At 44.9% G+C, this 72,089-nt stretch overlaps 2 protein-coding genes across 3 annotated transcripts; both read left to right on the forward strand.

Moving 5' to 3' along the window:
- Nucleotides 1-36,239: 36,239 nt before the first annotated feature.
- LOC123046385 (putative glucuronosyltransferase PGSIP8) lies at nucleotides 36,240-41,142 on the forward strand. The gene is made up of 5 exons (XM_044469743.1): nucleotides 36,240-36,812; nucleotides 38,717-38,972; nucleotides 39,519-39,720; nucleotides 39,796-39,943; nucleotides 40,368-41,142. The coding sequence occupies exons 1-5, from the start codon at nucleotides 36,544-36,546 to the stop codon at nucleotides 40,903-40,905; spliced, it is 1,413 nt and encodes a 470-aa protein (XP_044325678.1). The 5' UTR covers nucleotides 36,240-36,543; the 3' UTR covers nucleotides 40,906-41,142.
- A 983-nt stretch (nucleotides 41,143-42,125) lies between these two features.
- On the forward strand, nucleotides 42,126-45,088 carry LOC123046384 (serine carboxypeptidase-like 7). 2 transcript variants are annotated; one of them, XM_044469741.1, is made up of 13 exons: nucleotides 42,126-42,436; nucleotides 42,530-42,675; nucleotides 42,767-42,843; nucleotides 42,921-43,043; nucleotides 43,147-43,249; nucleotides 43,353-43,390; nucleotides 43,504-43,605; nucleotides 43,715-43,798; nucleotides 43,891-44,073; nucleotides 44,181-44,374; nucleotides 44,508-44,621; nucleotides 44,719-44,764; nucleotides 44,856-45,088. In XM_044469741.1, the coding sequence occupies exons 1-13, from the start codon at nucleotides 42,147-42,149 to the stop codon at nucleotides 44,937-44,939; spliced, it is 1,584 nt and encodes a 527-aa protein (XP_044325676.1). In that variant the 5' UTR covers nucleotides 42,126-42,146; the 3' UTR covers nucleotides 44,940-45,088. The 2 variants fall into 2 exon arrangements, 1 of the variants encoding a protein (XP_044325676.1); XR_006422273.1 differs by lacking the exon at nucleotides 44,856-45,088 and having other exon boundaries at nucleotides 44,181-44,404.
- The last annotated feature ends 27,001 nt before the right edge of the window (nucleotides 45,089-72,089 follow it).

Genomic DNA, 72,089 nt, shown 5'->3' on the forward strand with positions numbered 1-72,089 from the left:
GCCAAGGAGCACTACAATGCATATTCCTTGTAGATGGTTTTTTTAATCAAAATGAATACTTCAAGGAAGGATATGAGAACAAGAGAGTTGATAAAACAATAGTTTGTTTGCAACAAGTTTCGAAAGCCTGATGTCGATGACGGAGGGGCGGAAAAGATTCCTGTGCAAAATGACATTGTTGAGCAATCAAAAGATGATGATGAAGATGAGGTTATTGTCTTTCTTGATGATGATAGTAAAGCCAAAAACAGGAGCAAGAAACAAAAAAGAGATAAAATTGTGCATAGTGGTTGCAAAGCTAAGATGGTTGTGAAGCTAATAGATGGCGGATGGGAGGTGATTTACTTTGTTGGCGAGCACAACCATCTGTTTGTTGACAAGCCATGTTTGACTAAGTATTTGCGATCACACCAAGGGATCCCACCAAAAGAAAGGGCCTTCCTTACTCATCTTCATAACTGTAATTTGACTACAGGTTTTAAACCACACCCCTCCCCCCTACCTGCTAACTTTAAGAACCTGAACATGCCTATTGATTGTGTGTTTCTTGCCCCGTCAGTAACTACTTGATTTGCTTGAAACATGTGAATGATTTGCTTCAAACATATGCCTTAATTGCTTGATAATGCCATTAAATTTCCTACTTGCCTAGTACAACAGAGATAATGCCTGATTTGTTTCTGGATGCTGGATTTGCCTAATGTTTACATGTTTATTTCTCAATGTAAAGTTCCTACTTGCCTATTTTTTTATCTGTAAAACAAATTTGGTGTTGACTGTAAACTTGCCTATGATTAGTCTCTTTATAGGTAAAATGTACGATAGTACTTGTTTCTGGATGAGCTCAACTTGCTTATGATTGAAATTTTTGTTGCTCACTAATGCATAGGAAAAAAGTAGATTACCCCCTGGTTTGTTTTGTGTATTTTGCTCATGTGTTGCCTGACGCGTATTATCGTAGTTGCTTGTATAGCTTCATGAATTGCCTGACCTTTGCATTTGAGTTGCCTTGCCAAAAAAAAGAAAGTATTTTTGATACTGTTCTTGTGTGAAAAGGGGATTGACCAGCATTATGACTTCATGTCAACAGGTCCTATGATGCACATCATGTCAGATTTCTATGGGTCAGAGCTCATTGTACCTTATACCACTAAGCACATTACAAACCTCAAGACGGTCTTGAACAAGGATGATACAAAAGAAGGGGATATGATAGAGACAGTTGCTTACTTTAAAGATCAGTAGAGAGAAGATCCAGATTTTTTTATAAGATAAAATATGATGAGGAGGACAGGGTTGAGAATATTTTCGGGGTCGATGGTGCAGCAAGGAAGGCCTATGTGGAATCTTATCATGATTGTGTCTCCTTTGACACAACGTATATGATTAACATGTACAACATGCCCTTTGCACCATTCATTGGGATTAACAGGCATGGGAAGTCATTCATGTTGGGCTGTGGTTTTACTGGGCAAGAGTTGGCGTCAAGCTTTGATTGGCTATTCCAGACCTTCCTTGAGGCAATGCATAATGTAGCACCCACCAACATCATAACCGACCAAGACATCGCAATGGTACAGTCAATTAAAAAGATCTTCCCTACAAGTGCGCACCGCTGTTATCGCTGGCATATTATGAAAAAAGCACAAGAGAAGCTTGGAGCACTATTGGGGCGAAACCCTGGCTTGTCAAAAGATTTCAACAACTGTGTTGATTTTAGCTTGACGCTACAGGAATTTGAGGCAGGGTGGTGTGAGATGATGATGAAGTATGAGGCTATGACTGACTCCCACTTCGAGAATCTATACAAATACAGAGAAACGTGGGTACCCTGTTACTTCAAGCACCAATTCTTCCCTTTCTCGCAGTCAACTCAATGCAGCGAGGGGTACAACGCTGTCCTTAAGCGATATGTGAACCCACACAAGTCCATTTTGAACTTTGTGAAACAATATCAGAAAATACAAACACACATACTAGTCCGAGAGGGTTCAAAGGATTACAGGACATGACATTTGCAGACTGAAATGTGGTCATCTTACCCAATAGAGAAACATGCGTATGCATCGTATACTAGGGACTTGTACAAGAAGTTTCATGATGAGTTTCAGTTGACTACGAGATACAACGTGCGATCGCATGGTGAAAACTTGTATGAGGTTTACCCAAATCAAGAGTGGGTTGCCAAATATGGTTCTAGGGGCTATTTTGTCACGGTGGAAGCTAGTGCTGGAGACTATAGATGTGACTGCTGCAAGATTGAGAGGGACGGCATGCTTTGCTGCCATATCTTGAAAATTTTCAACCAACTTGGTGTTGATGAAATCCCGGTGCAGTATATACTTAGAAGATGGACACCTTTGGAAATTTCCAATGCACCCCCTGCTGTCGAAGAGCAACCCGATGAGATGCCACCACAGTCGAAGAAGGAACTCAGGCATGCAAATTTGATGATGGATTTTGGTAGTCTTGCTCGGGTTGCTAGTGCGTCAGATCCTGCGACGGATATTGTAAAGAAAAATATGTGTGGTGCGCGTTATGAAATCAAAAATCTCAACATGTCAAGGAAGAAGAACACGACAGCACCGACGAGTGGGCCCTCTGGTGGTCCTCCACCATCAGCTGGTCGTTCTGCACCACCATCGAGTAACACTCAAGCAACTAGTGGCCCTGTGTTGCGTCCTGAAGTACCTACACAAGCCCCTTCTGGACCTAGGCAACAACCACCTACTTCAGCACCACCACCGAGTAATGCTCGGGCAACTAGTGGGCCTGCGATACGTCCTGAAGGACCTGAACAAGCCCCTTCTGGACCTAGGCAGCAGCCACCTACTTCTGCACCACGGAGAAAAAATGCTGCAATGCTAGCTCGTAACTATATCAGTGAAGGTGGACATCAACAAACAATGTTGAGTGCTGCAGCGATGCCCAGGGGGGTTGTACCACTGCCCAGGGGCCCTCCAGTACAAAACTAGTGGCCTATACACTACTACAAAAACGGCTATAGATAATATGGACATTAATGGCGCACCATGTATGTGGTGCGCCACTACTATATAGCAGTGGCGCACCTGATATGGGTGCGCCATTAGTGGCCATATTACTAATGGCGCACCTGATGTGTGGTGCGCCATTACTAGTTTTGTCCTGGTCCCACACCCCTCCTCAGATTTAGCAGTGGCGCACCAGGGGAAAGTGCGCCATTACTAGTTTTAACTAGTAATGGCGCACCAGTAAGATATGCGCCATTGCTATCTATACGTATGGCGCACCCTACCAGTGCGCCATTGCTATCACCGCTTATCCCCTCCCTCTAGTCACGTTCTCTCCCCTCCCCTTCCTCCTGACACACCCACCCACCTCCCTCGACTTCGATCTAGATCGGGAAGCTCCGGCCGCCCGCCTCTTCCTCTCCCTCCCAACCACGGCGAGCCCCCTTCCCCCTCCCTCACACTAGATCCAGGGCATGGAGCCGTGGTGAGCTCCTTCCCCAACCCTCCTCACCGGATCCAGAGGAGAGCTGGTGACCACGTCCTCCGGTGAGGGCGTTTCTCTGGGGTGTGGAGACCGCCGAGCTGCAGGAAAAGGAGGCCCCCTCGCCGCCTCGCCGCCTCGCGCCGGACCACAGCGCAGCGCAGCGCGACCGTACCATCAATCCCACCATCCACCGTCCTCGCCGTCCTCTCGCGATTTTCTGTTCCTCTGTCGCACGAGGCAAATCTCCCCCAGGCGTTCCCGGAGCCAGCGCCGCGGCGAGAAGCGCACGTCCCCAGGCTCTCGCTCTCCACGCCGGCGAGACCAAGAGAGAGCAGAGGCGAAGGGGCCGGACTCGGCGGGAGCCTCATCTCCCGACGATCGGCGCGGCCAGCCTCCATGATGGATTCGGCTCGCCCCCGGAGGGTTCCCAACAAATCCCGCCGCCCAGACTGGAGAGAGGAGGTTCGTTGACTTTCTTCCATTCCCAGTCCATCTCGCCGGTGGCGCGACTAGTTCTATGTTGCCATGCCACGCGCAGCAGGCCGGAGTCTGAAGCGTGATGCTACTGTTGGATTGCTGGACAACTGGTGCTACCGCCATGCATGCAAGGTGTTCGGTTGATTGCCTAGAACTGCCAATAGGGTGTCAGCTGTGTCGTGAAGTCAAGCATTTTTCTGCTATTTTTTTAGGAACCATGAATCTTTAGAGTAGGTTTTGGACTGAACTGCCTCTAGGGTGCCATCTCGCATTGCCTGTCAGTGTTGCATGCAATCTTATAACTTTTATGTGCCTTCATCTCGTATTACTCATAATTTCTCCTTATCCCCTATTGTCTTGATCCACAACTTAGGGAAAATTGCATGACAAGAGTTTAAAATGAGAGAGTTCACTTGCTCTGGAAGATGAGGAACCAAGGGCAGCCGCCTGCTAATGACATGGTATCTAAATATGGTGCATTTTCCTTCATAACATCTTGTGCAGATCCATGCAGCTTATGTTCTTCTTATAAATAAATGCTATGAACTAGGCTCTTTTACATGTCATCTACTCCATCAGTCCCATATTATAAGAGCATTTTCAAGCTATGTTAGTTTGGAAAATGCTCTTATATTGTGGGACGGAGGGAGTAGTTGCCACTTACCAGCACAAGATATTGGTATAAGCTACTGTTTTGAAAAGGAATGACGAACTCAAGGTTGATTAGTGTCCAGTATGATACCATTTCCAAACACTTGCAGTGTGTTTCAACCGGCACCCTGCAGTTTAACCATAGATTTTGATAGTTGGTGATATTAAACTTTCTGAAGTTATTCTGTTGTTAGAAATTTTCATAGCTCTTGTTTTTTCCCAGTCTTGTTCATATGATTTGCTCTCTATCTCTACTTCTTCTAAGTCATCTCGCTTATTAGACGCTGAATAATTACTATCCCAAATATATATCTCATCATTAGATATGGAATCTATATTACGCACATCGTAAGCGAGCTTTTTATTCCACCTCTCCCTCCTCTCCAATCCTCGATCAAACTAGCCTTCCTGAATGGAGAAAAGCATATTCTAGTATTTTCCCATAAGCTTATTCAAAATAGGATTTGCAATACTGAACTGTTGTAGTTGAAATATGATGCAGTAACTTCACTGTAAGGGCATAGAATAAATGTAAAGTACTCCAGGATCATGCTGTTAAGTATTGTTCCTGATTGCCCACCACATCTCTAATTATTGATAACCTATTCCAGTTCCATTCGTTATCATTATTTCCACAGTTTTTTGTTCAAACATATACACATAGTGAAAGTTGGCCACCGTAATAAAACTGAGTACACCATGACTACCCCAATTGATTAATATTTCTTGATTTTCCTTCTTTTATGTGCATGTCTAATCTCTGATTTATCCATATATATGTTGGCCGATAGAAAATGGTCGAATCTTAGTGCTGCTGCCCCATGAACACATTTTTTTTAATTTGATTGTACATTCAAATGAAGCCTTTGTTAAGTATACACTCCAAAATTCAGTTAACAGTAGCCTAACTGAATTTTCTGTTTCTGAATTTATAAACTCACTTTATATTCAGTTTATAAATTAACGGTAGCTTCAAAATTAAGTATCATTCACATGGATCAACTGTTATTTTATTTTGTGGAGGATAAAGTTCAGATCATGAATAATGGCATTACAAGTGAACTTGGCACAATTACACATGTCCTGAACCTCATAGAATCTGACACTAGCAAGTCTTCATTGGCATGCAAGTACTACCTTTACATTGTCATGACAGGAACAATTAATTTGACATGTATCATTGGTACTGCTAAAACATTTCGTTCATGTTTCAACAAATTTGGTGGAACACTTCATATGTATTTTACATATATGAATTATCTCCTATTGCTTTCTAAGATGTTAGTTCTTTCAGTTCTAGCCCTCCTATCTTTAATTCCTGGCTGCTGGACTACCTGCAGGACAGCAAGTTCATCTGCGGCAGCTATCACTGTGAGCAGTCCGTCCGCGACGCGCTCCGCAGCGTCTTCGCCGGGCACAACGAGATCCTCAACGTCTGGAAGTAAGTCGCCGACCATTTATTTCCTGATGAATTTTCTTTCTATCTCAATGTGATCGGATCTGACTCGTACGTTCAGATTTGCTCTTGTTTTCTTTTCAAATAGTACTAGTAGTCTATATTCCAACTGTGCAACTACCTGTAGCCACTTGAACCGATGAGAATTCTTCAAACCTACCTATAGCCACTTGAACAGATGTCTATCTCAGATCTGCTCATCTAAAAAATCCAAGTGGAGTAGTATACTGGTAGTATAGTATAATAATATTATCAAAAGGTAAATGCCCTGATTATTTAGTTCTGTTAGATAAATACTCGTTGAAAGTGGGCTCCTATCAAAATTCATTTCCATTATAATCTTACTCATACAATATTCACACCATGTAATTCTGGAAATATATGCTCATATCTAGTTCTGCATAAAAAATGACAGTATTGACATGTTATAAATAGTTTGTTTGTCTTTCTGTTTATTTTGTTACATTTTGCAGGGATAAAGTGAAGAAAAAGAAGAAAAGATTACTAGAAGATTAGTTTTAGGATTTTCTTTTATTTCCTTGCAATTTTCCTTTTATTGGATACTTGTAAAGACATTCTAATATTCTTACTATAATAAAAATTATGATTCTGTTTCATTTTTTGTTTTTAAATTATTTTTCCTTATAGGTTGTTTTCTGCAAATTTGTTTTTTTTGTTTTTCAAATACATTACTAGTGGCGCATTTAAGCCCTTATTAGTGGCGCACCTTCCTTTATTACTAGTGGCGCACCTATAAGGCTATTAGTGGCGCACCTGGAGGGAATACTAGTGGAGCACCTAAGGGTTAGTAGTGGCGCACCATGTGGTGCGCCATTGGTATTTGGATTACCAATGGCGCATCAAAGGTGCGCCATTACTAACAATTACTAATGGTGTATTAATAGTGGCGCACGTATAGTGCGCCATTAATGGCAAAAATAGGTGTGCCACTAATAGGCCTTTTTCTAGTAGTGATACAACAACTGTCAGGATATGTGCCACTGAATAGTGGAGCTGCACCGCACCTTTTTAGGGGCTCAATAATGGCAAGGCCTGAGCAAACAGTAAGAGGAGCTGTGCCACCTCCTATGGGACCTAGACCAGCAACCTGGCCTGCACCACAACCTATGGGGCCTATAAAACCATCACAGGGGGCTAACGCAGCAAACACAATGTATGTGACTAGTCCTAGCCTTACACCATCGCCTGGATCATCAGCAATAGTTGATGGCGGGTATGGACAGCGTCCCAGTTCTTCAACTACACAAGAAGAAGGTGGAAATGTACTTTCATCTCCTATTGTGCAAGCTCCTGGTGGACATGCACACCAGCCATTCAGTATTGCATCACTACATGCAGCTATTGCAGCCGCGCAGGGTACTACGATGGTTGAACCACAGTTTGGAAGACCTACTACCACGCCTGGCCCTGCAATTCCTAGAGACCCTCATAAATCAACTACAAAAGGTAGGGCAAAATCAAAAAGAATTCAATCAGCACTAGAGCTGCATCTGACGAGAAAGAACAAGTGCAGCTATTGTGGGTCTGTTAACCACAATTGCCAATTGCACGAGCAGATTGGTGTGATGGTCACACAATGACTAGATGGCTAAAAAGATATGTTGAATGGCATTAACAACTTGAACTATTGTGGGTCTGTATGTTTGAACATCCTAAACTATTATTTCTGGTTTATGGTCTCTTGTGGGTAACTTTGTTGGGGAACGTAGTAATTTCAAAAAAAATTCCTATGCACACGCAAGATCATGGTGATGCATAGCAACGAGAGGGGACAGTGTGTCCACGTACCCTCGTAGACCGAAAGCGGAAGCGTTAGCACAACGCGGTTGATGTAGTCGTACGTCTTTACGGCCCGACCGATCAAGCACCGAAAGCACGACACCTCCGAGTTCTTGCACACGTTCAGCTCGATGACGTCCCTCGAACTCCGATCCAACCGAGTGTCGTGGGAGAGTTCCGTCAGCACGACGGCATGGTGACGACGATGATGTTCTACCGACGCAGAGCTTCGCCTAAGCACTGCTACAATATTATCGAGGTGGACTATGGTGGAGGGGGGCACCGCACACGGCTAAGAGATCCAAGGGATCAATTGTTGTGTCTATGGGGTGCCCTCCTCCTCCATATATAAAGGAGAGGAGGGGTAGGGCCGGCCCTCAACTATGGCGCGCCCTGGGGAGTCCTACTCCCACCGGGAGTAGGATTCCCCCCCTTCCATGTAGTAGGAGTAGGAGTCAAGGAAAGGGAAGAAAGAAGGGAAGGAAGGAGGGGGCACAACCTAGTACAATTCGGACTAGGCCTTGGGGGGTGCGCGGCCTACCCTAGGCAGCCCCTCTCTCTTTCTCGTATGGCCCAATAAGGCCCAATACTTCTCCCCGGTGAATTCCCGTAACTCTCCTGTACTCCATATATATCCGATAACCCACGGAACTATTCCGGTGTCCGAATATAGTCGTCCAATATATCAATCTTCATGTCTCCACCATTTCGAGACTCCTCGTCATGTCCGTGATCACATCCGGGACTCCGAACTATCTTCGGTACATCAAAACATATAAACTCATAATATAACTATCATCTAACTTTAAGCGTGCGGACCCTACGGGTTCGAGAATAATGTAGACATGACCGAAACACGTTTCCGGTCAATAACCAATAGCGGAACCTGGATGCTCATATTGGCTCTCACATATTCTACGAAGATCTTTATCGGTCAAACCGCATAACAACGTACGTTGTTCCCTTTGTCATCGGTATGTTACTTGCCCGAGATTCGATCGTCGGTATCTCAATACCTAGTTCAATCTCGTTACCGGCAAGTCTCTTTACTCGTTATGCAATGCATCATCTCGTAACTAACTCATTAGTCACATTGCTTGCAAGGCTTATAGTGATGTGCATTACCGAGAGGGCCCAGAGATACCTCTCCGACAATCAGAGTGAAAAATCCTAATCTCAAAATACGCCAACCCAGCAAGTACCTTCGGAGACACCTGTAGAGCACCTTTATAATCACCCAGTTACATTGTGACGTTTGGTAGCACACAAAGTGTTCCTCCGGTAAACGGAAGTTGCATAATCTCATAGTCACAGCAACATGTATAAGTCATGAAGAAAGCAGTAGCAACATACTAAACGATAAAGTGCTAAGCTAGCGGAATGGGTCATGTCAATCACATCATTCTCTCAATGATGTTGATCTCATTAATCAAATGACAACTCTTTTGTCCATGGCTAGGAAACATAACCATCTTTGATAAACGAGCTAGTTAAGTAGAGGCATACTAGTGACACTCAGTTTGTCTATGTATTCACACATGTATCATGTTTCCGGTTAATACAATTCTAGCATGAATAATAAACATTTATCATGATATAAGGAAATAAATAATAACTTTATTATTGCCTCTAGGGCATATTTCCTTCAAACTTACCTCACACCAGAATTTGAATTGCATGGTTATGAGATTTGAGTTGCTTGTTGTCTGCTTTGTATTCCCTGGCAAAAAATGTATACATGCAATTCCCCCTCCCCCCTAGTGGTCAAAAACTTACATGCATAAGATTCTATAATGCTGAAGATGCAATAATCTCCTGGTTGTTTGATGATCATAATATTAATCTTTTATGGGTTATTCTGATTAACTTGCCTCACATTAAAGCTTAAATTGCCTTTTTACGCTATTTGAGTTTCCTGGTCCAAGTTCTTATACATGCAACTCCATCGGTGATCCAAAATTCACAATGCAAGAGAATTCACATGCATTTCCATGATTTGCAGTACACGTTAGGAGAGAAAAAAAATCTGACCTATGCTAACTAGAGTATGGCTTTCCATGGAGCCTTGTTGTGACCGTTGTCAACCCACGTGTTGGTCAGTTGTCTCCTGATGTTTGGAACATCCTCAGATGTGAACTTTGGAACAGCCCTTGCCTCCCAACCGTTTGCTAGCGTAAGAGCAAAAACACCACAGTCTTACCTAAACAAGTGTTCAAAAAAACTTTTCTAGTCAGCTAGTTTGCTCTATGTGGTACTGTGTCACTTGTAAAAAATCTGATCAAAAGCAGATTTTTTTGTGGAAAATGGATGCTTACTCAATTTTTTGTTTTGGAACGTCGATGTTGCTAAGCCCAAAGTCATCCAACAAAACGTGTGAGGTGGCGTAGTGATCTTCCCATAGAGCCCGAAAACTTGCAACCATTTTCCCTGCGCAAACATCTAGAGCCTTGTTCTCGAGCATCCTCCAAGAATCAAGAACCTCAAAACGTGGGTCCCTTATGTTCACATTAAAAATCCAATAATGATTGCCTGTAACTGGCTTTGTCTTATCAATGTTCTCTAAAACTGGGAACATAATCTGTTAGAAAAAACAACTGGGTTAGTAAAAAAAGGCAACTTCAAAAATCTTATACACAGGCAGAGGTAGTATCGCAGAAAAACTTATAGCATGCTAGAGGCTGGATGTAAGCAACTTTTTTTGTGTGCTCTCGCAAATTTACATGGACTGAAGAAGCAAAGATGCACATGCAAATTATGCACTTATGTAAGCAACTAGCCAAAAAAAGATGCATAGGCAAGTTATGCACTTATGTAAGCAACCTGCCAAGAGATGCACATGCAAGTTATGCAAAAAAAGGTAAGCAACTTGCAATAGAAAGCATTTCATGAGTGTAGCCAACTTGGCACCCTAAAAATATTTACATTTGTGTGAGCAGGATTTGACCAGAAAAGGTGATATATAAAAAATGTAGTGGTAAAAAAATCAAGAAACCATTAACTTACCATGTCTTTACGGTCCAAGCAATTCGATTTCTTGAACCGGGAAATGAGCTCCTTGCTGTTCAATTCCATGTTTTGCATATGAACCTGGTGATAAAAATAATACAGACATGACAATGACCTCTTATGAAAAAAAGAAAAAGAAAGAATCGCAAAACTACAATATTAACTGCTTCGTGTTTTCTTACCGAGAACTTGAGGGGCATCACAAGCTTCTTAGTCTGGTGGTAAGTTCATCATTATAGATTCTATATCAACTTCCATTACATGGCTCAAGACAAAACCTTCCTTCTTCATTGAGTTTGCAAGCTCCCTAACTGTGACAAAGTATTTTCCATATTCAATTACCCTTGGGCTGCAGGAAAGAAAGAGACATTCAGCTCACAAAAATCCTTCCCTAATTTGCCTACCACCATGCAAGTCAGGAAACACATTGGGGGTATGGTGAGATGAAGGAGAAAACTATTTCAATAAGCATTTTACGCGTTTTGTTGTCACACTAAGCCAATTTGCCTGATTCTATAAATGGATTGCTTGTAAAAATAGTTTGAATTGCCTGGATAACATGATAGACCTTGCCTGGAAAAAAATGCATTGTACAAAGGCTGACAAAAAATACAATGATATATTTTCATACCTGCTATCTAGATCTGGTGATGCTTCTTCATTAAGTCTCCCATGCAAGATAACCGATCATACAATCTATTTGCTTCAGGTTTGGACATGTAGACTTTCTTCTCATTATAGTCAATGAAAGGGGACCTCTTACAATGAGGTGGCTTGATAATCCTTCTCTCGAATTGATGTGGAGGAATCACTCCTGAGCTACTACTGCTGTAAATCTTGCTGCCTGATCCCACTTCTCCTTGGTTGGAACTTTTTTCAGGTGTTTGGTACGCATTTGGTGAGGAAATCCCAACTGAACAGCTTGCGTTAAACTTACTTGCCTTTCCTTCTGCTTCTGCACACGGTTCATCTATGCCTCCAAGGTCTAACACATAAACATCATTGATTATTTTGATGATTGGTTGGGTATGTACTAGAAGTTCCTTGAACTCATGCTCAGCAAATGTGCTTGACCCAACATGTTGATGTGCTATGTTGTCTAGAGAAGATGTGGGAAAATCATCTGTGCATAGATCGAAACTTGGTGCTGGGCAGTACTCTCTGTAAAAAGCATTTTATCTTTCGATGTTCCTTTGCTGAAAATGTTGTTGATCTGTATTTGTTGAAGTGTGATTTGTGGAGTTGATATGGGGATTCTTGTTGTTTGGATCAACACACCTTGCAAGCAGCTCACTCACATCTATAACATTGATTTCCAGTGCATTGGTTGTCTTCCCACTAGCACGCACGAACTCATGGTACCGCTCCTCCACATCAAATAAACGGGAAGTGTTCCTCTGGCCAGTTGCTTCTATTACTTCTGCGACACTTGGGGCCTCAGGTTGGGCAACCGTAGTTGAACGGTCAGGCAATTTTCCTAGGGCTTCTAGCAACCTTTGTTCTGAACCTTTTCCCATGGTTACAATGATGTCATCTTGTATCCTTTTGATTTCCATACATGACACTGGAGGGGTGTTCTCTTTCTCCTTTTGCTATACTGCATAATTTAATGTTGCAGCCTCAGATGATGCCTTGAAGTCTTGCACCTTGGTCCTATGGATAACATTCGCTGACTGCACCACATTCCCTCGAGACGAAAAAGGCAGTTGGCCATTTAAGTCACCTAGTGGTTGTGTTCCAATATATTTTGTCGTGCTAACTGCCAGCGTAGGTCCCTTTTTTAGTTGAACTGGTCTTACTTTTGTGGGGTCAAGTTTTCCCTCTGCAAGACTTGCCTGAAAAATAGCTGGTCTTGCTTCCTGCTTGGACTGAGTTGCCATAATATGTGATCCACTTTCTTGACATTGGAAATAAAATTTAGCAGACTGCTTTGGAGCTGCCCCTGGATACTCCCTCATCTCCATCTTTGCCACACGGCAGTACTGCTGAGCTTGATGTCGTATTATTTACCACCTGTGTTTTGTCATTCCCATGAGTTGCCTCATTTGTTTCAGAATTTGCCTGCTGTGGCTGCTGAGAAGGCCCAGATTTTTTTCATGGCTGACTGCCTTGCCTTTCCCCCTTGGCCATATCCGGAATTTTCAGCACGATATGCTTGCGGAAGCATTGCTGTTTCATTCATCACAGATGGCTCTAATATGAAATTGACAGTTTTCTTCATCTTCTTTGATGGCAGGAGTGGTGGTAGTTGGTTATGACGAACTTTCTTTGGTTCTGTAACTTCAATTGGTTCAACAATTTCTCTCATTATTTTCTGGCAAAACGGCTTTGGGCATATTTCCTTAGGGTCGAATGTGAAGACCATATCCAAATCTTCTCCCCTCAAAAGCTCTTCGAACATCCTACTTGCTTTGGTTGCCATGGATATGTCATAAAAAACATCCATTTCTTTCACTTCAAAAACAGGGAAGCGTGATTTGGGGGAAACAAAAGTTTTGATGTCTGACATCACAAGGTCTCTCACAGAGATGCTAACTGCCTCATCCAACCCTTTTGGCTTTCTATCTCTCTTCTTTTCAATTAGAAATTGTAGCATGCATTGTTCATCATCATCTCTATCTAGTTCTTCACCTCCAGCATCTTCATTCCCACCAGAGCCACCGTTTCCACCTTGCTACCTCTTGAGCACTGCGTTGGATTTCCCCGAAGAGGAGAGGATGATGCAGTAAAGTAGCGTAAGTATTTCCCTCGGTTTTTGAGAACCAAGGTATCAATCCAGTAGGAGATTACGCACGAGTACCTCGTACCTACACAAAACGATAGCTACTCGCAACCAACGCGATTAGGGGTTGTCAATCCCTTCACGGTCACTTACGAGGGTGAGATCTGATAGAGATGATAAATAATATTTTTGGTATTTTTGATATAGAGATGCAAAGTGAAAACTAAAAGGTAAAGTAAAAACAAAGCAAGTAATAAAGTAAATGAGATTGATATGATGAGAATAGACCCGGGGGTTTCACTAGTGGCTTCTCTCAAGAGCATAAGTATTCTACATTGGGTGAACAAATTACTGTTGAGCAATTGACAGAATTGAGCATAATTATGAGTATATATAGGTATGATCATGTGTATATGCATCACGTCCGAGACAAGTAGATCGAAACAATTCTGCATCTACTACTATTACTCCACTCATTGACCGCTATCCAGCATGCATCTAGAGTATTAAGTTAAAAACAGAGTAACGCCTTAAGCAAGATGACATGATGTATAGGGATAAATTCATGCAATATGATAAAAACCCCATCTTGTTATCCTCGATGGCAACAATACAATACGTGCCTTGCAACCCTTTCTGTTACTGGGTAAGGACACCGCAAGATTGAACCCAAAGCTAAACACTTCTCCCATTGCAAGAACTACCAATCTAGTTGGCCAAACCAAACGGATAATTCGAAGAGACTTGCAAAGATAACTCAATCATACATAAAAGAATTCAGAGAAGATTCAAATATTATTCATAGATAAGCTGGATCATAAACCCATAATTCATCAGTCTCAACAAACACACCGCAAAAAAAAGATTACATCGAATAGATCTCCACAAGAGAGGGGGAGAACATTGTATTGAGATCCAAAAAGAGAGAAGAAGCCATCTAGCTACTAGCTATGGACCAAAGGGTCTGAAGTAAACTACTCACACTTCATCGGAGAGGCTGTGGCGTTGATGTAGAAGCCCTCCGTGGTAGATGCCCCCTTCGGCGGAGCTCCGGAACAAGCCCCAAGTTGGGATCTCGCGGATACAGAAAGTTGCAGCGGTGGAATTAGGTTTTTGGCTCCGTATTTGATCTGTCGGGGGTACGTAGGTATATATAGGAGGAAGGAGTACATCGGTGGAGCAACAGGGGGCCCACAAGGCAGAGGGGCATGCCCTAGGGGGGGCGCCCCCCACCCTCGTGACTGCCTCTTTTGTTCCTTGGAGCAGGGTCCAAGTCTCCTAGATCACGTTCGGTGAGAAAATCACGTTCCCGAAGGTTTCATTCCATTTGGACTCTGTTTGATATTCTGTTTCTTCGAAATACTGAAATAGGCAAAAAAATAGCAATTCTGGGTTGGGCCTTCGGTTAATAGGTTAGTCCCAAAAATAATATAGAAGTGGAAAATAAAGCCCAATATAGTCCAAAACAATAGATAAAGTAGCATGGAGCAATCAAAAATTGTAGATAGTTGGAGACGTATCAAGCATCCCCAAGCTTAATTCCTGCTCGTCCTCGAGTAGGTAAATGATAAAAAAGAATTTTTGATGCGGAGTGATACTTTGGCATAATTTCAATGTAAATCTTCTTAATTGTGGCATGAATATTCAAATCCGGAAGATTCAAGACAAAAGTTCATATGGACATAAAAGTAATAATACTTCAAGCATACAAATCAAAGCAATCATGTCTTCTCAAAATAGCTCGGTCAAAAGAAAGTTATCCCTACAAAATCATATAGTCTGGCTAAGCTCTATCTTCATCACACAAAGTATTTAATCATGCACAACCCTAATGACGAGCCAAGCAATTGTTTCATGCTTTAGTAATCTCAAACTTTTTTCAACTTTCACGCAATACATGAGCGTGAGCCATGGACATAGCACTATAGGTGGAATAGAATGGTGGTTGTGGAGAAAAAAAAATGAGAAGTTAGTCTCACATCAACTAGGCGTATCAACGGGCTATGGAGATGCCCATTAATAGATATCAATGTGAGTGAGTAGGGATTGCCATGCAACGGATGCACTAGAGCTATAAGTATATGAAAGCTCAACAAAAGAAACTAAGTGGGTGTGCATCCAACTTGCTTGCTCACGAAGACCTAGGGCACTTTTGAGGAAGCCCATCATTGGAATATACAAGCCAAGTTCTATAATGAAAAATTCCCACTAGTATATGAAAGTGACAACATATGAGACTCTCTATCATGAAGATCATGGTGCTACTTTGAAGCACAAGTGTGGTAAAAGTATAGTAGCATTGTCCCTTCTCTCTTTTTCTCTCATATATTTATTTATTTATTTTATTTTATTTTATATTTAGTCTGGAGTCTCATCCCGACTTATGGGGGAATCATAGTCTCCATCATCCTTTCCTCACTGGGACAATGCTCTAATAATGATGATCATCACAGTTTTATGTTTCTTACAACTCAACAATTAAAACTCGATACTTAGAACAAAATATGACTCTATATGAATGCCTCCGGCGGTGTACCGGGATATGCAATGAATCATGAGTGACATGTATGAAAATTATGAAGGTGGCCTTGCCACAAATACAATGTCAACTACATGTTCATGCAAAAAGCAATATGACAAAAGTAATGTGTGTCATATGAACGGAACGATGGAAAGTTGCATGGCAATATATCTTGGAATGGCTATGGAAATGCCATGATAGGTAGGTATGGTGGCTGTTTTGAGGAAGGTATATGGTGGGTGTATGATACCGGCGTAAAGTGCGCAGTATTAAAGAGGCTAGCAATGGTGGAAGGGTGAGAGTGCGTATAATCCATGGACTCAACATTAATCAAAAGAACTCATGCACTTATTGCAAAAATTTAGAAGTCATCAAAAACCAAAGCACTACACGCATACTCCTAGGGGGATAGATTGGTAGGAAAAGACCATCGCTCGTCCCCGACTGCCACTCATAAGGAAGACAATCAATAAATAAAATTGTGCTCCGACTTCATCACAAAGCGGTTCACCATACGTGCATGCTACGGGAATCACAAACTTCAACACAAGCATTCTTTAAATTCATAATCACCCCAATTAGCATTGCTTTGATATTATCACCTCCATATCTCAAAACAATTATCAAGCATCATACTTATCTTAGTATTCAATGCACTCAAAAGAAAGTTTCACATATCTTGAATACCAAGTATATTATCTTTAAGCAAATTACCATGCTATTAACAACTCTCAAAATAATCTAAGTGAAGCGTGAGAGATCAATAGTTTCTTTAAAACAAAACCACCACAGTGCTCTAAAAGATCTAAGTGAAGCACTAGAGCAAAAATTATCTAGCTCAAAAGATATAAGTAAAGCACTATAGCAAAAATTATCATGCTTAAAAGATATAAGTGAAGCACTATAAGCAAAACTGTCAAGCTCAAAAGATATAAGTGAAGCACATAGAGTATTCTAGCAAATTCCAAATCTTGTATGGCTCTCTCAAAAGGTGTGTACAGCAAGGATGATTGTGGTAAACTAACAAGCAAAGACACAAGTAATACAAGACGCTCCAAGCAAAACACATAACATGTGGTGAATAAAAATATAGCTCCAAGTAAATTACCGATGGAAGTAGACGAAAGAGGGGATGCCTTCCGGGGCATCCACAAGCTTTGACTTTTTGGTGTCCTTGGATTATCTTGGGGGTGCCATGGGCATACCCAAGCTTAGGCTCTTTCCACTCTTTGTTCCATAATCCATCAAAAGAATTCACCCAAAACTTGAAAACTTCACAACACAAAACTCAATAGAAATCTCGTGAGCTCCGTTAGTGAAAGAAAACAAAAGACTACTTTAAGGTATTGTAATGAATTCATTCTTTATTTATATTGGTGTTAAACCTACTGTATTCCAACTTCCTTGTGGTTTATAAACTAATTTATTAGCCATAGATGCATTGAAATAAGCAAACAACACACAAAAAACAGAATCTGTCAAAAACAGAACAGTCTGTAGCAATCTATAACTAATGCAAACTTATGGAACTCTAAAAATTCTACAAAAATAGGAGTACTGGAAAATGTATTTATTGATCAGAAGAACAAAGAGTCAATGCAAAATAACGTTTCTGTGATTTATTGAAAAAAAATTCGTGAGTGCAAAGTTTCTGTTTTTCAGCAGAATCAAATCAACTATCATCATAGCTTATCCTATAGGTTATACTTGGCACAAACACTAATTAAAACATAAAACCACATCTAAACAGAGGCTAGATGGATTATTTATTCCTAAACAGAAGCAAAAACAAAAAACAAATAAAATAAAATTGGGTTGCCTCCCAACAAGTGCTATCGTTTAACGCCCCTAGCTAGGCATAAAGGCAAGGATAGATCTAGGTTTTGCCATCTTTGGTAGGCAATTCTTCAATGAGGCATCTATATTTCTTAGAAATTTCTTTCTTTCTAGTAATTATCAAGTTCTTAGGCACAAGATCGAAAAATTCATTCATAGCAAAAGGTTCCTTAATGATGACAAAAATATTGGGATGAACACTTATAGATTTAAGATCCACAGTTTCCTTACTAGATGATTCACCCTTACTCTTAGGAACATAAGTAAGCTTGGGTTTTTTAGTAGACGAACTTGGAGTGTTCTGCACGGAAGAAAAAGCGGTCACCAAGTTGGTAATGATACCCTCGAGTTTATCGATTCTTGTGGAATCTAGATTTATTTTCTCGTTAACTATGGGTTCTTTTTCTTTAATATTTTTCAAAGTCGTTCCTACCTTAGATCCATATTGAGTAATTTGATTGTGGATCTTCTTATCAAGATTTTAAATTGATTGAATGGTAGCAACTTTATTCTCAATAATATCAAGTCTTTGGATAACATGCTCCAAAGTTAACATAGTTCCTAATCAAAGGAGGTGGTGAGCAAAATAAATCTATTAAAGCATTGTAAGAGTCAAAAGTATGGCTACCCAAGAAATTCCCTCCAGTAATGGTATCAAGGATATAGCTAAACCAAGGATTAGCACCTACACAAAAATTACGAAGAAGAACTGAGGTAGATTGCTTCCTGGTAGATCTATTTGAGCATTGCAAATTCTATACCAAGCGTCTTTTAGATTTTCTCCCTCCCTTTGCTTAAAATTTAAAACTTCATTCTCGGGAGATAACGGAGAAGGTAAGAGACTAGTCATAGCGACAAGGTGAACGAACTAACACACGAGCAAACAAAAAAGGCAAACGAGAAAAAGGTGAAAGGGAAGGAGAGGAGGAGATTGGGAAAGAGTGTTGGGGAACGTTGCAGAAAAATTAAAATTTTTCATATGGTTTCACCAAGATCCATCTATGAGTTCATCTAAGCAACGAGTCATGGGAGAGAGATTGCATCTACATACCACTTGTAGATCGCGTGCGGAAGCGTTCGAGAGAACGGTGATGATGGAGTCGTACTCGCCGTGATTCAAATCACCGATGACCAAGTGCCGAACGGACATCACCTCTGTGTTCAACACACGTACGGAGCGGATGACGTCTCCTCCTTCTTGATCCAGCAAGGGGGAAGGAGAGGTTGATGATGATCCAGCAGCACAACGGCGTGGTGGTGGATGCAGCAGAACTCTGGCAGGGCTTCGCCAAGCTGCTGCGGGAGGAGGACGAGGTGTAGCAGGGGGAGGGAGGCGCCAAGACACAGGGTGCGGCTTCCCTCCCCCCTGCCCTCCTTTATATAGGCCCCTAGGGGGGCGGCGGCCAGGGGGGTGGAGTGCCCCCCAAGGCAAGTGGTGCGCCCCCCCCCCCACCTAGGGTTTCCAACCCTAGGCGCAGGGGGGGGGCCAAGGGGGGAGCACCAGCCCACTAGGGGCTGGTTCCCCTCCCACTTCAGCCCACGGGGCCCTCCGGGATAGGTGGCCCCACCCGGTGGACCCCCGGGACCCTTTCGGTGGTCCCGGTACAATACCGGTGACCCCGAAACTTTCCCGATGGCCGAAACAGCACTTCCTATATATAATTATTTACCTCCGGACCATTCCGGAACTCCTCGTGACATCCGGGATCTCATCCGGGACTCTGAATAACATTCGGTTTGCTGCATACTCATATTCATACAACCCTAGCGTCACCGAACCTTAAGTGTGTAGAACCTACGGGTTCGGGAGACATGCAGACATGACCGAGACGACTCTCCGGTCAATAACCAATAGCGGGATCTGGATACCCATGTTGGCTCCCACATACTCCTCGATGATCTCATCGGATGAACCACGATGTCGAGGATTCAAGCAACCCGTATACTATTCCCTTTGTTAGACGGTATGTTACTTGCCCGAGATTCGATCGTCGGTATCCCAATACCTCGTTCAATCTCGTTACCGGCAAGTCACTTTACTTGTACCGTAATGCATGATCCCGTGACCAAACACTTGGTCACTTTGAGCTCATTATGATGATGCATTACCGAGTGGGCCCAGAGATACCTCTTCGTAATACGGAGTGACAAATCCCAGTCTCGATCCGTGTCAACCCAACAGACACTTTCGGAGATACCTGTAGTGCACCTTTATAGTCACCCAGTTACGTTGTGACGTTTGGTACACCCAAAGCACTCCTACGGTATCCGGGAGTTACACGATCTCATGGTCTAAGGAAGAGATACTTTGACATTGGAAAAGCTCTAGCAAAACGAACTACACGATCTTGTGCTATGCTTAGGATTGGGTCTTGTCCATCACATAATTCTCCCAATGATGTGATCCCGTTATCAACGACATCCAATGTCCATAGTCAGGAAACCATGACTATCTGTTGATCAACGAGCTAGTCAACTAGAGGCTCACTAGGGACATATTGTGGTCTATGTATTCACACGTGTATTACGATTTCCGGATAATACAATTATAGCATGAATAAAAGACAATTATCATGAACAAGGAAATATAATAATAATCCTTTTATTATTGCCTCTAGGGCATATTTCCAACAGTCTCCCACTTGCACTAGAGTCAATAATCTAGTTACATTGTGATGAATCGAACACCCATAGAGTTCTGGTGTTGATCATGTTTTGCTTGCGGAAGAGGTTTAGTCAACGGATCTGCGACATTCAGATCCGTATGTACTTTGCAAATATCTATGTCTCCATCTTGAACATTTTCATGGATGGAGTTGAAACGATGCTTGATGTGCCTGGTCTTCTTGTGAAACCTGGGCTCCTTGGCAAGGGCAATAGCTCCAGTGTTGTCACAGAAGAGTTTGATCGGCCCCGACGCATTGGGTATGACTCCTAGGTCGGTGATGAACTCCTTCACCCAAATCGCTTCATGCGCTGCCTCCGAGGCTGCCACGTACTCCGCTTCACATGTAGATCCCGCCACGACGCTCTGCTTGCAGCTGCACCAGCTTACTGCCCCACCATTCAACATATACACGTATCCGGTTTGTGATTTAGAGTCATCCAGATATGTGTCGAAGCTAGCGTCGACGTAACCCTTTACGACGAGCTCTTCGTCACCTCCATAAACGAGAAACATGTCCTTTGTCCTTTTTAGGTACTTCAGGATATTCTTGACCGTTGTCTAGTGTTCCTTGCCGGGATTACTTTGGTACCTTCCTACCAAACTTACAGCAAGGTTTATATCAGGTCTGGTACACAGCATGGCATACATAATAGATCCTATGGCTGAGGCATAGGGGATGACGCTCATCTCTTCCTTATCTTTGCCGTGCTCGGGCATTGAGCCGAGCTCAATCTCACACCTTGCAATACAGGCAAGAACCCTTTCTTGGACTGATCCATTTTGAACTTCTTCAAAATCTTATCAAGGTATGTGCTTTGTGAAAGACCTATGAGGCGTCTCGATCTATCCCTATAGATTTTGATGCCTAATATGTAAGCAGCTTCTCCAAGGTCCTTCATTGAAAAACACTTATTCAAGTAGGCCTTAATGCTGTCCAAGAATTCTATATCATTTCCCATCAAAAGTATGTCATCTACATATAATATGAGAAATGCTACAGACCTCCCACTCACTTTCTTGTAAACGCAGGCTTCTCCATAAGTCTGCATAAACCCAAACGCTTTGATCATCTCATCAAAGTGAATGTTCCAACTCCAAGATGCTTGCACCAGCCCATAAATGGATCGCTGGAGCTTGCATACTTTGTTAGCATTCTTAGGATCGACAAAACCTTCCGGCTGCATCATATACAGCTCTTCCTTAAGATAACCGTTAAGGAATGCCGTTTTGACGTCCATCTGCCATATCTCATAATCATAGTATGCGGCAATTGCTAACATGATTCGGGCGGACTTAAGCTTCGCTACGGGAGAGAAAGTCTCATCGTAGTCAATCCCTTGAACTTGCCGATAACCCTTAGCGACAAGTCGAGCTTTATAGATGGTGACATTACCATCCGCGTCCGTCTTCTTCTTAAAGATCCATTTGTTTTCTATCGCTCGCCGATCATCGGGCAAGTCAGTCAAAGTCCATACTTTGTTTTCATACATGGATTCTATATCGGATTGCATGGCTTCTAGCCATTTTTTGGAATCTGGGCCCGCCATCGCTTCTTCATAGTTCGAAGGTTCATCGTTGTCTAACAACATGATTTCCAGGACAGGGTTGCCATACCACTTTGGTGTGGAACGTGTCCTTGTGGACCTACGAAGTTCAGTAGCAACTTGATCCGAAGTACCTTGATCATCATCATTAATTTCCTCTCCAGTCGGTGTAGGCACCACAGGAACATTTTCCTGAGCTGCACTACTTTCCGGTTCAAGAGGTAGTACTTCATCGAGTTCTACTTTCCTCCCACTTACTCCTCTCGAGAGAAACTCCTTTTCCAGAAAGGATCCGTTCTTGGCAACAAAGATCTTGCCTTCGGATCTAAGGTAGAAGGTATACCCAATGGTTTCCTTGGGGTATCCTATGAAGACGCATTTTTCCGACTTGGGTTCGAGCTTTTCAGGTTAAAGTTTCTTGACATAAGCATCGCATCCCCAAACTTTTAGAAACGACATCTTAGGTTTCTTCCCAAACCATAATTCATACGGTGTCGTCTCAACAGATTTAGACGGTGCCCTATTTAAAGTGAATGTAGCTGTCTCTAGAGCGTATCCCCAAAATGATAGCGGTAAATCGGTAAGAGACATCATAGATCGCACCATATCCAATAGAGTGCGATTACGATGTTCGGACACACCGTTACGCTGAGGTGTTCCAGGCGGCGTGAGTTGTGAAACGATTCCACATTTTTTAAGTGTGTACCAAATTTGTGACTTAAATATTCTCCTCCACAATCCGATCGTAAGAATTTTATCTTTCGGTCACATTGATTCTCTACTTCATTCTGAAATTCCTTGAACTTTTCAAAGGTCTCAGACTTGTGTTTCATCAAGTAGACATACCCATATCTACTCAAGTCATCAGTGAGAGTGAGAACATAACGATATCCTCCGCGAGCCTCAACGCTCATTGGACCACACACATCAGTATGTATGATTTCCAATAAGTTGGTAGCTCGCTCCATTGTTTCGGAGAATGGAGTCTTGGTCATTTTGCCCATGAGGCATGGTTCGCATGTGTCAAATGATTCATAATCGAGAGACTCTAAAAGTCCATCAGCATGGAGCTTCTTCATGCGCTTGACACCAATGTGACCAAGGCGGCAGTGCCACAAGTATGTGGGACTATCGTTATCAACTTTACATCTTTTGGTATTCACACTATGAATATGTGTAACATTACGTTCGAGATTCATTAAGAATAAACCATTGACCATCGGGGCATGACCATAAAACACATCTCTCATATAAATAGAACAACCATTATTCTCGGATTTAAATGAGTAGCCATCTCGCATCAAACGAGATCCAGATACAATGTTCATGCTCAAACTTGGCACTAAATAACAATTATTGAGGTTTAAAACTAATCCCGTAGGTAAATGTAGAGGTAGCGTGCCGACGGCGATCACATCGACCTTGGAACCATTCCCGACGCGCATCATCACCTCGTCCTTCGCCAGTCTCCGCTTATTCCGCAGCTCCTGCTGTGAGTTACAAATATGAGCAACGGCACCGGTATCAAATACCAGGAGTTACTACGAGTACTGGTAAGGTACACATCAATTACATGTATATCACATATACCTTTAGTGTTGCCGACCTTCTTGTCCGCTAAGTATTTGGGGGCAGTTCCGCTTCCAGTGACCCTTCCCTTTGCAATAAAAGCACTCAGTCTCAGGCTTGGGTCCATTCTTTGACTTCTTCCCAGTAACTGGCTTACCGGGCGCGGCAACATATTTGCCGTCCTTCTTGAAGTTCTTCTTACCCTTGCCCTTCTTGAACTTAGTGGTCTTATTGACCATCAACACTTGATGTTCTTTCTTGATTTCAACCTCTGCTGGCTTCAGCATTGAAAATACTTCAGGAATGGTCTTCACCATCCCCTGCATATTGTAGTTCAACACAAAGCTCTTGTAGCTCGGTGGGAGCGACTGAAGGATTCTGTCAATGACCGCCTCGTCCGGGAGGTTGATCTCCAGCTGGGACAGGCGGTTGTGCAACCCAGACATTTTGAGTATGTGCTCACTGACAGAACTGTTTTCCTCCATCTTACAACTATAGAACTTGTCGGAGACTTCATATCTCTCGACCCGGGCATGAGCTTGAAAAACCATTTTCAGCTCCTCGAACATCTCATATGCTCCGTGTCGCTCAAAACGCTTTTGGAGCCCCGGTTCTAAGCTGTAAAGCATGCCGCACTGAACGAGGGAGTAATCATCAGCACGTGATTGCCAAGTGTTCATAACGTCTTGGTTCTCTGGGATGGGTGCTTCACCTAGCGGTGCTTCTAGGACATAATCTTTCTTGGCTGCTATGAGGATGATACTCAGGTTTCGGACCCAGTCCGAATAGTTGATGCCATCATCTTTCAGCTTGGTTTTCTCTAGGAACGCGTTGAAGTTCATGTTGACATGAGTGTTGGCCATTTGATCTACAAGACATATTTTGCAAATGTTTTAGACTAAGTTCATGATAATTAAGTTCATCTAATCAAATTATTTAATGAACTCCCACTTAGATTGACATCCCTCTAGTCATCTAAGTGTTACACGATCCGAGTCGACTAGGCCGTGTCCGATCATCACGTGAGACGGACTAGTCATCATCGGGGAACATCTCCATGTTGATCGTATCTTCCATACGACTCATGTTCGACCTTTCGGTCTCTTGTGTTCCGAGGCCATGTCTGTACATGCTAGGCTCGTCAAGTTAACCCTAAGTGTTTCTGCATGTGTAAAACTGTCTTACACCCGTTGTATGTGAACGTAAGGATCTATCACACCCGATCATCACGTGGTGCTTCGAAATGACGAACTTTAGCAACGGCGCATAGTTAGGGAGAACACTTTCTTGAAATTATTATAAGGGATCATCTTATTTACTACCGTCGTTCTAAGTAAACAAGATGTATAAACATAATAAACATCACATGCAATTACATAATAGTGACATGATATGGCCAATATCATATAGCTCCTTTGATCTCCATCTTCGGGGCTCCATGATCATCTTCGTCACCAGCATGACACCATGATCTCCATCATCATGATCTCCATCATCGTGTCTTCATGAAGTTGTCACGCCAACGACTACTTCTACTTCTATGGCTAACGCGTTTAGCAATAAAGTAAAGTAATTTACATGGCGTTCTTCAATGACACGCAGGTCATACAAAAAAAAATAAAGACAACTCCTATGGCTCCTGCCAGTTGTCATACTCATCGACATGCAAGTCGTGATTGCTATTACATGAACATGATCTCATACATCACAATATCATTCATCATTCATCACAACTTCTGGCCATATCACATCACATGACAATTGCTGCAAAAACAAGTTAGACGTCCTCTAGTTGTTGTTGCATCTTTTACGTGGCTGCAATTGGGTTCTAGCAAGAACGTTTTCTTACCTACAAATAACCACAACGTGATTTTGTCAACTTCTATTTACCCTTCATAAGGACCCTTTTCATCTAATCCGCTCCAACTAAAGTAGGAGAGACAGACACCCGCTAGCCACCTTATGCAACTAGTGCATGTCAGTCGGTGGAACCTGTCTCACGTAAGCGTACGTGTAAGGTCGGTCTGGGCCGCTTCATCCCACAATACCGCTAAAGCAAGAAAAGACTAGTAGCGGCAAGCAAGTTGACAAGATCTACGCCCGCAACAAAATTGTGTTCTACTCGTGCAATAGAGAACTACGCATAGACCTAGCTCATGATGCCACTGTTGGGGAACGTTGCAGAAAATTAAAATTTTTTCCTACGGTTTCACCAAGATCCATCTATGAGTTCATCTAAGCAACGAGTCATGGGAGAGAGATTGCATCTACATACCACTTGTAGATCGCGTGTGGAAGCATTCGAGAGAACGGTGATGATGGAGTCGTACTCGCCGTGATTCAAATCACCGATGACCAAGTGCCGAACGGATAGCACCTTCGCGTTCAACACACGTACAGAGCGGATGAAGTCTCCTCCTTCTTGATCCAACAAGGGGGAAGGAGAGGTTGATCATGATCCAACAGCACAACGGCGTGGTGGTGGATACAGCAGAACTCCGGCAGGGCTTCGCCAAGCTGCTGCGGGAGGAGGACGAGGTGTAGCAGGGGGAGGGAGGCGCCAAGACACAGGGTGCGGCTGCCCTCCCCCTGCCCTCCTTTATATAGGCCCCCAGGGGGGCGCCGGCCCTGGGAGATGCAATCTCCCAAGGGGGGCGGCGGCCAGGGGGGTGGAGTGCCCCCCAAGGCAAGTAGTGCGCCCCCCACCTAGGGTTTCCAACCCTAGGCGCAGGGGGGGCCCAAGGGGGGCGCACCAGCCCACTAGGGGATGGTTCCCCTCCCACTTCAGCCCATGGGGCCCTCCGGGATAGGTGGCCCCACCCGGTGGACCCCCGGGACCCTTCCGGTGGTCCTGGTACGATACCGGGTGACCCCGAAACTTTCCCGATGGCCGAAACAACACTTCCTATATATAATTCTTTACCTCCGGACCATTCCAGAACTCCTCATGACGTCCGGGATCTCATCCGGGGCTCCGAATAACATTCGATTTGCTGCATACTCATATTCATACAACCCTAGCGTCACCGAACATTAAGTGTGTAGACCCTACAGGTTCGAGAGACATGCAGACATGACCGAGACGGCTCTCCGGTCAATAACCAACAGTGGGATCTGGATACCCATGTTGGCTCCCACATACTCCTTGATGATCTCATCGGATGAACCACGACGTCGAGGATTCAAGCAACCCCGTATACTATTCCCTTTGTCAGATGGTATGTTACTTGCCCGAGATTCGATCGTCGGTATCCCAATACCTCGTTCAATCTCGTTACCGGCAAGTCACTTTACTCGTACCGTAATGCATGATCCCGTGACCAAACACTTGGTCACTTGGAGCTCATTATGATGATGCATTACCGAGTGGGCCCAGAGATACCTCTTCGTAATACGGAGTGACAAATCCCAGTCTCGATCCGTGTCAACCCAACAGACACTTTCGGAGATACCTGTAGTGCACCTTTATAGTCACCCAGTTATGTTGTGACGTTTGGTACACCCAAAGCACTCCTACGGTATCCGGGAGTTACACGATCTCATGGTCTAAGGAAGAGATACTTTGACATTGGAAAAGCTCTAGCAAAACGAACTACACGATCTTGTGCTATGCTTAGGATTGGGTCTTGTCCATCACATAATTCTCCCAATGATGTGATCCCGTTATCAACGACATCCAATGTCCATAGTCAGGAAACCATGACTATCTGTTGATCAACGAGCTAGTCAACTAGAGGCTCACTAGGGACGTATTGTGGTCTATGTATTCACACGTGTATTACGATTTCCGGATAATACAATTATAGCATGAATAAAAGACAATTATCATGAACAAGGAAATATAATAATAATCCTTTTATTATTGCCTCTAGGGAATATTTCCAACAAAGAGAGGGCAAATAAAATGGCAAGGGTGAAGTGGGGGAGAGGAAAACGAGAGGCAAATAATGTAATGCGAGAGATAGGGATTGTGATGGGTACTTGGTATGGTCGACTTTTGCGCAAACTCCCCGACAACGGCGCCAAAAATTCTTCTTGCTACCTCTTGAGCACTGCGTTAGATTTCCCCGAAGTGGAGAGGATGATGCAGTAAAGTAGTGTAAGTATTTTCCTCAGTTTTTGAGAACCAAGGTATCAATCTAGTAGGAGATTACGCATGAGTCCCTCGTACCTACACAAAATGATAGCTACTCGCAACCAATGCGATTAGGGGTTGTCAATCCCTTCACGGTCACTTACGAGGGTGAGATCTGATAGAGATGATAAATAATATTTTTGGTATTTTTGATATAGAGATGCAAAGTGAAAACTAAAAGGTAAAGTAAAAACAAAGCAAGTAATAAATTAAATGAGATTGATATGTTGAGAATAGACCCGGGGGCCATAGGTTTCGCTAGTGGCTTCTCTCAAGAACATAAGTATTCTACGGTGGGTGAACAAATTACTGTTGAGCAATTGACAGAATTGAGCATAATTATGAGTATATCTAGGTATGATCATGTGTATACGCATCACGTCCGAGACAAGTAGATCGAAACGATTCTGCATCTACTACTATTACTCCACTCATTGACCGCTATCCAGCATGCATCTAGAGTATTAAGTTAAAAACAGAGTAACGCCTTAAGCAAGATGACATGATATAGAGGGATAAATTCATGCAATATGATAAAAAACCCATCTTGTTATCCTTGATGGCAACAATACAATACGTGCCTTGCAACCCTTTCTGTCACTGGGTAAGGACACCGCAAGATTGAACCCAAAGCTAAGCACTTCTCCCATTGCAAGAACTACCAATCTAGTTGGCCAAACCAAATGGATAATTCGAAGAGACTTGCAAAGATAACTCAATCATACATAAAAGAATTCAGAGAAGATTCAAATATTATTCATAGATAAGCTGGATCATAAACCCACAATTCATCGATCTCAACAAACACACCGCAAAAAAGAAGATTACATCGAATAGATCTCCACAAGAGAGGGGGAGAACATTGTATTGAGATCCAAAAAGAGAGAAGAAGCCATCTAGCTACTAGCTATGCACCCGAAGGTCTGAAGTAAACTACTCACACTTCATCGGAGAGGCTGTGGTGTTGATGTAGAAGCCCTCCATGGTAGATGCCCCGTCCGGCGGAGCTCCGAAACAGGCCCCAAGATGGGATCTCGTGGATACAGAAAGTTGCGGCGGTGGAATTAGGTTTTTGGCTCCGTATTTGATCTGTCGGGGGTACGTAGGTATATATAGGAGGAAGGAGTACGTCAGTGGAGCAACAGGGGGCCCACGAGGCAGGGGGCGCGCCCTAGGAGGGGGCGCGCCCCCACCCTCGCGACCGCCTCTTTTGTTCCTTGGAGCAGGGTCCAAGTCTCCTGGATCACGTTCGGTGAGAAAATCACGTTCCCGAAGGTTTCATTCCGTTTGGACTCCGTTTAATATTCTATTTCTTCGAAATACTGAAATAGGCAAAAAACAGCAATTCTGGGCTGGGCCTCCGGTTAATAGGTTAGTCCCAAAAATAATATAAAAGTGGAAAATAAAGCCCAATATAGTCCAAAACAGTAGATAAAGTAGCATGGAGCAATCAAAAATTATAGATACATTGGAGACGTATCACACCTCCACTGTCATCATCATCCTCACCCTCCTTCCCCTGCCCATCATCTTCCTTGTCTTTATTGTTCCCATCACCTTCTTTGTCATCATCGTCTTCCTCACCCTCCTTCTCCTGCCCATCATCTTCCTTGTCTTTATCGTTCCCATCACCTTCTTCGTCATCATCGTCTTCCTTTCCTTCACCCTCTCCTTTTTCATCATCCTCTTCCTCTTCATCATCTTCATTATCCTTGTTTCCATTAGTCTCGTCTTCCCTCCCCATGTCAACACTTGCCTCCTCATGGTGATACACTGCATGTCGTACTCCCTGGCTACTTGGTTTCCCCTGAACGCCACTTTGTTCCTCCCCGTTTACAAAATCATCACCATCATTGCTGTCCGAACTGCCATCGCTATCGCTTTCATCATTACCTTTATCCCTGTCATCTCCCTCACTTTCGCTATCAACTCCCTCAATGTCATCGATGCCGGAATTAAACGACTCCTCCTCACTTGGTAAGCTATCTCTGTTGGCTGGTACTCAATCACACCTTCTCTTAGACTATTGTCTGCTTGTCTCTGCAGCAATAGGATCTGACTCCCTTGCCCCCCATTCATCACCATCTATCCTCCCAATCCCAGTCACAAGCTTCCCCACTGCATGTGAAATTACGGAACACATTTCGTGCACCAACCCCGTGAGCTTCTTTTGCTTCTACAAAACATAAAAGTGGATGGTATAGAACATGATAAGTACAAATGGGAATGAAAAAGGAAACAACAACAAGAGGGAAAAGTGAAAGTGCAACTATCTCTGGGTGGTTTTGGTAATGATTTACAACATATAGCTCATTGAACTAATGCCTTTACAAGATAAATATTTCAGGAAAGTTCAATGATTGGCATGGCATGGATAAGGAATGTGGACCCCTCAAAATGCTAAGGACAAAAGATTAGCTCAAGCTTCAAAGTCCAAGACTCTACATTTTCCATTTTAGTGATCCAAGATCACATTGAGTCTATAGGAAAGCCAATACTATTAAAAGGGGATGAGGTGTTGCTTAATGGCTTGCTTGCTCAAAATGCTTAGTGATATGCTCCAAAGCCCTCAACCACTTTCTCATATCCATATATGTCCCAAACCTAAAGTCAAACTCGGCCCCACCGAGTTCATTTGACATAGCCACTGCCAGAAACCCTAGTCTTTTCAGTCTCACCAATAGGGATCTTGGTCTCACCGAGATGGGATTGCAAACTCTTTGTTTCCCTTCATAACATTTCGGACCAACCGAAATGAGAGATCGGTCCCACCGAGTCTGCAATGCAAACTCTCTGTTTCCTTTCCGTAACGCTTCGGTCCCACCGAGACGAGCGAATCGGTCCCACCGAGTTTGTCTGACCAACTCTCTGGTTTGCTTATTACAAAAGTTGGTCCAACTGAGTTTGAGTAATCGGTCCAACCGAGATTATGTTATGCCCTAACCCTTTGATATCGGTCCTACCGAGATGCATGTCGGTCCCACCGAAATTGTCTAGCAGTCACATATGAACTGAATCGGTCCGACCGAGATTTTTGATCTGGTCCAACCAAGTTTGGTGTAATGTGTGTAACGGTTAGATTTTGTGTGGAGGCTATATATACCCCTCCACCCTCTCCTCATTCATGAGGGAAGCTGTCAGATTATGCCTACATTTCCATTATCCATTTTTTGAGAGAGAGCCACCTACTCATGTGTTGAGACCAAGATATTCCATTCCTACCATATGAATCTTGATCTCTAGCCTTCCCCAAGTTGCACCAAATCCAATCCTATGAGAGTGAGTTGAGTGTTGGGGAGACTATCATTTGAAGCAAGCAAGGAGTTCATCAACAACACACCATCTATTATCTTTTGGAGAGTGGTGTCTCCTAGATTGGTTAGGTGTCACTTGGGAGCCTCCGACAAGATTGTGGAGTTGAACCAAGGAGTTTGTAGGGGCAAGGAGATCACCTACTTCGTGAAGATCTACCCTAGTGAGGCAAGTCCTTCGTGGGCGATGGCCATGGTGGGATAGACAAGTTGCTTCTTTGTGGACCCTTCGTGGGTGGAGCCCTCCGTGGACTCGTGCAGCCGTTACCCTTCGTGGGTTGAAGTCTCCATCAACGTGGATGTACGATAGCACCACCTATCGGAACCACGACAAAAACATCCATGTCTCCTATTGCGTTTGCACTCTCCAAACCTTTCCCTTTACATTCTTGCAAGTTGCATGCTTTACTTTGCGCTGCTTATATACTCATTGCATGCTTGCTTGAATTGTGTTAAGATTGCTTGACTTGTGCTAAGTTGTTAAAATCTGCCTAGAACTAAAATTGGGAAAAGGCTAAGTTTTTATTTGGTCAAGTAGTCTAATCACCCCCCTCTAGACATACTTTCGATCCTACAAAAAGCAGCTCTTGGATAACTTACTGTTTTGTCATACGACTCGGGCAATCTTGTGGCAACACATTTGGTGATGTGGTCCATACTGCCAAACAAGCTATCATCCGCACACCGGGAAAACTCCGTCTTGAGGTGGTGGTTTATAGTCAAAGAAGATAAAAAAATGAGTGACAATAATTGTGGCACTTGCATACGAAAAGAAGTGGGGAAATGAAGAAAAATGGTACTACCAATTGTCTGAAATTGCCTGCATTCACTATCCCACTTTCCTGTTGCCTACTGTTAGTGGATACTTAAGATTTATTATGCACCAAAAATGTAGGAGTGGTATGCAACTTGCTAGTTTTCAATACATAAGTTGCTTGCGTTATTGCAGAAACTTGCTAGTGTTCAATATGTACATTGCGCACACAAAGAAAAAAGAGCTAACAATGTTCAACAATGTTTGCCTACTATTCATTTAAAAATGTACTACAACAACTACCATTAGTACCAACAAAATCCTTCCTGTAACATTATCCAAGGCTTATCCAACTGTGTGCATGACAACAAAAAAGTTCAAATAAGACTAGAAACTACTTGAAATATATGTAAAGCAGTTGCCCATAAAACTATACTCCCTCCGTTCCATAATGTAGTGCCTATAGATTTTTACAGAAGTCAAACATTACAAACTTTGACCATGTATATAGAGAAAAGTAGGTACATCTAGAATACCAAATGCACCTCATTGGATACATCACGAGTTATATTTTCAGAATATACATATTTGATATTGTGGATGTAGACAATTTTCTCAATACACTTGGTCAAAGTTGGCAAAGTTTGACTTTTACAAAAATCTATAGGCACTACATTATGGAATGGAGGGAGTATTAGCTTGCTTGGTCTTTCAAAATGAATTGCCTACTCTGTCATGGTACTATTGCCTAAAAAAACATGTCTCCTAGGATGGAAAAATGAAATTACCCGCAAATTGTCGTACTCTTTTGGAGCCTTCCTGTCCTTCTTGATAATTTTAGAAATTAAATCTGAATTCCAAACTGAAACCCTTGGTACCAAGTTCAGGATTGGCTCATCAACATCCAAAGAGTCTAGATACAACAACTGCATCATGACAAAAAGAAAAAGAACACAAAGTTTAAGTTAGCTAATGATTTGTAAAAATAGGGAAAAAAGGAAAACAAATGGATGCTTAAAAAAGCAAAACATCTTGAAGCACTTACAACAAGGTGGAAAACACAGCAACAAACAGCCTTATTGTTGCCACGCCCTGAAGTGAATGCAAGCTTTAGTTGATCAACAACAAACTGGCATATATTGGTTTCCGTTATTCCCTTGACATCCATGACTGCAGGGAAGCTTTTTGGGGAAATACTTAAACTAGTTGAAGGGTCAAGGAAGCACGAAAAAACAAGAGCTAGCCAAGCGTGGACAAAGTCATCATCAGAAGATCGTCCCATATCTACGATCATCTTGCACCACGCTGTGAGAGATGGGGAGTTCTTGGAGGTGATATTGTAAATATTGTACATTGCCTTTGTGATTTCAGGCCGATTCTCAAAACACACCTTCCTGCCCCTATTTAGCAAACCCCATATCCTACGGACACTTGTGGCATCTACAGGAATCTTTCCCCTTTCTGGAATGACTACATGCAAAATCTCAGGGTCATAATGCTTCATTATCCATTGGCTAAGATCTCCGGGCATGCTACTCGCTGCAAGGTCCAGAATGCCACCAAATTCTTTTCCAATGATGACGCCCTTTTGAACAGGAACCAAATCCTTGTTCAACTTGAAGAGCCTTGCAGGGGATGCCCTGTTCCTACGACCCTATTGCACTAAAAAACAAAAAAAGGAATTAGCAAATAATGTTCCTCACAGGATAGGCAACTTAGGCAGCATTGATGGACAAAAAAAAGTAAACTGAGGCAACTATGCAGATACCTCAGTTCCTCCCGTCTTCTGGCATTTTTGTTTTGGAGGTTGGTCGACGTCTGCACCTTCAACATTTGCATTCCCAGCATCTGCAGCTTGGCTCTCATTACTATTCTCGTTACTAATAATGTCATCAGGATGCTTCCCCCGTACAACAACTGCTTTAGTTCTCTGACGCTTGTACCCAATTATTGGTGCACGGCTCTGTGGCTGGAACATGGAAAACACAAAAATCAGTAAAAAAATAAAATAAAAATAAAAATCTGTTATGTACAAAGAGAACATAAAACTCCTGACGATGTGCACACCTGTGTTTGCTGCTCTTCATTGCCATAAGATGCAAGGTCAACATGACTTGATCCAGTAGGCCCATCCTGTTTTGACTTATAACTTGTCCCAACCATCTATTTTTTGTTGCGTATATAAAGGACAAACAATAAGCATCAAGATAAAAAATGGTTCTGCAAAAGCTGTATATCATCCAATAAAGTTCATTTGACTAAATTCCTACTAAACTAAGCAAAAAGCAATTTACAAAAAAGTGGACAATGAAAAATGTTGTAAACTATCTGATTTTCACTATTTTTACAACATTAATACAAACTTAAGTAAAACATGACTACAAGGAGCAACACAAATCTGTTACACATCATGCACCTGAAAAAAAACACATATCATGACTCAAAGGCAACAGGTGATGGCATGTCAGGCAACTGACTCACGAAGCTTGAGCAAGCTTGACATTGCACAAACGCACTAGGCAAAAAAAAATAGATGAGGCATGTGTTCACGCAATTGACTCACAATAAACTTGAGCAGGCCAGACATTGCACAAATGCACTAGGCAACAGATGATGGCATGTTAGGCAACTGACTCGGAAAAAAAATTGAGCAAGCCTGACATTGCACAAATGCATTGGGCAACATATGATGGCATGTCAGGCAACTGACTCACAAAACTTGAGCAAAACCAGTCATTGCACAAATTAACTAGGCAACAAATGATAGCATGTCAGGAAATTAACTCACAAAACTTGAGCAAGCCACTCATTGCACAAATTAACTAGGCAACATATGAGGACATCTAAAGCAAGTGACTCACAAAACTTGAGCAAGCCTAACAACTGAATCACAAAACTTAAAGCAGAAAATACATATGGACATATCTGTAAACAAAACGTGAGCACCGTAAGCCCAACACACAACCTCATACACACACATTTCAACAAAAAGGAGCCTAGAACATCAAACATTGCCTTGTTCAAACACAAAATAGGTACATCTGTTGCATGTAAACAAAAGGGACTAGGCAACTATGTGAGCAGTTGTTGGGCAAGTTAGCAGACCTACAACCAAATGCACGAGAACATCTCCCTCCTTCTCACTCTAGACACTGCGACACCTATTGAAGGATCACCAAAACCTATCTCACCAGTACCCAATCCCCAAAACTAATCTAAACAAGTGCTTAATCCGTTCCTAATCAGTTAACCTATGCATCAAAGCACCAAATACTCATCGATTTCGCCCAAAACTCGGCGGATCTGACAAGCCTACAGAATTGGATCGGTGGACTGACCTGGAGGTTTGCTCACGGCGATTCTACCCTCCGCGCCAACAACACGGTGATTCTGCTCCTCCACGCGAACAACACGGCGAAGGCGTGCGCGTCGTTCCTCCTCGGCCGCGTCTCCAGTACTGCAGTGCCTTCCGCCCCCGATTGCTGTGAGATGCGGTTGTGATGGTATGGCCTCGGTCGCCGCACCGACGCGCACCCGGCCGCTTAACCCCCCCTCCACGCCGCGCACTCTATTCCTTCCACACAGGCCGGCGGAAGACGGCCGCCGAATCACCGCGCCGCCACTAGCTGTTGTGTGCCGCAGTTGTAGTGGTGTGGCCCCGGTCGCCGCACCGACGCGCACCTGGCCACTTAACTCCTCCCTCCACGCCGCGTACGGCGTCCCTTCCTCACTACGGCGGAAGACGGTCGCCGAATCGCCGCGCCGCCACCGGCTGCTTCGAATTTGGTGGATTTGGAAGGAAATGGGTGGCGCTCCGTGCGCTCGGGAGCGGTTTTGAAATGGGACAGGGAGGAGATGGGAGTGGGAATGGGGGAAGAACTGGAGGGACCCACGACCGCTTGGACGCCCAACGGGTCTCGTCCCGACGCCACGACCAGGTGCCACCTGGCGCACGCGTCGATGGAACGAGCGGTCGGAGCGATCGATGCGCGCGTCTGCAAGATGACGATCGGACGACGCGCGATAGCGTGTGCTGTGTAAGACTAGTTAGCACAGTTGCACTTTTTAGGTTTTAGGCTTAATGAATACATGGGTTCTGTCATTTTGAAAAAAGAAAAACAGATGCTGGTCAACTTCACCTCTGGTTTAAACCGGCGGACCCTGCTTTGACTAACGAGACCGACCTGACCAGGGTTAACCCACCCTGAAGCAACCGGCCAGTAGTACCATGATTAGTCTTCCACGTGACCGCGTGTACTGTGCTAGTCTACGGGGCACGGAGTTGTACTCCTACTTGAGCAGCTCCATTCTCGCCGTCTCCTCTGCTACTCCCAGCAGCTGACCAGCTCCACCTTTCCCACTCCCGTTCAAGGCAAGCCGACCTGCCTGCAATCACGGAGGAGAGGAGAAAAACACAAAGAAACAACAGCGCGCCGCTCCAGCTCCAGCTCCCGAGGCAGCTCACCGGCGGCCACCGTTCGACCCCTCCCCCGCCCATTCCCGCGGCGCTCCCCTCCGCCCGCTCGCCGCCGCCTGGTGATGCTACGGGCCCCCGGCCCCGCCGCGGCGACACCGGCTCGCAGCTAGATCTGGCCCGCAGGAGGTTCCCGGGCGGCATGGGGCGGTTCGCAGGGCTGCGGTGGCTCCTCCTGCTGTGGGTGGCGGCGGGGGCGCTGGCCGCGGAGGAGGATAGCAAGGCGGCCGTCGGGGCGCCCGGGCCGCGCCGGCACGCGTACGCGGCGATGATGTACATGGGCACGCCTCGCGACTACGAGTTCTACGTGGCCACGCGCGTCATGATGCGCTCGCTGCGCGGCTTCGGCGCCGACGCCGACCGCGTCGTGATCGCCTCGCTTGACGTCCCGCCGCGTTGGGTCCAGGCGCTGTAAGCCCTCCCCCCACTCCCCCCTTGTCGTATTTCTGCCTTGGATCGTTTGGTGGTGCCAAAAATTTCACCCCCTGTTGACTATTGAGTAGATATTCGATGCCCAGCTCGGTTGCTTGAGTGTTTCTCTTTCTTGAAAACCCCCTATTGCTTCACTTGTTGACTTCGTGCTTGGCTCGTTGCTTGCGCCATATTTATAGCTACATCTATGTTCTGTTAGTAGCAACTTGGGTAGTTCCATGCCATATTTGATTTGAACCCTTACGTCTGATGTTTGGTCTGAACTTTGGTTAGTCAGTGGAACGCCTTCGTTTCTACCCAACGCCGATTAATGAATTCGATTATTTCGCAAAAAAAGTCAGTGATTGTTTGATTGATTTGATGTTACAGTGTATGGATATTCATCTTTCTTCTTCTTCTTTGGTTCAAATTTGATTTTCTTTCAGTACAACTCTCTGAACATATCGGGTATCCGGTCTTAAAGGTGGCGCTACTCTGTTTCCGAAATATGTAAAGTTCTTACAGTTTCATCTTGCATTTCTGTGAACAGTTTTGGCGCGCGGATCATTTAGTGCACTTTTCGCATTGTCCTGTTGGTTACTGTTTCTTCCAGTACTTCCGGATGCATAGACGATATATATGTTACATGCTTGCTTCTTGGAAATGGTCGTCTCTAATGGCACTACGTCATTGGAGTTTGTTAAGAATACTACCTCATCTTCGTTTTGAAATATTTGTTGATAAATCGCAAGACCTGAGCTGCGAATTTCCACCACCAATTTACACACATTCTACCTTCCTTATTGTTAACCATTATTTCTTCACTGTAGAACAGTTCGTGTTAGACCATCGACTTGGTGTTTCTGTTAGATATTTGCTGAAAGTCGCAAGATTTGACCAGTCAACGTTCTACAAGTTCTACTTGTTAGTAGTTGATTAACTGACTGTGACTGCATATAGTTGTTAAAAAGTATTTTCAATTGGGGGCATATATGTCGTGCTGTTTAAGTGACCACATCTGGTTGTCCGACTAAGTTGATTAATCTCTGTTATGGCTTGTTAGTCCTTGCCTACAAGATTGCGTTTCAGGAAATCCTAGATTTGTTTTGTGGTTTTGCAAGTTTTCTCTATATCTTGGTGGCCAAAACTTTCTCCCCTGTTCCAGAGAATATCAGCCTGTGAATCATCGTCGACTTTGGGCATTTTCTTAAGTGGGCTTTAATATATGAACTAATGCATTCAAAACTTCAAACTGTATTATGAGAAGTTGAGAGTTTTTTCAGGTTTAGAAGCTTACTACATCTGATCCAAAATGTAGGTCCTTATAGCATTTTACCAGTCAAACATTTAAGAATTAGTGCATTCAAGACATCAAACTGTACTAGATTTATCATGAAATATACTTTTATAATATATAGTTTTCATGATGTGAGACAACATATTCGCATGGAAATCTACGGTTGAAGTACCTACCACCTTGAAGACTCTGTCAATGTCCTAAAGACTTACATTTTTTATCAGAAGAGATAGTTACTATCGAGCTGTGTATTCAACAGTATTTTTTATATGAGAACTATAACCGATAATGAACGAAAAATAGTGGCAGTATAGAGGAAACTAAGGCGATCAGGTTGCAATAAAAATGAAGCCGGGTGGGGTCACTCTCTAGTTGTGTGACAACAGTTCTTATGGCAGTGCGTGAAGCATTATGCTTTTTATTTTATCTTTCAATGTAACATTCTTGTGATGCCTCATGCTACTGCTAGAATTCACATGTATTCTGAAGCAAAGCATGCAGCATACATTAATTACTGTTAAATATGCTTAATCTGGAATGTACCTTTTTTTGGTATGCAGAGTCTTGATTCTGTTACTTATTTATGCATCTCCAACTGTTTCTCTAGGAAAGATGATGGTGTGAAGGTGGTCTCTGTGGATAATTTGAAGAACCCATACGAAAAACAAGATAACTTCAACTCACGATTCAAGTTGACCTTAAATAAGCTGTATGCTTGGAGCTTAGTTTCCTATGACCGAGTTGTTATGCTAGACTCTGACAATATGTTTCTCCAGAACACTGATGAATTATTTCAGTGTGGCCACTTCTGTGCAGTCTTCATCAACCCTTGCATCTTCCATACAGGCCTCTTTGTACTGAAGGTAGGATTACTTAATCAGCACACATCTCCTTTCTTCTGTAAACATTATTATCTTTTTGCAGATCTAAGACTAAAGTTGTGTTATTGCTTTGTTATTTGCAATGGTTATGAATGGAACTTTTGAGATCATTTTTGGATGCTTTGTTCGTTGTTCAGTATTTCATTTTACGAGTGATCTATCTGTCATTTGATGCTTCTTACTGCTTTATTTATTGTGTTGGATTAAAAATATATCTTTGTGGTTTTGTTGTCAACTTGTTTAGTACAGATTTTTTGTTTATCAAAATGTATTTTTTGACATAAATGTATTCATCTAAGACGCGTGATGCATAAGTTTTAAAAATATGTACTGTGCAGACTAACTTACGTAGAAAATATGTATTGTGCTGTAGGACTGGTCAATGATCATGGTTCTAAAACATTGAAACCCCTTTGTTATGCGCCAATATAATTATTGTTGACATTCTCACAGTTACTAATCAACCATTTTTCTTTCCTTTTTTTAACGAAAAGCACAACTATTCTTATGATCTCTTTTTTTTTGTAGCCTTCTATGGATGTTTTTAAGAACATGCTACATGAGCTAGCTGTTGGGCGTGAAAACCCAGATGGTGCAGATCAGGGCTTCCTTGCTAGCTATTTCCCAGACTTGCTTGATCAGCCAATGTTCCATCCACCAGCTAATGGCACCAAACTTGATGGAAATTATCGCCTTCCTCTAGGCTATCAGATGGATGCATCTTATTTTTGTGAGTATGACTACCGGTATATCATTATTCCATATGCATTTTCATGGCTAAGACTGATGAACTGCACTTTTTCAGATTTGAAGCTCCGGTGGAGTATTCCGTGTGGACCGAATAGTGTGGTTACATTTCCAAGTGCTCCATGGATGAAGCCATGGTACTGGTGGTCTTGGCCAGTTTTACCTCTGGGACTTTCTTGGCATGAACAACGTCGTGAAAACCTGGGGTGGGTAGTTTCTTTAGAAACTCTTTTTGTCATCCATATCTCTATTACATTCTCAAACTGTGATACTAATAGTACCTTGCACGAAATGTAGTCCCAGTCTCTCAGATAAGGAAGGCTATTTTGTTAAATGGTAGTAGCACACTAGCACTCATGTGTATTTATGTGATTGGTGGCATGTCTTTCTGGAATCACCATCTATCTTCTTTAGAATAAAGATACACAAGACAGCGCTTATGATGCTTCTTTAATTTTTTAGGATAGAATTCCATAAAGTAGGGGTTATGAACTTGTGATGCCCTTAAAAATTGGTATGGCTAAAGGAGCATCATTAATTGCTATGTAGAATGATGTTGCACAAAATTTTAGTTCGGAAACACATCATCAGTTACTGTTTCTGACAATGTTTGAACTTGGTGCAAAACAGGTATTCATCAGAGATACCGATGGCATTATTCCAGGCTCTACTGTACATTGGAGTCATCGCAGTGAACCGACTAGCACGGCCTAGTTTGTCGAAGCTCTGCTACAACAGAAGAATGGAGAAAAGCACCATGTTCTTACTCACCACGCTCAGAGTAGTGGCGGCATGGTCCATTCTTGCAGCCTACACCATTCCCTTCTTCCTCGTTCCACGGACCGTCCATCCGCTGCTAGGCTGGCCACTATACCTGCTTGGCTCTTTCTCCCTCTCTTTGATCGTCATCAACTTCTTCCTCCTCCACCCCCTTGCCGTCCTCACGACATGGTTCGGGATCATCGGCACGCTCTTTGTGATGGCATGCCCATGGTATATGAACGGCGTCGTCAGGGCGTTGGCGGTGTTCGCATACGCGTTTTTCTGCGCGCCGGTGGTCTGGGCGTCCTTGGTCAAGATAATGAGCTCCTTGCAGGTCCTGATCGAGAGGGACGCCTTCAGGCTTGGGGAGCCTAACCAGACGGCCGAGTTCACCAAGCTTTACTGAGGTGGGCAGGACAGATACATATGTGGTGACTTGTAGTGTCGTTCGATTTGATCAGCTAATCCCAGTTCATGTTGGCAATTCTGATGGCCATTTCAGCTGTACAAGTAAAACCGCCGAGTTTGGAAACTACAGTTGTTGAACCTATGTAACACGAACTGGAACCATTGGAACCCATGATTGTCCTCTTGGACATGTAGATGATATATATATATGGTGCCGAGGAAAAGGGGAAATTGATGCTTGTGCGAATGTGTTGGTTCTGGTTCTGCCGAGGAGCATACTAGTAAATGTTTTTTGGTTTCTTGATTTGCTTTTGCTGTTGTCGACGAAAAATGGCCTTCCTCTAATTGATCTGATGTCTTCAGTTCTACCATCATGAGAAATGGCCAAATCTTTTGTCACTGTAGCTGTACATGATACCGATTTTGCCTCTCCATATGTCCTGGAGGCCAGAAGTTTTTTCTTTCTATTATTACCTCCATCCTGAATTACTTGTCTTTGATTTGTTCCCCAATTACTTGTCAGTAATTTGGGACGGAGGGAGTGCATTTTATGTCTTCAAAGTTGGGAGTTCAAAATCCGTGACTGGTAGCATGTTTCTTAACACCCAGTTATGGCTTTTCTTCTTCTGTTCCTTGTTTTTTTCAAGGAGGGCCCTAAGGGGTATTGGATTTTGGGTGTAAAACTGCAAATCAAGCCAAAGTAGACTAAAGTTGGTCTGGAAATGTGCAAGAGACTACGTTGGATAACTAAGCATGTTTGACAAAGATATCCTCCATCGTTCAAATGCAAGGCGTGTTTAAGAATTTCAGGTCCAAGCATTAGCCAACGATATCTATCACCATGTTAGCTTGAAAAACGATCTTGGCCTCTTTTGACTGCAATTTTGAATATTTTCCAACTATTAATGTGCAAAAAGAAAATGATCAAAGTTTAAATTGTTCAGTCATACATTATTATTATTGCCTCATCGTCGATAAGAACGTGTTATGTGTGCTGTGTGACCACTTACAATATTGCACACGCTGTGCGCGATTTGACTTTTTTTTGGCGGGTCGCGTGATGACTTATCTTGAGATTGATCAGATCCATTTTTCTTCTCGAGACAACTAGGCACGCCTAACGCCTGATATATTGATTAACGATCTAATATCGCTGTCATTAAAGAGATAAGAGTGCAGATCATGCGCACTAGTATTATACTCTACACAATAGAAGAAGACATCATTTGAAAAAGTCGCATGCAGATCAGGCCCACGGTTGTCCTTCCGCTGGCATCTACACAAGGCGGTGCCTTGTCGTCTCAGCCTCTTGCAGAGAGCTACAAAACAGAGCAGACGGAGGCGGTTGCCCACTGGCCACTACCTTCTCCGAGAATGAACGGGCGGGGGCTGCTGCTGCTCTGCCTCTTCCTCTCGGCCGCGCTGACCCCGCCGCGGCAGCTCGCCGTCGCCGGCGCAGCCTCCAGTTCCAAGGTGGTGACCAGCCTCCCCGGCTTCCAAGGCCAGCTCCCCTTCCACCTCGAGACCGGGTACCCATTTCTCGCTTTCTTCTTCAGCTAATTTCTCCACGCACCAAGGCGGATCACCTTGATCGACTCCATTAATTGGCTTCTGGACTTAAGGTACGTGGAGGTGGACGAGGAGAACGGCACCGAGCTGTTCTACTACTTCGTCGAGTCCGAGGCCGGCGCCCACAACGCCCCTTTCCTCCTCTGGCTCACCGGCGGCGACCGCTGCTCCGTACTCAGCGGCCTCGCCTTGGAGATCGGTACACCACGTTTACGTTCTCAAGCGTTGACTCGCCAATGCGATTGCTCTTTGACATCATATTATTCCATGCATGTGCACGGCAACTGCAGGTCCATTCCAGTTCGTCGCAGAGCCCTACAACGGCACAGTACCGCGCCTGCAAATCAACCCGTACTCATGGACCAAGGTCGATCCTGTTTCTTGCATACATATCATACGCAATGCCGGTTCATTCCTGTGTTGACAGCGTCCATCTGCATGCAGGTGGCAAATGTCCTTTTCGTCGATACACCGGTTGGGGCAGGATTTTCCTTCTCCAGGCGGCCTGAAGGTTACCATGTTGGGGAAGTATCTACCTCGTTGCAGCTCCATGAACTCCTCATCAAGGTATAGTTGCTGCTCTAATCCACTAATTAGTCTACTTCGATTTAGGCTTTTTCGAGGGATTTGGTACTAACTACGTAGTTTAATCCACTGTGACAACGTGTAGTGGTTCACTGACCATCCCGAGTTCCTCGCAAATCCTCTCTACATCGGGGGAGACTCTCTTGCTGGACAACTTGTACCATTTATCGCTCAAAAGATCTCAGAAGGTAGGTATTTAGATTCTCAAATGTATAATTGATTAAACTTCAACCTTGATTTTTAATTACGTTTACCTAGTTCAACTCTATATCCATGATTTGTGTTCTGCAGGTATTGAAGCTGGAAGGAGCCCCATCCTTAATCTCAAGGTAACCATCATAATTTTTTCCAAGAGACTCTATGCAGTACCTATCAATGCTAAGAGCTTGCATATATATCGATATATCGCATGTCGTAATTACGTTAATTTCCTCGCTCCCAGGGCTATCTGGTAGGCAACCCGGGTACCGGCGAAAACATTGATATTAGCTCCAGAGTGCCGTATGCTCATGGACTTGGTATAATATCAGATCAGTTATATGAGGTAATTAAGCGCATCCACATCCGTTTTTATTCCAATATATCTGCACGCACCAAAATTTTCTGCACTCCAAATGATATGCATGCTACTCTCTCATTTTTTTCTTCTGTAGACAATACTGGGGCATTGCCAAGGAGAAGACTACATGAATCCTAGAAATACACTGTGTGCTCAATCTCTAGGCACTTTCAATAATGTAAGGACGAGATATCCTACAAATACTTTCAAGCTGCCTACCAACTCGTATAACCACTTGACTGAAGGTTATGTATGAAATTCAAATTGCAGCTCCGCTCAGAAGTTATGGTTGCCCAAATTTTGTTGGACAATTGCGTTTATGCATCTCCTAGGCCAGGCATCGAGACGGACAAGTCAGCTGGTGCTGCTCGGAAGATCCTAAGCGAGGAAGCAGTAATCGTAACGGGGAAACGAGTAAAACACCCGCCACCTCGTGTGCCATTGGGCTGCATTGTAAGTCAACATAGTAGAGCCACATACTACCTCTCTAACCATTGAAGTACTATATGTTTCCATTGCTTTAGTTGACTTGATCCTACATACGCCATGCATGGGCGCAGAGCTACACGGCTTACCTGTCGTATTTCTGGGCAAACGACGAGCTCACCCGAGACGCCCTGGGGATCAAGGACGGCACCGTGGACGAGTGGGTGAGGTGCCACGACGGCGACCTGCCGTACGCCGTGGACATCGGGAGCAGCATCAAGTACCACTGGAATGTCACCGTCAATGGTTACCGTGCGCTGGTGTACAGGTAATAAGTGAGACTCGGATACTCGGATAGGTATCGTCTTCAAGGTGGTTTGTTCGTTCGTTGCTACTGAAACTCGGATATTTGATCAGCTGAAAGCCGGAACCTGACTGAGTTTTTTGATTGGTGTCGGCAGCGGCGACCACGATGCGATTGTGCCGCACCTGGGGACGCAGGCGTGGGTGAGGTCTCTCGGTTTCCCCATCGTCGACGACTGGAGGGCCTGGCATCTCGACGGCCAGTCTGCCGGGTTCGTCATCCTTCCATTTCGATTGCCTTGCCTGCTCTGTTTTCCTCACTCGCTAACAGCGATGCCTCTGCTTGATTTATTTTTCACGGGTCTGCAGATTCACCATAACTTACTCCAACAACATGACATTCGCGACCGTCAAGGTAATGATATTTTCTGACCGCGTATGTGCTGCGCGTGGTTATTCATGGATTGTCAGTTTTAAGCTGTTGTTGCCGCCGGTTGGTTTTGCAGGGAGCCGGGCACACGGCGCCCCAGTACGAGCCCGAGAGGTGCTACGCCATGTTCAACCGGTGGATACTGGACCAGCCACTCTAGTCTACACGTATGTAACATCATCTAGTAGGTCTAGGATGTATATGTTCGTCTACACATACCTTATTTGGTGAAGTTTGTTCGGATTAGCGGTGTGGCCTAAACTTGTTTCTTACTTATAGTGGGAATTGAATACTTTTGTGTCTGGTTAACTGCAAAGCCCCCGCCCCCCGCGCCCCTCCTTCATTTTCACAATATGGTTAGTTCGAAGATAATTTTGCATTTCACTCTTTTCATAAAATCATGTGAGATATATGTGGACCATAATTTTCCAGTAGCCAAATGGCTGAGATATATGTGGATCAGGTTTTCTGTAAGGGCTTTATTAATTTAAAGCCGGTCGGTAGCCTTTTTTTGTAAAAAAAAAAATAGCCACTGAGGTTTAGAAGTTGGCTGGATGTGGATTTGTAAGGTCAATGCAATACCTTGAGAGGCATGTTACATGGAAGTGCGGCGGGAGAGGGCTCAGGTGTTCCCGGGCGGAAATTCCCTAAATCAAGAATATTTTCGTTGTGAAAACTATGTATGAGCAGCTATCTTGAGTTGGTTTGCACACATCCTTTAAGCATACTATATGACCCACTGCGCCTTCATGCAAAAAATAACTTGCGGTCAAGAGAAGTGAAGCGAACTATTGGAAGGACCGTCATGAGAACCTGTAACGTGGATGTATACCTGCCAACACCCATGACCAGTGGGGGCCTGGGTCTCACTTGTTTCTTACTTATAGTGGGAATTGAAATACTTTTGTGTCTGGTTAACTGCAAAGCCCCCCCCACCCCAACCCTCCTAATCCTATTTTCATACTTCTGTCGCTCCATCCCCGTATGGGTGGAGAACCCGTCACTGTCTCGGTTGTGATACCACAGACTCTAGGAGAGAGCACTCATCTTGGGGTGGGCTTACTACTTGTATGCTTTCAGCAGTTATCCTCTTCACACTTGGCCACACAACGTTTACCGTACGCACGATAACTGGTACATCAGAAGTGCGTCCTTCCCGGTCCTCTCGTCCCCCCCCCCCCCCCCCCCATTTCATTTTCACAATATTTTAGTTCGAAGCTAATTTTGCATTTCACTCTTTTCGTTAAATTATGTGAGATATATGTGGACCATAATTTTACAATAGCCAAATGGCCGAGATATATATGCGGGCCAGGTTTCCTGTAAAGGCTTTATTAATTTAAAGCCGGTAGCCTTTTTCTTCTAAAAAAATAGCTACTGAGGTTTAGAAGTTGGCTGGATGTGGATTTGCAAGGTGAATGCAATACCTTAGAGGCATGTTACATGGAATTGCCACGGGAGAGGGCTTAGGTGTTCCCGGGTGGAAATTATGGTCCACGTATATGTGCAAACCAAATCAAGAATGTTTTCATTGTGAAAACTATGTATGAGCAGCTATCTTGAGTTGGTTTGCACATATCCTTTAAGCATACTGGATGTCCCGCTACGCCCTTCACGCAAAAAACAACTTGTGGCCGAGAGAAGTGAAGCAAACTATTGGAAGGACCTCATGAGAACCTGTAAGGTGGATGTATACCTGCCAATACCCATGACCAGTGGTGGTGTCAGCCCCACAAAATCTTCGTGAACCATTGTCGAAGTAAATAACCACGGGTAGCCTTATCCGCTCCCCCCGGTTCTTCAAAACAACGGGCCGACTGCGCCCCTCAATCATCCAAGACGAAGGGCCGCCTTCTCATGGCCGGCTGGCCCCGTGGCCGGTTGCAGGAAGGCGGCAAGGTTCAGCAAGCCGTCCCGAAGCGGGCCGACTCCAAGCAGGCGGCCACCAGAGTGGCCGACTCCTAGCAGGCGACCAGACATATACCCTCAAAGTCTGCACCCACATAACGGCGATAAGACGGGGCGTGGCTACAGTGAAGCCTGCCACCCCCGAATCCCGGAGCGAGCGTGGCTACAGTTCACCGTACCAGGCGGCCATCCCTCGTCCGGCGCGACACTGTTGCCATGTTGACCACGACGTCACCCACGACGAGCTGTCAGTACGGCCGCAGGCGGCGGGCCCCTCCTGCCAGAGAGCCACCAGAAGGCGGCTTGACCCTACCAGTCGGCACGGTGGGAGGCCGGCTCCCAACAGCCGGCCTGCCTTCACCCTAGAAGCTTGTGCACCATTAAGCATATAAGACAGGGTAAGGCTACAGTGAATGCCCGCCAGGCGGTGGCACTGTAGCCATGCTTGCCCCGACAAAGCCATCATCATCGAGGGCGATGAGGGAGTCCTGGATTAGGGGGTCCTCGGACAGCCGGACTATATACTTTGGCCGCACTGTTGGACTATGAAGATACAAGATTGAAGACTTCGTCCCGTGTCCGGGTGGGACTCTCCTTTGCGTGGAAGGCAAGCTTGGCAATTCAGATATGTAGATTTCCTTCTCTGTAACCGACTCTGTGTAACCCTAGCCCCCTCCGGTGTCTATATAAACCGGAGGGTTAGGTCCATAGGACGACAACAGTCATAATCATAGGCTAGCTTCTAGGGTTTAGCCTCTATGATCTCGTGGTAGATCAACTCTTGTAATACTCACATCATCAAGATCAATCAAGCAGGAAGTAGGGTATTACCTCCATCGAGAGGGCCCGAACCTGGGTAAACATCGTGTCCTCTGTTACCATCAGCCTTAGACGCACAGTTCGGGACCCCCTACCCGAGATCCGCCAGTTTTGGCACCAACATTGGTGCTTTCATTGAAAGTTCCACTGTGTCATCGCGACAAGGCTTGATGGCTCCTTCAATCATTAGCAACGATGCGGTCCAGGGTGAGGTTTTCCTCCCCGGACAGATCTTCGTATTCAACGGCTTCGTATTGCGTGCCAACTCGCTTGGCCATCTAGAGCAGATCAATAGCTACGCCCCTGGCCATCAGGTCAGGTTTGGAAACTTGAACTACACTGCCGACATCTGCGGAGACTTGATCTTCGACGGATTCGAGCCCATGTCAGGAGCGCCGAACAGTCACGATGAGCAGGGCTTAGATCTGCCGTCAGACGGTGTTCGGGATATCGCACCTGCGGCTGCCTCAGCCTTCAATCTGGAGCAGATCACGCCATCCGAGGACGGGTGGATGGACCCCCGTCACGGAGGCCGCACATTCATCGGCGCTGGAGCCGAACACAGACTTCACCTCCAAAGAGATATGTTTCATCGGACCTTCGGACTCATCTCCGGCCATAGGTGCCGAACTGCGTGCGTCTGTGCCTATCGAATCTGATTGGGCGCCGATCATGGAGTTTACCACCACGGATATCTTTCAACACTCACCCTTGGGTGACGTGCTAAATTCATTGAGGTCTCTCTCTCTATCAGGAGACTCTTGGCCGAACTATGTCCGGCTTGAGTGGGAAGCGGACGACGAAGAATTTCGTTCCCCACCCACCACCCACTTAATATTCACTGTCGATGCCTTAACCGACGTGCTTGACTTCGAATCCGAAGACATCAACGGTATGGACGATGATGCAGGAGAAGAACAGGAACCACCGTCCGCAGGGCGCTGGACAACCACCTCATCATATGATATATATATATATATATATATATATATATATATATATGGTGGACACCCCCAAAGAAAGCAATGGCGATGTAGCAATTCTTGCTCTAACTCATGAAAGCTTTTTGTTGGGTCTTGGTTGAACATCTTCTTCATCTTGTTCTTATTCTTGGCCTTCTTCATTGTTGGCGTTGTCGTTCTCTTGTCGTGGTGGGGAAGGAGGTTGTTGACGTTCTTGGTGTACTTCCTCATTTTCTTCATATTGGTGTGTCCCACTTGTGGATGCTTCCGTATCAACTCTTGGTTAACCTTGTCGTGAGGTAGAAGCTTCCACTTGGACGGACGAGGTACTCTCCTTCACCTTCGTTGGACGAACCTTGCCAATAGACAAGTCTTGGATTGCTTCCGAAGGGTCTTTGTCTCCTACATCAATTGGAAATTGCTCTACTTGCGAGCCGTTAGATTCATCAAACTTCACATCTACCATTTCTTCAACCTTTCGGGTGAAATTGTTGTAGACACGGTATGTGTGAGAGTTTGAGTCATAACCAAGTAGGAAACCTTCATGAGACTGATACGTCTCCAACGTACCTACTTTTCCAAACACTTCTGCCCTTGTTTTGGACTCTAACTTGCATGATTTGAATGAAACTAACCCGGACTGACGTTGTTTTCAGCAGAACTGCCATGATGTTGTTTTATGTGTAGAAAAGAAAAGTTCTCGGAATGTCCTGGAAATCCATGGAGGCACTTTTCAGATTTAATAAGAATTTTTGGTGAAAGAATCAAGGTCAAGGGGCCCACGGGCTGTCCACGAGACAGGGGGGCGCCCCCCCTAGGGGCGCACCCTCCTATCTCGTGGCCCCCCCGGACCTCCTCCGACCTCAACTCCAACTCCATATATACCGTCTCGGGGAGAAAAAAATCAAGGAAAAAGTTTCATCGCGTTTCACCACACGGAGCCGCCGCCAAGCCCTAATCTCTCTCGGGAGGGCTGATCTAGAGTCCGTTCGAGGCTCCAGAGAGGGGGATTCGTCGCCGTCGTCATCATCAACCATCCTCCATCACCAATTTCATGATGCTCACCGCCGTGCGTGAGTAATTCCATCGTAGGCTTGCTGGACGGTGATGGGTTGGATGAGATTTACCATGTAATCAAGTTAGTTTTGTTAGGGTTTGATCCCTAGTATCCACTATGTTCTGAGATTGATGTTGCTATGACTTTGCTATGCTTAATGCTTGTCACTAGGGCCCGAGTGCCATGATTTCAGATCTGAACCTATTATGTTTTCATGAATATATGTGTGTTCTTGATCCTATCTTGCAAGTCTATAGTCACCTATTATGTGTTATGATCCGACAACCCCGAAGTGACAATAATCGGGATACTTCTCGGTGATGACCGCAGTTTGAGGAGTTCATGTATTCACTATGTGTTAATGCTTTGGTCCGGTTCTCTATTAAAAGGAGGCCTTAATATCCCTTAGTTTCCATTAGGACCCCGCTGCCACGGGAGGGTAGGACAAAAGATGACATGCAAGTTCTTTTCCATAAGCACGTGTGACTATTTACGGAATACATGCCTACATTACATCGATGAATTGGAGCTGGTTCTATATCACTCTATGTTATAACTATTACATGAGGAATCACATCCGGCATAATTATCCATCACTGATCCATTGCCTACGAGCTTTTCACATATTGTTCTTTGCTTATTTACTTTTCCGTTGCTACTGTTACAACTACTACAAAAACCCAAAAACATTTACCTTTTCTGTTGCTACTGTTACCATTACTATCATACCACTCTTGCTACTAAATACTTTGCTGCATATACTAAGTTATCTAGGTGTGGTTGAATTGACAACTCAACTGCTAGTACTTAAGAATATTCTTTGACTCCCCTTGTGTCGAATCAATAAATTTGGGTTGTACTTCACCCTCGAAAGCTGTTGCGATCCCCTACACTTGTTGGTTATCAGAGACTTAGGACCAAATTTAGAACGATGATGCTTATCAATAATGTAGCACTTTGAGACAATACTCGAAAGTATCCAACTTGGGGTTTGTTACCGGTGAGGAGATCGCATGTCGTCTTGCCGAGTAGCTTGTGAAGATACAAGCGATTTGTTCCATGACAAGCTGTCTCAACCGCTTCTGTCCAAAAGTGCTTCGGCGTCTTGTACTCATCAAGCATCGTTCGCGCCATTTCAATGAGCGTCCAGTTCTTCCTCTCAACAACTCCATTTTGTTGAGGTGTGTAAGTAGCTGAGAACTCATGTGAAATCCCTTCTTCATCAAGAAAGGTGTCCACATTTGCGTTCTTAAACTCCGTTCCGTTGTCGCTGCGAACCTTCTTGATCTTCACTTCAAATCGATTTTGGGCCTTCCTAGGGAAGTTTTTGAAGATCTTTTGGACCTGCGATTTGTCATCGAGAAAGAACACCCACGTAAATCTTGAAAAATCATCAACTATAACTAGACCAAAAGAATTTCCACCGAGACTCTTGTAAGCGTTGGGACCAACGAGATCCATGTGAAGTAGCTCGAGTGGCCTCCTTGTGGTCATGATGTTCTTCACGGGATGCCTTCCTCCAACTTGTTTACCTGCTTGACAAGTACTGCAAAGTCTATCCTTATCAAATATGACATCGTTAGCACCAAGGATATGATTTCCTTTAATAAGCTTGTCAAGATTTCGCATGCCAACATGACCTAATCGTCTATGCCATAACCAACCTTTAGAAGATTTATAAATAAAGCAAGTTCCAGGTTGAGCCTTTTTAGTGAAATCAACAATGTAAAGATCACCTCTACGTATACCGGTAAATACCATTTTATGATTATCTCTACGAAACACTTGGTAATCTACTTCAGTAAATAGGACATTGAAACCAAAATCAGCAAGTCTAGATACTGAAAGTAAGTTGTAGCCAAGAGATTCAACGAGCATAACATTTTGAATGGAGCTATCATGTGAGATGGCCACCTTACCGAGGCCAACAGCCTTACCCTTTGAGTTGTCACCGAAAGTGACATACTTTCGAGGACCATCATTTTCAGCAAGCTCACGAAACATGTCTTTATCTCCAGTCATGTGATCGGTACACCCACTATCAAGAACCCATTCCTTTCCTCCTGCCATGTATCCCCGAAGATTTGCCATAAGACCAAAGTGTCTCATTGCATCGTCAAGATCAAAGTCACTATCATCATCCTCATCATAGTATCCATGTTCAACATCATCATGTGGTGGATCAATTCCTTGAGAGGGTGATTCGTTATAATGAGTTTGACCATAATCTTCTTTATGAATTTTAATAGCTTCGGAAATAATATCGCTAATGATTCCAACATTTCCTTTGGCACACATAAGATTTGTAAGCTCAAATAGACAATCACCAAACATAGGATCATTGGAATTCATCTTACTCAAGGCAATAGACTTATGGAGAATTTCATCTAAATTTTTCAAGGAATAATCCAGAAATCGTTCCTCAAGAAATTTCCATATAGTGTAGGCACACTCAAGAGTAGGCAAGTTTCCAATCAAGTTTCTAGTCAAGCCTCTAGTGATAAGATTAACAGTTCTAAGATTCCTGATCATGTCAATTGACTCATCAAGTGTAGGATGCATAGGATCAACATGAGGTGCACAAGGGCTAGCAATGTACTTGTTCAAATGATATTGACTGAAAATCACAAGCATCTCATTTTTCCACTCATGAAAATACTCTCCATCAAGTATAGGCACTCTATGTCTAAGACTCCCCAAAGTAGACTCGTCCATCTTCCTCCAATGGTGATTAAACCAAAGAAATGGAAACCAAAGCTCCGATACCAATTGAAAGGATCAAGAAGAGGTGTCTAGAGGGGGGGGGGGTGATTAGACACTAAGTGCCAAAAGTTGCAGTTTTTAATTTCTTTAAGTTTAAGTGGAGTTTTGGCACAAGTTTAACAATCACAATACATATCAAGCAAGCATGCAAAGAGTATATGAGCAACGGAAAGTAAAGCATCCAACTTGCAAGAATGTAAAGGGAAGGGTTTGGAGAATTCAAATGCAATTGGAGACACGGATGTTTTTGTCGTGGTTCCGATAGGTGGTGCTATCGTACATCCACGTTGATGGAGACTTCAACCCACGAAGGGTAACGGATGCACGAGTCCACAGAGGGCTCCACCCAAGAAGGGTCCACGAAGAAGCAACCTTGTCTATCCCATTGTCGGTGTCAAAACCGGCGGATCTTGGGTAGGGGGTCCCGAACTATGCGTCTAAGGCTAATGGTAACAGGAGACTGGGGACACGATGTTTTACCCAGGTTCGGGCTCTCTCGATGGAGGTAATACCCTACTTCTTGCTTGATTGATCTTGATGATATGAGTATTACAAGAGTTGATCTACCACGAGATCGTAGAGGCTAAACCCTAGAAGCTAGCCTATGGTATGATTGTTGTTGTCTACGGACTAAACCCTCCGGTTTATATAGACACCGGAGGGGGGCTAGGTTTACACAGAGTCAGTTACATAGAAGGAGATCTACATCCGAATCGCCAAGCTTGCCTTCCACGCAAAGGAGAGTCCCACCTGGACACGGGATGAAGTCTTCAATCTTGTATCTTCATAGTCCAACAGTCCGGCCAAAGTACATAGTCCGGCTATCCGGATACCCCCTTATCCAGGAATCTCTCAGTAGCCCCTGAACCAGGCTTCAATGACGATGAGTCCGGCGAGCAGATTGTCTTCGACATTGCAAGGCGGGTTCCATCTCCGAATACTCCAAGATAAATTCCGAACACAAGGACCATGTCCGGCTCTGTAAGACAAATTTCATATACCACCGTAGAGAGAATAATAATCCATGAATCTAATCTGCTGACAATTCTTCATAGCGTGACATCACGCCATGACCCGACTTTTATTTGAACTATTTTTTAAAACCAGCTACCGCACACGTTGCGAGGCGGCTTCTTTGGCACGTCTTGTCGAAGCGAAGATCATGTCCCCCTTATCACGGGATTCTCATCAATACGAGTATGGGTAACCCCACCACGCCTGTTGGCGTGACTCCGTGTTTTTAGGCAAGTCCCAAACATTCACGTTGGGGACGCTTGATATCCTCCCCCCTTTATAGAGGGGTCAAGGCCTATCCCTTTCTAACCATGCTTGCGCCTTTTCGCCTCTCGAGTTCCAACACCCTAAGCTCAAGCTTAGGTACTTCGGATCTTCAACCATGTCCGGATCCAACCTTCAAGGTCGGTGGATGGCCTCGTCTGTCACAGAGGAGGACATTGCGAAGCTCAGGGAGGCCAGATATCTGACCGCCGATGTCAAGCATAGGCTTCCTGCCCCTGAGCAGATCATCCCCACTCCTGAACCCAACGAGAGTGTCGTATTTGTTTCTCACTTCCTCCGGGGCTTGGGCTTGACTCTTGATCCCTTCGTGAGAGAGCTCATGTTCTATTAAGGACTAGATTTTCACGATCTAGCTCCGGATTCCATCCTCCACATGTTGTCGTTTATCGTCATGTGTGAAGCCTTCCTCCACATCACCCCACACTTTGGACTATGGCTCAAGACCTTCAATGTGAAGCCGAAGATGATTGAGGGGCGACACGCGGAGTGCGGGGGTGCTGCAATAAGCAGAAACGCCGATGTTCCATGTCTAGAAGGTTCCTTCTCGGAGGTGTGTGATTTGTGGCAATGGAGGTGGTTCTATGTCACCGCTCCCCGAGGCACAACGTGGGCGGCTGCCCCTGCCTTCCGCTCAGGTCCTCTGCCTCAACTGGCGTCGTGGACCAATGTGGGGCTGGACTAGGGGCCTGCTAATGACGTACCGATATTGCAGAGCCGTATTCGGGAGCTTCTTGAGAGGGATATCGATCTTGTCAGAATCATTCAGGTAATGCTGGTTTGGCAGATCTTGCCATGCAGGCGTCGGCCTCTCCGGATGTGGGAGTTCAATCTGGAAGGTCCACGAACCCTTCAGTACTTCTTCGGTGTGACGCTCGAAGGGATGTATAAGTTATTCTTCGGACCACAAGTGAGGTGTCCGGACACCATCGAGGATGCGGGCCTGAGCTGCCACCGCTCAGATACCCAAGTAAGTAACCCTATAACCGAACACTTCGCATATGTTTGATACAACATTATTCTAAGAACTTGTCCGCGACCAGGGATGGCTCAGTAAGGCGGAGAGAATCAGGTGTCCGGCCCCACTTCCCGAAGGCTCGCCTAATCCTGCAATAGCCAGGATGCTTAAGAGCACATTGAGCCAAGTGCCCTCGGGGAAAGGGGAAGAGAAGAATGGAGGAGCCGAACTCCACACGTTGCACATCCAAACCGGGGGAATTACTGTCTCCGTGAAGGAGGATAATCGGGGAGGCTCTTCCGAGGTTCCCTCCCCTCGCGGGAAGAAATGGGCTGCCTCCAAAGATTTGGAGACGGAGGTGCCTAAGCAAGGGAAGAAAGCTTCACTAGGGAGCCCTTCCCCGAAGGGCGTCCTTGCCGCATCATGCCTGCAAACGGGCCAGCCCTTCACCGAGCTGTAAGTTAATAATAAACAAGAAGCCATTGCTTTTTCCTCTGAGGATAGTAACCAGGATTAGTTTTTTGCAGTCCGGCTAGTAGCTCGTCTCAACAGGGTTTGTCTTTGGGGGATCTTCTTCCGGAGATGATGGAGAGTGAAACTCCACCTGCCTCTCCGCCCCATGGGGCAGGCGACCCTGAGGTGTCGTCACGGAGGATTCCAGATCCACTGAGGCCGGAAGCTGACACTTCGGCCGCCCCGAGCCTGGTGCGTGCGGCTCCCTTGGAGGGCAATGAGAAGGGTCCGAATCAGTCCGGCGCCCGTCCGAACATGCTGTCGGGCCTCCTGGAGCAAGCTGCTCTCTTAGAGGGTGACCGTACGCTAATGGGTACGGTGTTGGAGAAGATTTCATCCGCCAAGAGCGGTTTGAATGAAGCTTTTGGAAGTTTGCTCAAAGGCTTCGAGGTACACAATAAAATACGTAATTTTTGATAGTTTCGCACGTGCTAGGTGTGCTCCGTGTAGATAGTAGCCCCTGAGACTCTGGTTGCCAGCCTTAGGCGGCAAACGGAGGATCACACTCTCAGGTAATGATTACTGCATACATGCGCAGGTGGCTAAGAGTACGGCAATAGACCGGAACTCTGAATTTGCCGAACCGAGGCGACAGATTGACGTGGTGGATACTGACATCACACTTGTGAATAAGTGACTTGACGAGTGACAGAGTATGCGCTCGTTTTTTCCTCATTTGTTTTAGGAAATATGAAGAGGATTATAATATTAATATGATATGATGTAGCTACAGGCGGAGCTGCTGCCATTGAGGCCCTGAAGGTGGAGCTTCCCCAAGCCAAGGAACAAGCCCGGGTTAGCAATTCGGCTGCCCTAAAGGTAGCCGAAGACTTGAGAGCCGAACAGGCTGCTCATCGCCAAAGCAAAGAAAAGATAGCCGAGATGGCTGTGGAGTTGAGGGACGCCGCCGGCCGGTATGAGCTTCTCGAGAAGGAGAATCAGGCAAAGGCGGCTGACCTGAAGAAGGCACTGGATTCGGCTAAGGAGACACGCTCTGAAATTAGAGACGCGCGGGAGGAACTTCGATAAGCCGGAGAAATCGCGGCTAGAAATCCCTATTTGTTGCGGATGAAGTTTTTAGATCCAAAGTATGCTCCGTTGGATAAGCTTTGGAGCGCTGTAGATGAGTATGCGGACTTGGCAAAGAGTGCGGCTGATGCGACCAAGTTGTTCAAGGATCATAAAGATAACAAAATGGAAAGGCTATTTTGGTCGCAATTTAGTGCTCCAGCGCGCTCATTGCCATTGAGTGAGAAGATGGCCGCTATAGCCGAGCTCCATAGGTTGTCCAGTCTTGCAATGAGGTCTGTAATAGACCATCTATGGCCGAAGGGACCGAAGCCGGACAGTTACTTTGGTTTGGTGCAATAATTATTTGGCGCCAGATCGTGAATCAATGCCGTGAAGAGGTCGGCGTGCATAGAGGGTGCGCGGATGGCTCTTGCCCGTGTTAAGACATATTGGGCAGATATGGAGGCCACCTATGTTGCAACTTAGGGTCCAGCAGGAAGCCAAGACCCAGCCGAGCACTATTTTGAGCAGGTCATAGAAGGTGCCCGTAGAATAGAGGCTCAGTGCTCGAAAAATGTCATGTTCGAATGACAAATCGATTAATTGTAATTATATGTGAAATATAGAGGTTGTGTTTATACTTTTGCCTGAAAGTGTTATGGTGCCTCCTGTGCGGCCGTTTATGTATTCATATAGTTTGAAAGTTAGTAGTCGTTGGCTTCAGCCCCCACGCATATGATGCGGCGGTGTTCGAAAAATATATGTGTAATCACACTTGACCCAACGTCTTGGTCCATTAAGGAGGCGATCACACGTCGAACCAGGAAACCGGACTATATAGCTGTAACACTTTCACTTAGCCATAGGAGTTTAATTGTGGGGCTACTAAATAGCCCCTAGTACATCCGCATGCATCCGTATAGGGGCGTGTATGTACGTGACCGGGAAACAGTCCTTCGTTAATGTGAAGGAATCCTATAGATGCCGATGAGTCTTCAAGTGGTTGACCAGTCTCTCGCTATATCATGACAGTCAGTTTTCGGCTTTCTCTACTGAGGTACTCATCCAGAATAACAAGGGCACAGTCGCAGTAGTTCTCCTTTGGCCGTCTTAGCCGATAGAACGGAACGTAAGGCAGCAAACCCAGGAGCCGGGCAAACCCAACATTTGACCAAAGACATGATTCGGAGCTGATGCATATAAGGCCAAACTCGCGACGCCGAACACTCCCGAAGGTATTCAGACTTTATAACATATGCTGGGCTAAGCAACGCCCTTAATTATGAACCCTGTATTTTTAGGTACGTGCATTGATCTCTGTCGTGGCGTGATGCCTATAACGCCAGTATCCGCTGTGGGTGTATTAAATACCTAGGGGATGTCAAGCAACAAAAGACAGTAAAAAGGTTTACACAGGGGCTTAATCTAAAGAGAAACCTTTGAGCAGGGCCCTGCTGCACATCTGCGCCTTTGTCTCTGTTGTGCCGTATCCTGGAAGGGTGTCGCACGAATAGTGTCTGTAAAAACTAAAACTCATAAAAGTGAGTGAGCGTGCGAGAAGTTGGTTATTATCGATGGATGTTTAGAAATACGAGATATCTGCCTGTTAACGAGGCAAGCCGAATTGTGGGCTTTATTATATTTTCAGCCCCTGGAATCATTTACGGGGATATATGTATAGCGCCCAGCTCAGGTTTATCCAGGCTGTTGTTGACGATGGTGTACTGGACTCGTCTAACCATGTCCATGATCTTGATGACCGATCATGCGTTCTGATGGGAGAGGCCGCTTAAAGTCTGGCTACAAGAGTCGCCGAATACTGCTCTATGTTTCCGCCAACGGTTATGACGCCACGTGGACCGGGCATCTTAAGTTTAAGGCACGCGTAGTTCGGTATTGCGTTAAAGCAAGAGAAGGCCGTTCTTCCGAGTAAAGCATGATAACCGCTGCTGAAGGGAGCGATGTCGAAGAGTAGTTCCTCGCTTCTGAAGTTATCGGGAGAACCGAATGTCACCTCTAATACGAGGGAGCCCCAGCAGTGGGACTCAATGCCTGGTATCACTCCGTTAAAGGTGGTGTAACTTTGGCTTATTCTGGATGGGTCTATCCCCATCTTGCTGACGATGTCCTGATATATCAGATTAAGACTACTGCCGCCGTCCATTAGGAATCAAGTGAGATGGTATCCATCAATTATTGGGTCGAGCACCAAGGCAGCCGATCCTCTATGCCGGATACTGGCCGGGTGGTCCCTGTGATCAAAGGTGATCGGGTAGGCCGCCCAGGGGTTGATTTAGGGGCAATGAACTCTGTGTGAGTTGCATGGACCATGTTTACTGTTTTGACCTCTAGTGGGAATTTTTCTGTCCCCCCGTGTTCGGCTGGCGAGGCTCATCCTCGTCTTCGCTTGGTGTTTCCCTTCCCTTGTGTTCGGCGTTTAACTTGCCGGCCTGCTTGAAGACCCAACATTCTCTGTGAGTATGATTTGCAGGCTTTTTGGAGGTGCCATGGATTTGGCACAATCTTTCCAGGACTTTATTCAGGCCGGTCGGTCCCTCTTTACTGCCCTTAAATGGCTTCTTTCCTTGGCCGTGGCGAGAACCCCTGAATCTGGCGTTGACCGCCGTGTTGTCCGGACTATCATCATTGTTCCGACGCTTGTGCTTAGTGCGCCGTGGCTTCCCGTTGCCATCTCGAATTTTGGATGTGCCTGGGTCACTAGTGCCTCTACGAGCCAACCAGCTGTCTTCGCCCGCACAAAAGCGGGTCATAAGGCTTGTTAAGGCCGCCATCATCCTTGGCTTTTCTTGGCCGAGGTGTCTGGCAAGCCACTCATCCCGGATACTATGTTTGAAGGCCGCTAAGGCTTCGGCATCCGGACAGTCAACAATTTGATTCTTTTTAGTGAGAAATCTGTTCCACAGCTTACGGGCTGACTCTCCGGGCTATTGTATTATGTGACTTAAATCGTCTGCATCCGGAGGTCGGACATAGGTCCCTTGGAAATTGGCCCTAAAATCATCCTCAAGTTCCTCCCAACTTCCAATTGAGTTTTCGGGGAGGCTTTTTAGCCAATGCCGAGGTGGTCCTTTCGACTTGAGGGTAAGGTATTTGATGGCATGGAGATCGTCCCCACGAGCCATTTGTATGTGAAGGATAAAATCCCCAATCCAGACCCTAGGGCCCGTCGTTCCGTCGTATGCCTCTTTGTTCACGGGTTTGAATCCCTATGGAAATTCATGATCCAGCACCTCATCGGTGAAACATAGAGGGTGCATAGCCCCTCTGTATCTGGACATGTCGCGGCATGCTGTCGGCTGTTGTTGCGCCCGGTGTTGATTCCGAACTGGTATTCGATCAGTGTGATCGTTGTGGTGACCGTAATCCCGCGTCGGAGCATGTCCTCTGGAATCGTAGATGGACCTGGCCGCACCGGCCTTTTTGTCCAGGAGCTCACGTAAGTCGTGCACGGTATCAGTGGCTGCTCTATCATGGCAGTGAAGTGGTTGGTCCGGCCGAGTGGTCGTATTATTCTTTGGCGGAATGGGCGCTGTGGCCTCATCGTCAAATTCGGGCAGCAGCTTACATTTTGGGTAGCTCTTTGCGTGGCGATCGTCGCCGCTTTTTCCTTCAGTGTCTAGCACCTTATTCCATCTTCGGTTGAGTGTATCCTACGCGGCTTTAAGCCTTTGGTTATGCTTCTTTAGGCTCCTCGCCGTGGCTATGAGCCTTCTACGGAGGTTATCTTGTTCCAAGCGTTTTTCCGGGATGATGAATGCATCGTCAACCAGACTGTCCTCCCCTCCGTGGGCATTTTGATGAGTTCGGCCCTCGAGATCGCTGTGATCGGGCGTTTGTTTGGTGTGGCGTGGCTCTTCTTGCTCCATTGCTGGGTTCATATTGTTGCCTTCAGAGTTAATCGGAGTGTCATTTTTCCTTGCGCTGTTATCGCTAATTTTACTGTGACTGGACTTAGAACGGCGCATGCGCCGTTGTTTTTGTTTTTGTCTGGGGGGGTTTATCCTCTGTTGTGTCCTTTTTGGTACCTTCGTCTTCCTTAGGCGTGTCCACCATGTAGATGTCATATGATGAAGTGGCGGTCCAGCGCCCAGTGGGCGGTGGTTCCGGATCGTCTCCTGCGTCGACGTCCATACCGTCGATGTCGTCGGAGTCAAAATCAAGCGTGTCTGTTAGGTCATCGACAGTGGCTATGAAGTGGGTGGTGGGTGGGAGGAGATTTTCTTCGTCATCCGTGTCCCACTCGGGCCAGACATAGTCCAACAGTTCGGCCAAAGTACATAGTCCGGCTGTCCGGATACCCCCTTATCCAGGAATCCCTCACGCACCATGGCCATCGCCCATGAAGGACTTGCCTCACTAGCGGTAGATCTTCAAGAAGTAGGCGATCTCCTTGCCTTTACAAACTCCTTGGTTCAACTCCACAATCTTGTCGGAGGCTCCCAAGTGACACCTAGCTAATCTAGGAGACACCACTCTCCAAGAAGTAACAAATGGTGTGTTGATGATGAACTCCTTGCTCTTGTTCTTCAAATGATAGTCTCCCCAACACTCAACTCTCTCTCACAGGATTTGGATTTGGTGGAAAGAAGATTTGAGTGGAAAGCAACTTGGGGAAGGCTAGAGATCAAGATTCATATGGTAGGAATGGAATATCTTGGTCTCAACACATGAGTAGGTGGTTCTCTCTCAGAAAATGTAAGTTGGAAGTGTATGTTCGTTCTAATGGCTCTCTCCACGAATGAAGAGGAGGTGGAGGGGTATATATAGCCTCCACACAAAAACTAACCATTACACACAACTTGCCAATCTCGGTGGGACCAAATTGAGAAACTCGGTCGGACCAATTTAGCAAATCTAGTGACCGTTAGGATTTTCGGTGGGACCGACATGCAACACGGTAGGACCGATATGGTTAGGGTTAGGGCATAACATAATCTTGATGAGACCGATTACACAAACTCGGCAGGGCCGATTTTGGTAATAAGCTAACCAGAGAGTTGGTCAGGTAAACTCGGTGGGACCGATTCTCTAATCTCGGTGACACCGAAATGTTAAGAAAAGGAGCCAGAGAGTTTACATTGCAATCTCGGTAGGACCGGTTACACAAACTCGGTGAGACCGATTTTGGTAATGGACATACATAGAGAGATTACAATCCCATCTCGGTGAGACCGAGATCCCTATCCGTGAGACCGATTTGCCTAGGGTTTGTGGCAGTGGCTATGACATCTGAACTCGGTGGCGCCGGATAGAAAGAATCGGTGGGGCCGAGTTTGACTTTTGGTATAGGTCATATGTGGATGTAAGAAAGTAGTTGAGGGTTTTGGAGCATATCACTAAGCACTTTGAGCAAGAACCTCATTAAGCAATCACCTCATCCCTTCTTGATAGTATTGGCTTTTCCTATAGACTCAATGTGATCTTGGATCACTAAAATATAAAATGTAGAGTCTTGTGCTTAAAGCTTGAGCCAATCCTTTGTCCTTAGCATCTTGAAGGGGTTCCACATCCTTTAGTCCATGCCACTTCATTGTTGAACTTATCTGAAACATACTAGATAAAAGTGTTAGTCCAGCAAGAGATATGTTGACATTAATTACCAAAACCACCTAGGGAGCACTTGTGCTTTCAGCGAGGTCCACCTCTCCGACAATCCCGCGCCAGACGCGGGTGCAACCAGCTCCGAGAGCTGCCTCATCAACCTCCTTGGCAAGCTCGACATCGCCAACGAGCTCACCTCCGACTTGGAGTCGATCGGCTCCACCGACCCGATGCTTGTCGACTCCGACACGGCATCCCTCGATGCCTTCCCCACCAACGTGGTGGTGATCGACTACCCTGTGCCTCGCACCGACAGCGGCGACAGCACTGTCACCGAGGTGCTGGTCATCAGCCACGGCGCCGTGTCCAGCAACAACGCCCACGACATTCTGCAGATGGTGCTGCACGATCTGTCCGCGCCCATCCCGGCAGACACCGACGCCGAGACACTGGAGGCTCACCGCCTTGCCCTCATTGAGAACGGCAAGAGGATAGCCACCATGAGATGCCTCACCGAAGCCTATCAACATGAGGTTGATCGTGCCGCCTCTGGCACGCCGGCTGCTGGAGGGCCTAGCCGGCTTGGCGCTATCGAGAAGCGCGGCATAGTGATTTGTCCATTTTGCATCATGCTTTTATATCAATATTTATTGCATTATGGGCTGTTATTTCACATTATATCTCAATACTTATGGCTATTCTATCTTATTTTACAAGGTTTACCATGAAGAGGGGGAATGCCGGCAGCTGGAATTCTGGCGGGAAAAGGAGCAAACATTGGAAACCTATTCTGCACAACTCCAAAAGACCTGAGACTCCACGAAACAACTTTTTGGATTTATTAAGGAATTATGAGCAAAAGAAATAGGCCAGGGGGCCCATACCTTGTCCAGGAGACAGGGGGAGCCCCCTAGGGGCGCGCCCCTATCTCCTGGGCCCCCTGGTGGGCCTCCGACGTCCATCTTCTGCTATATGAAGGGTTTTGTCCTGGAAAATTCGTGGGAAAGCTTACGAGACGAAACTCCGCCGCCACGAGGTGGAACCTTGGCGGAATCAATCTAGGGCTCTGGCGGAGCTGTTCTACCGGGGACACTTCCCTCTGGGAGGGGGAAATCATCACCAACATCATCACCAACGATCCTCTCATCAGGAGGGGGTCAATCCCCATCAACATCTTCACCAGCACCATCTCCTCTAAAACCCTCACTACTGGAAACAGGGAATTTGCCATCAGCCAGCTCTTTGCCATCTGCCAGCTGATGGCAAAGAACGTCTTTGCCATCTGCTTATAAAAAACAGATGGCAAAGAACTGACAGACGACAAAGAACATGGTTGCCATCAACCAATTATTTGCCACCTTCTAGTGGATGGCAAATAATCTTTGCCATGTGCCAGCAGATGGCAAAGAGGTTGGCAAATCCTGTGGCCGTCAAGAGTCTAATGGCGTACCAGCCCCACCTCTTTGCCATCTGCCAGCAGACGACAAAGATTCTTTGCCATCTGCTGGCAGATGGCAAAGAGATGGGTTATTTTTTTCCAGGTAAAAAAAATTGTGGGGTTATCCCCTCCCTCTCTCCCCACCCATCCAGGTAAAAAAACACAGGTTCGCATCTCATCCACACACCCCGAACAGCCCCCGTCGATGGCGCTCTAGGCTCGCCCGCCGCCACCCTGTCGCCGGCCCCGTCGCTCCCCCGCCCTGTCGCCGGCCGCCTCACTGCCCCGCCCCATCGCCGGCCCTCCCCCGCCCCGTCGCTGGTCCTCCCCCGCCACCCTATCGCCGGCCCCATCGCTCCCCCGCCTTGTCACCGGCCGTGTCGCTCCCCCGCCCCGTCGCCGGCCCTCCCCTGTCCACGTCCTCCCTTACTGCACCAGCTCTGCCCCATCTCCTTCCTGTGAGGAGAAAAGGTCAGTCCCATCTCCTTCCTCTTGATATATACTGAACTAGAGGCATATGCACACTTTGCTGCGCCATTTGGTCAAAAATCAAATGCTTGGGTTTGATAGTTTCATTTACAGGCTATTTGGGCTCTCGTTCGTTTGGTGTGATAAACCCAAAACTTAGCGAGCAATTGCAGGGTCCTTATCAAACATCTACTGAAGTTGAGCTGGATAAGCACCATGAATGTCCACATACATAACAGAAACATGACATACATAGAGTACACTGAAATTAAGAGACAAATACGACAAGTCATAGCCATACCAGGTGCATGGGTCACCTCTCCGAACCTAATCAGCTGTGCAGGAAGCAATACATGCTCAGAATGCTTATATCATGCCACTTAATAAACCACAAAGAGCAGACTTTATTGACTTCACTTTACTACTCACCTGTGATGCTTGGTTGCTCCCTAGCAAAAGCTCAATAATAATTAGACAATATAGAACATGTTCATTTAATTTTAGATTGAACTATGAAAGGTTATATCTCATTATCTCAGCAGGGTGTAGAATAAGGACTATATATTTTTAAACCATCTATAGTATTTTGAACTATTTATAAGAAAACATGGAGCCAAGCAAAAGCGAAACATTTGCTAAAGACCAACAACTTTTTATGACTTCAAACTAATGAAGGCCATAGAAGAGATTAATCCAATGTAACTCTTTCCCCAAACTTTTTATGACTTCAAACTAATCACACATTACACAGATTATGAAAAAAAACCTTTTCAACAGTGTATACACTACAATTCAAAATTCAAGCTCTTAGCTATTGCTTCAATATTTAACTTTCAACTCTTCCTAAGTATGATCCAGTCACTGATAAATTGTCACGTCCAATAAAAACAAGTCATCTGCATTATGTGAAAGTAAAAACATTGAGTTTTAAGAACGGGAATACCTCTTACCTAGAGAATGGACCATCCCTTCTTTTCAATAGTTAGTAGTGCTGAGATACATATCATACATTTAACCTTTCACTCTTCCAAAGTGAGATTCAGCCCATGATTCAGTCATAGTAAACCACTTGCATCATGCAAAAGTAAAAATTATAGAATTTAAAGATGGGAATACCTCTTATCTAGAGCCTTGATCATCTCCTGTTTTACATCCTCAGTACTGCTGACATATCATCAGAACTATTGGACACTCACTTGCTGACATACCAATAGCTAATACTTCACAGTACATACGCAAGAGGCCAAGACCAAAACAAATTGAATCAGTATTGGACACCCAATTGTTGCATATTTTATGAGATAAAAAGGAAAATATATTATGGCTAATAATCACACAAGATTCTAGCCTAAGTCAATCGACGACACACTCAAATAGTATAAAATAGCATTTGAAGCTGCACCATGACATCATAGATTTTTTTACTGTGGATTTTTTTCACGAATACAAGCTATGGTGGCACCAAATTTGCTGTGTTACAGAAAATAAATGCTTTCCTTGGATGAACCCCAGACTGCTAGACAAACACTGTAACCAATAAAGGAAATTAGCATGAACTGGACACACAAGGCTTAATATTGTTAAAATTAGTCCTACTTGCATCTAGAATATTGTATCTCTGCTGCTTGCTGCATAGCAAGATCTTGAAATTAGATAAATTTTCTCTTGTCATATTTGGAAATGCAATAGTGTAACCAACCAAGAAATTAAATTGTACTATATCACCCACTTACATTAGTTTTGCTGCTTGAACTTCATGAACCTCACTTTCAGATCCTTGTATGTCTCATGTCCTTTAGCATGTTAAGTCATGGGGGCCAAGTCAGAGCGATCACCCAAACATTTCTAGTACTTGAGAGTTGAGACTTCATCAGATTTGCTTTGTTTACTTTTGCCTACATTACCCGAATAGCCAGGAATAATGAAAATTGTGAAGAGCCCTGAGTCAAACAGTAAGGTGAGACACAATCCTAAATTATGTCAAATGAAAATGCAGAGGCACAATAATATCTCGCATGCAGCTAGGCCTTCAACAACTTTACAATTCACAACATTATTTTCAATAAACAATGCCACTTCAGATTGCTGCGAAAGGACAAACCCTTTGCTCAACATCATCGTGAAAAAGTCGTCAGCAAATTTAGCATATTATTTTAGATAGAAGGCATAACTTTGTATTCTGCTGGTGACAGTTCATGGTATAGCCATATAGGGCATGAGATAGATTTTTGTTAGTTAGTTTAGTTTCCATTCCATTGCTATAGTGTAAAATGTGATGAGTGTAATCACATCAGTCCAGCCAAATAATACTTACAACAAATCAATAAAATGAAAAAATATAGCTTGGTTGGAGATATGAGAATTGTGTGCTCACCCATTTTTCTAGATGGCACATATCATCAAATTCCAAAGCCCATATAACTAATCACATGCACATGTTGTAATACCGTGGTTTACAAAACTTTGATTTTTTCCGAAGCCAAATGCGACAAAGTATTCAAAACAATGGTATTTTTCAGAAACCACGGTATTCTCAGAAAACTTTTAAAAAACTTTGCTGCCAAACACAGCCTCAGCTTTTTTCATGCACTATTTTCTTGCTTTAACGCAAAGATAGATACATAAAGACGCCCTGGTTGTAGATGTCCGGTGCTCAACTTTTGAAGTTGTGTATCCGCATGTGCCCGCATAGCATGTTTTGGACATGTGGATGGCATTCAAATATGTCGGTTGCCAAACTGAATCAAGAAGGCCACAACACATAAAAAATGTAAACTATGGCAAGCAGTTTGTAATATCTGCTTATTTGGATGAACAAACAGGTGTGTCCACGACACACAGACCCGACACCCCCGACACCCGACACCTCTTCAACCTCCCGTTGACCGAAAAGGTGCTCTTCAGCCTTCCAGAGGCCGATGGGGTCATATATTTGTGAATTATGAGTTAGGTCATATTTTTTCCAATTTTGTTATGAAAAACATCATATATATTTGCGTTGATCGGGTGGATTTAAATGTGCAGTTGTTTCATCGCTGTGAGGGTGTGGTGTTCAACGACCTCCCCGTGCGTTTGACGAGCTCCGCCCCTGCGTTCGTGGGTGAGCACAAATGACATCTCCTCCTCCCCCCTTCATTTGCTCTGTTCCGGTCTTCGTGCCGATGAAACTTGCTAGCTATAGGTGTATTCAATCATCAGTATGTGTGACCACTATGGGTCTCCCATTCGAAAGGGTTACATCTATAAATATGCATTCATTTGCATATTTATAATCGTAATTCTTTCGAATTGTCCAACGTTATCCATGGACAGCCCGAGTATGTGTAGATTGGGTTCGTTTTCCCATATGCTCTGCTCCGGATCCGATGCAGAATTTCGTCAGTGCCTCTCTGTTGTTCTCCGGGTACACATCCTCTCTGCTTATTGCCGAGACGTGTATCAGGAGAACAGCGGGGAGGTGCTGCCGAAATTTTGTGTCGGATCCAGAGCAGATCATGGGAAAACAAACCCAATCTACACATACTCGGGTGGGATTAGGACCTATCTTTACCTATTAGTGTCTAGGTTGCATGGACGTAATAAAACTGAGAAACTCTATTAACTGATGAACATGGTTTGCTGAATTATGTATGTATTTCTTGTGTGTCCAGTAGCTAGGCAAGATGAGTGATCGTGCGTGGATGTACACCGATCACCCTAGTCAGAAAGACATGACCCCTGAATGGATGACAAAAACCAAGGGATTTATCAGAGCTGCATTTGCAAATGGATAGGAAACAACCTGGTGCCCCTGTGTCGAGTGCGACAACTATCGTAAGATGTCAGAGTTTGAAATGATCAAACACCTGCAGAAGTGGGGTTTTACGCCCGGTTATACAATGTGGACATTTCATGGTGAGTCTGCCCAACGTTCCAGAGCTGAGGAGGGCTGTCGTCGCACCGACGAGCATGGTACCGGGATGGAAGACATGGTGCAAGACTTTGATGATGATCGGGATTCGGACGATGAGATGGAGGAATCTGCAAAGGCCTTCAATGATATGTTGGAGTCTTCGAAGCGTCCTCTCCACGAGCACACCGAGCTTTGTCAGCTGGATGCCATCGCACAAGTAATGGCTCTGAAGGCTCAATTCAACTTGGGCAGAGAATGCTATGACGCGATGGTGACACTATTTGGATGCTTTCTACCCAAAGGACATATAATGCGTGCAAACCTGTACCAGTCGGACAAAATCCTCCGTGTACTTAAGATGCCCTATGAGAAGGTAGATGCCTATGAGAATGGATGTGCCTTATTTAGGCTCCAGTATGCGGACTTGAACTATTGTCCCATTTGCAAGTCTTCCAGGTATGTTGAGGTAGACAATGGTATGGGTGAGAAGAGTCAGACCAAAATCCCATTAACGTTCTTCGGTATATGCCAATCATACCAAGATTTTAATGTCTATTCATGGTCGAAGAGACGGCCAGACAGATGACATGGCACAAATTGGGCAAAAGAACCGAACGGGATGCAGATGGGAATCTGATGATGGTACACACATCGGATGGTGCTGCATGGAAACACTTTGATGCATTGCATGATGAAAAAGCGGCAGATCCAAGGAATCCTCGAGTAGCCATCAGCACGGATGGGTTCAATGTGTTTGGTATGATGGCAGCCCAATACAGTTGTTGGCCTGTATTTGTCATTCCACTCAATCTCCCCCCTGGACAGATTATGCAAAGAAAGAACATTTTCCCGACGTTGATAATTCCGGGGCCCAACTATCCAGGGAAGAATATGAATGTGTACATGCAGCCGCTTAAGGATGAACTGCAAGAAGCTTGGGATAATGGGATCAAGACATACGACGCCGCTACAAAAAAAACTTCCTAATGCGTGTGTGGTACATCTACTCGATGCATGACTTGCCGGCGTATGCGCTATTCGTTGGCTGGTGTGTGCATGGAAGGTTCCTGTGCCCCACATGCAAGGTAGCTCTTGAGTTTCATCGGCTGCAGGCGGGTGGAAAGTTTTCTTGCTTTGACATGCATAGACAGTTCCTGGATCCTCACCATAAGTTCAGAAAAGACAAGAAGAACTTCATCAAAGGTAGAGATGTCAAAAACTCTGCACCACCTGCGTTGATAGGCCAACAGACCCTGGATCAGTTAAACGCTCTCGAGCCGGATCCAGAGCGTCCAGGGTATTTCAAGGGGTATAATATGGAACACGCCTGGACCCACAAGATATGCTTGTGGGATCTGCCGTACTTCAAAGACCTCCTTTGCCCACACAACATCGACGTGATGCACACTGAAAAGAATGTCGGCGAGGCCCTCTTTGGTACATTGTTCAGCATAGAGGGGAAAACGAAGGATAATCCTAAGGCCAGAGTCGATCAGGAGGCTCTATATGATAGACCGCTACAAAACATGAAACAACCAAAAGGAAAGAAGAACTGGGCGAAGCCAAAGGCATGGTTCAATCTTGGAAGGCCGGTTATGAGGGAAATACTCCTGTGGGTGAAAAAGGAGTTGGTGTTCCCCGATGGGTATGCATCGAATCTAAAGAGGGGAGCGAGCCTTGAAAAATTGAAAATATTTGGTCTCAAGAGTCATGATTGGCACATATGGCTTGAGCGGGTAATGCCGGTGATGTTGCGTGGCTTTATCTCTGAGGATGAATGGCTAGTACTGGCAGAGCTGAGCTATTTCTTCCATGTTCTATGTATGAAAGAATTATTGCCTGGCTTGCTAGAACAAATGGAAGAGTTGGCGCCGGAGTTGATCTGCAAGTTGGAGAAGATCTTTCCACCTGGCTTCTTTAATCCAATGCAGCATTTGATTTTGCATCTCTCGACCGAGGCACAATTGGGGGGGCCCGTGCAGAATCGTTGGTGCTACGCAACTGAGAGGTTGCATACGATGCTTCGAGCAAAATGTAAAAATAAACGTCGAATTGAAGCATCGATGGCCGAGGCATTCATTACCGAGGAGGCGGCAAACTTCGTGACAGCACACTACAAAGCCAAAAATCGTCATTTGCATAATCCGAAGCCTCGGTACAATGTTGGTGACCCTAAAAAGGGTGGATCCAACCTCAGCCTATTCAAAGGGAAGCTCGCACCAGCCGGTGCTTATACTCCCTTATTGTTGGATAACGACGAATGGCGGACCATTACGTTGTATATCTTGAACAATCTAACAGAAGTGCGGCCGTACATCGAGTAAGTTCTTAGTACATTGTTTCACAACCTCTACTTCATTTGAACTGCTCTTATTCCCGGATATTTGATACAGTCGATACGTCGCCAAATTCTCGTATGGAGCGGTTATCCAAAAGGATTCCGTCGAAGAGTATGAGCTTCTGGCAATGCATGGAGGCGGCTATCCCGGTTTCATCTCTTGGTTCAAACAAACGGTAATTTCCATTAGACCATTTCATTTCTTATTCTAATTTCTGGCTAATGCAACAATCCTTTCATATTAAACTTGTAGGCTAGTTCAGAGTCTATGGACGCCGAATTGAGACAAGTCACTAATGGTTTTGACTATAAGGTCCATTCATTTGATAAATACGACATCAACGGGTATCGCTTTCGTACCTATGGCAAAGAGCTATCTATGGCCGACCGAAAGTCTACAAATTGTTGTGTCTCTGCTATCAGCGAAGGAGATACCGAGTATTATGGAAGAGTTGAAGCAATTTATGAACTTCTATTCTATGGTGCAAACCCACTGAACGTCGTAGTCTTCAAATGTCATTGGTTCCAGCCGAAAGAGACTAGAAGGACTCATGAACATCTAGGGCTAGTCGAAATCAAACAAATCACCCATTTGGATGTTCCCGATGTCTATATTACGTCTCAACAGGCAACCCAAGTTTTCTATCTACCGTGGGCCTACCAAAGTGATCCAAATCTGGAAGGTTGGGATGTCATTTATGAAGTGCCGCCACGTGTTAGACCACCTCCCCCCAATGAAGAGGATTATGAACCTCACATTAATCCAGACACATATGAAGGAGAATTGTTCCAAGAAACACGTCTTTCCAAAAAACCTTTCAAGAACCGCTCACCTCAGAACATTCAAGTAGACAGCGGCGGTGAATCCGAGCCTGAGTAGGAACAAGAAGAGCCGGAACAAGAAGAGGTTACTACTGCGGATGACCTGTCAATGCTTGACCGATTACATGCAGGAGGCCTTCCAGATGTTGATGAATTTATTGATGATGATGATGATGAGCACGTCATTACTGATAGTGATCAGGATGATGCATTTATTGACCCCAAAGCATATATAGATGATGATGATGCATTTATTATTGATGACAACGAAGATTAATATTATAGTTCATGTCAGGTATACCATTATTATTATATACATGTATATTATTAATTAGTTCAAGTTTTAACCTAGCTAGCTCAAAAATGACCTATTTAACATAGGATAGCTCTAAAATGAGCTATACTTAGCATTTATTCCTCCAAAATTAATATGTATGCTTAGCTAGCTCAAAAATGACATAACAACCTTAATTAGCTCAAAAATGACCTATTTAACCTCGGATAGCTCTAAAATGAGCTATACTTAGCATTTATTCCTCTAAAATGAATTTATATACATATTATTATTCATGTCAGGTATTCATTTTTTTATGTTGTACTAATTTCGTTTACTCTTTGTCATTCCAGGTGTTGACAGATGGTGGGCGCGGGTCGAGAGCGCTCCGGGGCTCCTACCTCGGCGCGTGGTGGGAGGGGTAGTTCCATTCCCCCCATAGCCTCCGGAGAGCGCTAGATCTCAGTTTGCAGAGTCCAGCGACGGTCGCTTCTTCTTCGGCCGGGAGAGGTCGGAGGGGTAAGAAGAAGGAGAAGGCTGCTAGAGGTGGACGTGGCGGCGGGAGAGGTAGGAAGGCTGCTAAACCTTCCTCGCCGCCACCCCCAGCTGAGTCACCCGACCACAGGGCTGCTCCATATGAGATCGAGTCATCTGAGGTGGACCCGTCTCGGACTCCACTCCACGAGCCTCCGGCCGGTGAGCCTATGGCAGACGCGCCTACGGCCGACGAGCCTCGGGCCGACGACGAGCCTCGGGCCGCCAAGCCTCAGGCCGCCGAGTCTTCGCCCCACGAGACTCCGGAGCTCAGACGGGGTCACACTGAGTCGGAGCCGAGCCCATGGGAGGACTGTACGGAGTCGAGTGCACATGGTCGTGTTCAGGGTGGAGACTATAGTCCTGATAGCTACAGCGAGGGTGAGTGGGTTGAGGGGCGCAAAGTCTACCAGTGTGGTCGTACAAAGCTCCCACCCACCCAGGTGACCCCCGACCAGAGGTGGTTGATTGCGCCTAACAGGGAGAAGTAAGTGCATTTACTCTTTTTTAACCTTTTGCCTTGACGTTTCTTCGAATATCTAATGCGTTGGCCTTGTCATACTGCAGTTCTTGGACACACGAAGACCGTGTCCGCAGGCCCAACACTGTAGTTGGTGTGATTTGTCGCCAGTGCTTCCCGGGGTGGGTCACGTTGCCCGGTGAGGGCCGGGTTCCAGAGCTAGGAATGACCTGGG

This window comes from Triticum aestivum, chromosome 2B (assembly GCF_018294505.1).
Source record: "Triticum aestivum cultivar Chinese Spring chromosome 2B, IWGSC CS RefSeq v2.1, whole genome shotgun sequence".
Classification (NCBI taxonomy): Eukaryota; Viridiplantae; Streptophyta; class Magnoliopsida; order Poales; family Poaceae; genus Triticum; species Triticum aestivum.

What these genes read in the sequence shown, in the direction of transcription:
- LOC123046385 (XM_044469743.1), top strand. Translation starts at nt 36,544, where the DNA reads ATGGGGCGGTTCGCAGGGCTGCGGTGGCTCCTCCTGCTGTGGGTGGCG. An exon ending in GATGGATGCATCTTATTTTT is followed by an intron (nt 39,721 to 39,795) that starts GTGAGTATGACT and finishes GCACTTTTTCAG; the next exon opens with ATTTGAAGCTCCGGTGGAGT. An exon ending in CAACGTCGTGAAAACCTGGG is followed by an intron (nt 39,944 to 40,367) that starts GTGGGTAGTTTC and finishes GGTGCAAAACAG; the next exon opens with GTATTCATCAGAGATACCGA.
- LOC123046384 (XM_044469741.1), top strand. Translation starts at nt 42,147, where the DNA reads ATGCAGATCAGGCCCACGGTTGTCCTTCCGCTGGCATCTACACAAGGC. An exon ending in TCCATGAACTCCTCATCAAG is followed by an intron (nt 43,044 to 43,146) that starts GTATAGTTGCTG and finishes GACAACGTGTAG; the next exon opens with TGGTTCACTGACCATCCCGA. An exon ending in GTGTGCCATTGGGCTGCATT is followed by an intron (nt 44,074 to 44,180) that starts GTAAGTCAACAT and finishes GCATGGGCGCAG; the next exon opens with AGCTACACGGCTTACCTGTC.